Genomic DNA, 72,089 nt, shown 5'->3' with positions numbered 1-72,089 from the left:
TGAAATAGTAAGAAAGGTATTCAAATTACCAATCAAATGTCTCTGAGGTGAATTATTCTCTGAAGAACACCTAAGTTTCATCTCAGGAAGCACTAGTTGGTTCACTCCATAAGAGACTCTGAGACAATTCAGTGAATGGTCTTCTGAGACAGATGCAGGGGACTAAGTTCTTTGACAGTGTAAATGTGTTTAGCTTAAAACCTGGCTTCCTTATCACCTAGTTCTTCTGCTAGGATTTCTAGCAGAGGAGAGCAGAGTGGAAAGCACAAGGATGCCTGGTGCAAGTCTCTGTGTTTCAACATAAAAATAACTCCTAGGACATGTATTTTCAGTAATGCTGCACTGTCCACTGGTACGAGTGTAGTGTTGTCAGAACCAAAGTTCTTTACAGTTAAACAAGAAAGATTTCAAACTTCTTTATAGCGTGGAAATCGCTGGAAATTACTGATCCAAAGAAAGACAAACTCAAAAACATTAGAATCTGACTTCAGGGTTATAACATTTACATCAAGTAACTTTTTAAAGAGTGATTCTTAATGGTTTGATCAAAAAATAATTCTGAAAAATTATAAATATGAACAAGATGCACGAAAACTCCAGAGCAGAGCAGGTGGAAAATCAAGTGTGAAATTGGCAAGTTTTTGAGTTATATGGGAAGTCCAGGGCTTTATTATTAGACACTGCGTGACTAAAACTGAAATTGCTGAGGTTATGCTATGCTATCTAAACAATGGCAATTTATTATGTTGTAGTAACACAATCTTTAACTCAGATTATACAAATGTGCAAATTATTATTTGATTGAACTGAGCTAGATGAGGCATGACCAGCAAATGACTTAGACCTGTGTAATGGGAATTTTACTAGAAGTGAAGATGAAATGGAATGTCTCATTTCCTACGTAACCTGTGGATTTCTTTCCTGCCATGCCCACACACATCAAAGGGGGAAGGGCTAGAGAATATTGCAAGGACAGTTAGGAAGATGCATTTATCCCTTTTACATATGTTTACTGTTATGTTGTGACAGTATTAACTTATATGCAGAAAGACTAGATGGCATCGTATGGGAATGGGAAATTTTGAATTAAAAAGTGATTGTTGCTAACGTATATCATCACTGAACAAGGAGATCTCTATAATTTGTGGTAAATTTATTATAGTTATATTTTGTGCAGACACATTTCCAGCTGAGGAAAGTCTCATACCTGAATTACTGGAAAACCACAAAAAATAATGGAATGAAAATTCTCTTTAATTAATCAGAGAGTTATAAAATGGTTTGGGTTGAAAGGGACTTTAATGATCATCTCATTCCAATCTCTCTGCCATGGGCCAGGATACTCAGGGCTTTATCTAGCCTGGCCTTGAACACTTCTAGGGATGGGGCATCCAGAACTTCTCTGGGCAACCTGTTCCAGTGCCTCACCACTCTCATTAATTACTGTTAAATAACATTGTCTGCCTTTTTTCGATTTTTTTTGTCTGTTGTTGCTGTTGCCACGGGAAGACCCATTCAGAATGATTATGACTTTGATTTGCACATTTCAGAGGCATACACTGAGTAATCTTAACTCTTCTATAGTTTTGCTTATAAATCCAGAAACTAGCATATCAGAACAACTTAAATGACACTTTTGTAATGTCATGAACCTGATTATGTTTAAAAGCACAGAATTAGTGATAAGGATCAACTAGAGATTCTCAAGTCTACATTTCTGACTCCAGTTGTGTCACAGTTATAACCAGAATTGGTAAATTAATCATCAAATAAAGAAAATAATAGCCAAAACATAAAAATTAGTGCTTTGTGTGACACTGCAATTTATTCCTAATTATTCTTTGCTTGAATGTCAAAAATTCTTATTCACCTGGGACAGGAGTTGCAGATTTGCCCCTTTTTGCAGAACAAAAAAATAAATAACAACTAAACAATGACACCACATAAGAATAGCACCCAAAAATATAGTTGTACACTTCTTCAGCAGAAGGATCAATACAGGCTTCTGAGAACATACCATGCCAGTGTGCCACACCCATCATTCTCTCCCTTTAGATTACAAGGTTATCAAAGAAGCTGTCAGTCACAGCAGCGCTGGTAATCTTCAGGAGCTAAAGCTGCATTCCAAAACAGTCCACACACTCAAGAAACTACCAGCAAAGAAAAGAAAATGACTGAGTCTAAATGCCACCAGGCTAAAGTGGCAGACCTTAATCCATGCTCCTAGGTATCTCTGGCAGTCTTCCTACCTTCCCCAGAGAAAGCAGATTTTGCTCAAATTCCTGTCAATAAAAATTATGGATAACAATGTTGAAGTCAGGAGTTTTTAGAAAATTAAATGCATGTATAATTTTGTTACATCTTCAATTACCACTGTGATGAAAACCATTGCAAATTGCACATGAAAAGGGGAATGTAAGATTATACATTTTATGCAATAGGGTCTTTAAATGTGATTTTCACCTATACTGCACTTTTTAAGTTGTTTCCTGAAACAGGCTTCATTTGAGAGGCTGGTTATTAATTAAAAGGCTTCATAATTTATTGCTGATATATGATTAGTTTCTGCAGTTTAGTTTGGTATCTATATCTAAAGAACTAAGACCTGATGAGTACTTAGATGTTACTTGAAGGCTGGGAATTTAGTTACAGCACTAACTAAATTGTAAATGATAGTAAACTGTGAGTAAAAGGTGTTATAGCCATGCTTGCAAAAGCTAGTTTTTCTTTTCTCTTTAGCTGTGACTCTTTTGGTGCTCACAATCTGTGACTGTTGACAACACAGGAACACATTCTGCATCCACTCCTTTGACTGTGAAGCTTTATTTTTTAGTGGAAATCAATGCTTTTTGCCTTATAATACAGAAAGAAATCTCAACAGCATTTATGGTAGCTTAAGCACATAATTTCTGTTAATCTTAAGGGGAACTTCTCCTGCTCAGCTCTAAAAGTTACTTCAGTACATCCTCTCTTTTTTCTGGAGGTGCCATTTGTGATATAGCTTGTCACAGGGACTTGATACGCAATTTTACTTTTTTTGTTACAGGCTGCAGCCATTGACATTTCTCTACCTAATTCATGTCACCATTATAAATAGCTACATGTGGAACTATTACGTGAACATACTATTTATACAAGAGAAGATGGGGAATCAAAGCCAATATTTTCCTGTGAAGGATGCAAAACCAGAAGAACATTTTTTTCCTAAACAGATGGGATCAATCAGTATAGGTTAATGTGTATTTCCAGCAATGCCTGTCCTTATTTTACCCTGTGGAACCCTCTTTTAGCTGATTCCATGAGCTGCATTTTGAGGACACCTGAAAAGTAGACAGACAGCCTTATAGAAGCCAGACATTCCTTGTTTCAGGTTATTAGGAACCCACAGATTTACAACTTTTCCTCACATAGTTCCTAATTTTCAAAGCCTGTAGTTAAAAATTTCTGCTCTTCCCTTTGCATAATGACTTTTCACTGCAATTTTGCTGATAGATCACCAGTTTAAAGATACCTTTGGCCATTCCTAACAGATTGTTCTTTCAATCTGATGGAGCAATAAAATGATTTTCCAGCTTGACTTCAGTATTGAGGAAATGAGCTACAGTTCCCAAAGAATATGCTCAGTAAAAATCACCTTAATTGACACCATGGTATATTGGCAGCCTTCCTTAGAGAGGCCAAGCACTATCTGACCTGAGTTAGATTGTCACCCTGAAGAGAATTACTCTAGAAAATAGTACTATGTGCTATGGCATACTTCTAAAGTTCTCCTTTTTTCCTATAAATTCATTCACCCCCATTAAAAATTCATTACAATACATACAAAGTGATTATTCCTTAAGAAAAAGAAAAAAAAAAAAAGCACTGGCTTTTCAGATGCAAGGATAGCTATTATAAGGGCAAGAAACTGTTTTATATTCAAAAGATATTTGCAGTTGCATACTGAATTTAATCTAATTTAGGTAGCTAAGCATTAGCTGTTACAGTTCAAACTAATTACCTTAGGCTCCTAAATATGTGTGTTGAATCATCCTTGGGAATTACTACTGACCAAAAGAAATGTTTAGGTGCCCAGATTAGATAAAAAAAGTCCTATGCAGTTTGTTTAGCCTGTTAAGTGCTAATAGCCATAGGTCAGTTCCCCAGTGTCCCAAAGCACTGGGGCATAGGACAAACCTGGCACTGATACCATTTAGAGAAATTTGCATGCACTGACATAACATGACATGACTGGGAAGAGTGTTAATGCATTCTGTCTCTCAGGTGGCTCACTAGCCTGCAGGCATATTCCTGCACTTCTAACACATTTACTTTGGGACCAGAACTGGGTTGCACTATCCTGGTTTGGGTCGTAGGTAGAGTTAGTTCTGTTGAAAAAGCTGAATAATTTGATCCCATCTGGGCAGTGAACTAGGTGTAAAGGAAGCTTCGTCTGAGCATACAGACAGTTATAAAAATATCTAGCTTTTATGTGAATACACATGAGGACTTGTGGGAGCCCATCTAAGACTCCATTGAATGTACACATTACAATTTTCCTTTACTGCTTGGATCCAGATCTTTCTTTCAACTATTTCAGTAAAAGCTTTCTATATTGATGAAAGCATATTCTTGCCCATGTCAGGAGAGAGTTTGTCAGGAGATTAGGGATTGGGTTCTTGTATATCCAGCTTGAAAATAACTTTTGCAGCCAAGCATTTCAAATTGATTTGGCTGTTTCACTATTCCCATGTTTTTATATATTAACATTCACAAGCAATGAAAATAATCTTTTTTTTTTTTTTTACTATGCTTCTTTTTCTTCAGGACATGAAATATAGTGTGTTTGTTTTGTTTTGTTTTGTTTTAAAAATTTCCTCCCTGTCCTCCCAAACCAGCAGAGAAGAGCCAGAGTACCAGAGTAATGAAAACACAGTTTTGCCCTTGTTCTCAAAATATCACCTAGGCCCCTGATTTTGGGGATACCCTATTTTCTCCACACACCTGACAGGAAGAAATTCCAAACTGCGGGAGAGTTCTTTTATATAATGGATTATTTTATGAACCCTTAGCCACAACCAGCATCTTTTCTCACTGCCCTGAACTCCTTGTTTTCCTCTTTTTTCCTGAACAAGACTTCTGACTCAATGCCCCTTTAGCCCTCCAGTTCTCAAATAACTACTGCTCGAATCTGAAGTTTAGCTCCTCCATCCCATCTTCATTGCTCCCTTACATTTTCAGGATCTCTCTCATCTTATCAACTCTTGTTTTTCTTCTGTTCCCAAAGGTACTCCTCAGTTCCAGGTCCCCCAAAGAGCTGCTGGCTTCTTACTACAACCTTTTAACCTTGACTTCAGCTATTAGTGAAAATTGCTCACGTGCAGACTGAGCTTTCCCTGACAGCCAGATGGGAGAACAGAAGCAGATAATGACAGCAGTGGCTCAGCAGAATCAACATTTCCCCTTTCCATAAGAGGCAGTCCCATCCTTTCTCCCTCCTTCACCATCTCCACATCATAGCTTGGTTTCCTCTCTTTGCTTTGCTGCACAGATGATTGGAGCATCATTAGCTGTATGAGCAACAACAACATCATCTGCAGATCTTAGCCAGGGTAGAACTGCAGTAATATTCCTCGTATGTAGGCACTAGAACTCAGTTGCTTATGCTCCTTACTTGATTGTTGCAATAATTCCTACCCTGCTTTTCACTTTGGCAGACTAACACTCTCAAAATTATTTCCCAGGTACAGTACAGGGGCTCATTGCAGGCTAAGTGCACAGCTGAAATGCATCCAGGTTGATGGGGAGGGGGCTAAGAGGCTTTCACAGAAGGGACATAACCAAGTTGTGACAGCTGGGGACAAAAGAGGAGGGCCTGGTGTTATTTTCTTTAGTATTGCAGAAATAGCAATTTTTTATTTTACTTTCCCCATTCCAGCTCTCTTATAAAATCATTCCAGTGATATCTTTCCAGTTACATGTGCAGAGTCAAACTGTTCTGTGGATGTACACCAATATGGTTCTGCTGATGACCACGGGAGCTCTGCCAGTGGCAAAGCTGTAAGTTACAGGACTCTGCTGGAGCTGCTCACCATTCAGTGTTTTTCTGAAGCCTGGATTCATGTGACTGTGTCAGAATCTCAGGTTTTCATTAATAAATTAATAGGTTGCCATAAAAACTTGCAATTGTGGCTCTTGAGCTCTTAGAACACAGTGTCTAGACTATATAAATAAGAAAAAACCATTTCCAATAAGAACAAAAAGTAGTTAATAGGTAATTTTGATTTTTTTCATGACTTAAAATATTAGTAAAGATTTGTACCAACAAAATTGACCAGATTTCTGCCATGTGTTTTAACTTGCCATTCAAGTACAAGTCCAAAGCACTGCTGACTCAACCAACATATTGGCATGTTTGTTCTTCTGGAGTTAAGATTAGATTGTTTTCTGTACTTCAGCTGCCCAATATAGCAATTTGACCGACCTGCTCCATTGTGTATACTACAACAATTTGTTCTGCTAAGAAATCCCACATTACCCACTGTTTCAGCCTACTGAGCTTTGGAAAAGAACAATTTTTTCTATGGGGTGTATTTGATATTTACTCTGTTGCACTTTTTCACTTCTGTCACTTTCAGAAGATAAGCTGACATTTTATTTTTAATTTTTTTTTTTTTGCTCTCAAGTGTATTTTTTTTTATGATAATGACTGGCATTTCTGAGCTGAGGTTTTTGACTATTTAGAATGATTTCATGCATAGGAAGTCTGTACATTGTCACCTTAGTCCTTCCTCTTTCCCCCTTCTTTTCATCAATAATCAGCAGGTTCTCAGGGATGTGTCTGTGTACAACAACCAGGTTTGCCCAAAAACAATCCCGTGGGAAGTCAAAGGAAGCTTGACTCAGGCAGGATCCAGTCTACACCTGCCAGCATAAATGGCTTACAACCTCATTCATTCTGTTAGGATAGAACCTCAGTGTTATTCTAGCAGATCTTATGTATTTATATTTATAGAAAAAAAAAAAGTTTTCATTGCTTTAATGAATTTTAATATCACATGTTAATAAGGACCATTTAATAAGTAGCTATAGAAATAAAACAAAATGCTGTAAGAGACTTTACATTTGAATGAAAATTGTTTCTCTTTAAGGAAGATACATAAGACTCTCAGGTTTTGCTCACCTCACATGTAAATATAAACATAAATTACATCAGATAAATCAGATAATTTTCCAATAAATATGTAGGGCAATACAGAATCTTTGCATGCCTTTGAGGGATGTGTGTGAGGGATAGAGAACCCTATGCACTTCAATTTTCTAACAGGTAGGAATCTTTATGCCTTGGCAGTTTTCCCCCCTTTAAGAAACTGAATCTCCAGCCTAGTTATCTCTGAAAATAATTTTTAAGACAATTTTTAAAACAGAAAGGAGGAGAGCTAAAATGTTGTCTAAGATGAGTACAGGAAAGTGAACTCTGGACCTGCCTCAATCTAACAAGGGCTCAGTAATCTTCTAAATTCTTGCTATGCAAAGACTAGAAACAGAGTTTACATGACTGTTTACTTCATTTTTAGATGTCTTGTTTTGTGTCTCAACACATTCATCCTACCTGTCTTAGTTTCTTTTGCAGAATATCCTGAGGTTATGTACATGTAAGCTGTATCTTTCAGGGACTGACTCAAGCATCCACACAACCATTTTCAGACCAATCTTATGCAACTTTTCCACAGATAGCAATGTAAAGAAATTGTGACCATATTAAGAGAATAGTGCTGAATCTTCTTAGTTTGCACTTATTTCCCTTATGCAATATGCTCCAGTTTTCTGGGATATTGCATCTTCTAAATGGGTCTCATGCTGCTGACTGAGATCTCTCAGCCAAGCAAGACAGAAGGATGCATTCCCATGCTTTCCTGAGTGGTTCTAGAAAATGTACATTCTGCTCTCTTTTTAGCAGAACCGAATGGTATTCATGATGATAACAGCCACAGTGAAATATGGGTCAGATACATCCCAAATGCAGCACTGTTGATTCACTGTCTCTCATTTGTTTACCAAGGAATAATGCCCTTCAGATATGATCAGCTTGGAAAGAGGTCAGAACAATGTAGATGGTAACACAGCCAATAAATACTTTATGATAATTGTACAATAAGTTGTGGGTGCCTAAGAGAAGAATTTAAACCACCATTATCAGATTCTCTCACCAGATGGTTTAGAGCACCTACTTTCCCTGAAATGGAAAGAGTTAGGCCCAGGGAAATACATCAGAACCAACTTAGAATAGCTACTGCTGGCATCTAGCACAGCTGGAAATAACTTATGCTTCCCAGGCAGCAGCACAGAGCTAAGCTGAAATGAACTTGCTCTTTGCAGCAGAAGCTATTTTTCCACCTTAAGAGGTGCTCCATGTTACCAAGGCCAGGCAGCTTCTAGGATGTGACCTGGTTCTTTTGAAGCAAGCTCTCTATTCTCATGAGGGGCATTCCTGGGAGAACTGATCTGTGTCAAAGCAAGAGAATCCAGTGACATATTTGTTAGCTGCAAACATATGGATCAGAACTATTTCCTTCTGTTGCCAAACAGTGCCTCAGTCAGAAGTGCTCAGATCTGTTGGGAAAATATAAAACCCTTTGGCTGTGCAGCAGCTTAGCTTGTGCTCTCAGACTCCAAAAAATGTGATTCATGCTTCCCTGTGTCCATCCATGAAAGAGTATTCAGGCCTGGGTCTGGTACTTGATATCTGGTCTTCAGGGAAACCCCGGGTAGTACTCAAATTAGGCTTCTGGCATTCCACCTAGCATGGAATTTAGTATGGAATCTAAACTTGAATAGGAGCATTTCCAAATCTTACTCTGTTTACATGAAAGGCAGTCATAGAGTCAATATCTTTGTTTTCTTCACGACAGCATGTCAAACTGCTTGAAAATAACCTCATCACCCATTCTTTCCTCCTGAATCCTGAAATATCTCAACAGTGAGTGAAAATTCGTGAAAGCAGTGTAATTTCACACCAACTGAATCCCTCTTTTCTGAAAATATTGTATGATAATTTTTGAATAACTTGGTACTTTAAAATACTTTGTATATATTTGTATGAGTTTGATGCCTTCTAAAAGGCTGTCAAGGAGTGCTGACAGTGATCTGATGTAGGGTTAGCAAGGGGAGCAGGAATTGTTAGCAGTACAATATCCTTTGCTGTCTGTCTGGTCTGAACACTCCATAAGAGATAAGACTGAAGATGAGCCCTACAAAGAACTCACTGTGTGATTTTACTCTTTGAAGGTAGGACAATCAGCAATTGCCACTTCCTTGTAATCCTGAAACACTAAAACTGTACATTTCTTGTAAAAGGACTAAACGTCAGCTTTTAAAATTACTGGGGGAATTAGTTGAATATAGCTGTTTATGATTATCTGCAATACATTTAACTTCAAGCTGTAACCATGAAGCAATTAACAGAGTTTTCCTTGCCTATGATTTTCTAGGAAAACAAAAGCAATTATAAAACTGGGGAAGAGAAAGGGGGGAAAGGGAAGTTTCTGTTTCTTCTGGGAAACAGCACAAAAGATAGAATTGTTTCCTGTCCTCCTTTACAGTCCCTACTAGCTTGCTTTTACCTCTGGCAGGTATACCAGAAGTCAATTAAATGATCTTGCTGAGATGATATTGCAACTTGTTAGAAGACAAAAGAGATTTTTGCCATCATATCAGATAGGCAAAATAGCTCTGAATAATTGCCACACTGTCTTTTAATATTATATTTTTGTTTATTTATGTGTTCATACATTTATTACAATTCTTGCTAAGTTTTTTGTGTGTTTGCTTATAAGGAAATTATTTTACTTAGACTCAGGCTTTTGTTAGCAACACAGGATTCTTGTCTTCATGCAATTTTTTTGTCAATAAGTTCAGAAGAGAGCAATGAAAGGAATGATTGCTCGACTGATTGTTGCGCTGCAGCTCACGTACACTGAAGCGTGAATAATTTAAACAGTGCTGGCTTGTCAGTATTGGATTTGTATGTGGTGTGAGAAGAGCACAGAGGGAGGTGTCAGATAAATCACACAGCAGAAAAGAAGCCAAAAAAAAAAAAAAAAAAAAAGGCTCCCAAAAGGTTGGATCAAAGGTGAAGAGAAAAGGGTTCTATTGTGCGTGCAGCGCAAAGAGAGACAGGAGGGTAAATCCCTTCCTTCTTGTCAAGGAATTGTTTTGGATACTCAGTAACTTTAAAACAAATTGCATCAGCCTACAGCACTGTTCAGATCTTCTGGGACAAAAACGCTTTCTGAATTCAGTGGGAGGCAAAAATTTTGAAGGGTGCCTTTCAAAGTCATTACTTTCTTTTCTTCTGAAATCATTGCTTTATATAGTAACTGTTTAATAGAACATGGGAACAGGAAAAAAAATCAGCTGAGCATTAGGAAAATAACACACTCAAGGTCAAAGGTAATCTATCCATTGTTACACTTAAAGATTGGGAAGAAAAATAACTTTGTTATGTGCCCACTTCTAACCTTCTCCATTTCAAAATAAGCTGCAGAATCTTCCACATACAGAATAATCAGGTGCAGCAAAATGATTTCTGTGTAAGCATTTTACTGAGATGTTTATTTGTTGTCCAGGGAACCCATAAATAACATTATTCTGTGGAGCCAGCCAGCCACCCTCTGCTGCCTGTGACGGGCAGCTTGCCTGTGTGAAAGCACAAGGACTGAAACCAATGTGCACCTTTTACTACCAGCCTAAAGGATCAGCAGTGTCCCACAGAGCCAGTCTGAGGGCTTCTCTGCATACTGCAGGTAGCACAACTGAAAATCATCCCCAGCCCCAAACAGCAGTTTTAAGTAACCCAAGATGTTGATTTGCTCATTAATAGTTTTGACTGTTACGCTTTACCTTTCTTACCCATCTATTTATCTCTGTTTTGACAGAGCCTGACATGGCCTTTGCTCCATGCTTCAGACTCCAAACAGACTGCAACCCTGCCTTTGCCGTGTTCTATCACAGGGTTTCAATGATTTCCAATCCTCTTTATCTCAGAGCATCTGATTAGCCTCAATGAGGGGTCAGACCAGATTTGTGGGTTTGGTTATGCACTGGACATGACATCTTTACCAAAATAAAATATTGTGAGCAACAAAACAAAGTTCTATCTAGCAATCACTGTAAATGCTGTTGTTTCCCAGTGGAAGAAACATTGTTATGCTGCTTTACAACTGATAAAAAAAAATATTTGGGGAATTAGCAAAAAATCCCCACAAACAAAAACCCAAACGTGTTCCCTCATGGCCGATACTGAGTTCTGCTTACTTAAAATAAAAATGTGTTGCTTAAATAAACATAAATGAGGAGGATGGGTTCAGAATTTTAGAAATCTCAAGTTGTTATGAAAGCTGGAAAACACACCATTACATATTTTCAATGCAACATCCACAAAATAACGGTCCCAAGAGCCCCTATTAAAAAGGTACAAAAGGCATGCGATGGAGTAATATTTAAATGAAAGTCTTTTCAGAGAAATTTTCCCTCTTATCATCTGTGAGAGGCTGGAAGAAGTGATTACTCGCTCAAAACCACCAAAGTGTGTGTGTGGGAGCAGGCAGGGCAAGTTCCATGCCAGGGATGTACCCTGCTCCACATCCCACAGGAGGCCAGAGCAGATAAAAACCACTGCACAGACTCTTGTGGGCACACCCCTCTTGTCCTTGGCAGTGGACACCACACTGGATTCAAGCTATGGATTCAAGGCCATAGCTGTATTTTGCCTTTCTCTGTCTTTTCCTCTCTTTCTCTCTTTTTCTACTTATAATTTCCTCTTGAAATCTGGGTTCTTTATCTCAACTGAATGTTTGCTTTAGATTTTGCTAAGTTGTGGATGTTCTAAAAGCTTGTCAGTAAAGTCTGGGCTCTTTTAAACTCATGAGAACTTTTGTTCAGTTTTCCTTTGCACTGCCTCAAGGAAAGGTAGTACCTTAAGCCCATTTTAAATAAATTTGCCAAGCAAGGACCAGGGCTTTACATCATCTCATATCATACCAGGTGCATTTGTGATAAGGGTAATTTCTGATTGCCTGCAATCCATACCAATACAGTTCTCAGCATTTTCAGACATTGATAAGATTTACCCTTAGAATTAAGGCTTCACTGTACCAAGAATACAATTTAACTATATTTGTTCCTTTTTCAGTTTTGAAAAGTATAGGGAAAAGGGGCTACTAATATTTATTCATAGATATATTTATATGAATTAGAGAAGAGCCAGAGTTTTTCTCCAGTTCTGAGTCCAGCTGGCAGAATTTCACTACATCCACACTATGAAATTTTCCTAGTCTGCAACCAGCATATTTCTGCTAACCTCTGAACCATGCTGTGGTGAGCTAGAAAGTTCGTTCAGAAGACGTCGTTATGCACGAGGAGTTAGACCCCGCCCTCTCCATGGCATTAGCCAATCACAGCTGTATCGAAGTTACTTAAGCCCGTGTTTGCCGAGCAATAAATGCATTTCACCGTCGACTGCATCAGTGTAGCGAGTGATTTGTCCGGCGACTGGGATTGTGAAAGTGTGTGTGTGTGTGTTCGCCGTGGCCCGCTCTAGCCAGGTCGCCACTTGCCTTCGTTTCCCCCCAACGAAGGCAGCATAGTGGTGCCGAAACCCGGGATCGCCCCCAGGTGTTCGGGTGAGGGAATAGCCCCCGATACACGCGGCTGAGGGCGGTCCGGGTGACGGGACTCGCGCTGGAGGAGGTGGGCGGTCGAGGCAGCTGGATCTGACCCCGACGGTGAGGACGCTCACGTACCGCCAAGAAATGGATGCGCTTGGCAAGGTAGTTCCCCGATTGCATAGGCAATGTGGCATCCGATGCAAATCAAGGAATTTTGATTACGTAATCATGCAGTTGTTAAAATCGAGGGCGATAGACCGTACCACAGACACCCTGCATTCAGGGTGCTGGAGGGAGTGTACTAAACGCCTGCACTAACAACGTGATTGTCTCCAGCTCTGGTAAACGTTTGGAGAGCTGGGGAGGAGCTGTGAGGACTCTGGAGGGAGCGTGGTTAAAACAGGAAACTTGGACAGTGGCCCGGGACCGTTTGGAAATCACACCGAAAGTGGAGGTGGTCGCCACTCAGTCTGCGTCTGGTGATCGTGAGGGGTTGAAAACTGACAACCGCTCACGGCCCCAGTCCCTTATCTCAACCCCCAATCCAGCTACTAATCGGTCGCCAGACTGCGGGAAAATATGTCAGCCTCGGGGCGTCTTTAAAGAGGCGAGCCCTGAAGAAGTTTTTAAAAAAAAAAAAAAAAAACAAAAAAAAAAACACACCGCTGCTCTACGCGTCACAAGATGGCGCCGAGCCTGAGGGCGAGGGGCGGGGCCAAGAGCTTTCTCGCGCCTCACACACGGGCAGCGACGAACATGAGGGGCCATGGCGGGGCCGCGGGTGGAGGCTGCGGAAGCGCTGCTGCGGGAGCTGCTGAGGGAAGAGGCGCCGTCCCGCATTGCCACCCTCGCCGAGGAGCTGTTCCAGGCGGCGGAGGGCATCTCTGAAGAGGATAGGAAGGTGGCGAAGGGAGAGTCCCCGCTCCCAGCCCGTCGGGAGGAATGGGGGATGCCTCACACCCCGCAGCCCTGGCCCAGGTTGGTGCCGCAGCTCCGTAAACACGAACTGCTGCTGCTTCCCACCCTTCGCGGTGAAACCAAACCTGCAGCACTACTGAAACGTAAAGAAAAGAATTAATTTCTTCATCGTTCGCCCCAATAGTGTGGAAGTTCAAAATAAAGTGGGCAATGTTATTTTTAAATGTAAAAAAAAAAAAAAAAGAAAAAACACCACAGGGAAAAGAAGCGGGGAGAAACACAGGAGATTTGCCCTAAGGCACCTGGGCATCGAACCAGCCAGTCACAGAAGAAGAACATCTAGCTCCCATCCACGCAGCAGTCCCTCCATCAGCTTCTTCTCGCACCAGGACTGCAGGCGCTCCTCCTGGAGGGGCACCGGGTCCCCGTCCAGCAGTCCAGGCGGGAGCGTGCCCACACATGTGAGAATTCCTCTACCAGTGCCCTGGTGCGCGGGCTCAGCTGCAGGTAACAAGCAGGAGAGGACATGGCAGAAACACCTGAAGAACATTCTGATATTCCAGCTGTAGTTCCTTTATCGGAGTATGAAGCAGCAGAACAGGAAAAGATGGAAGCCCAACGAGTGAAAGATGCTGAAGCAATGAGAGAACAAACCTCAGAGGAAGAGAGAGCAGAAAAGTTAGAGGAGACCCTGAGGATGGAGTAAGGATCTGAAGGGCTGGTACATGCAGTTGCTGTTACTGTTGTGGAAGGAGAAAGGGTGGTGAGCAGCATTGAGGAGAGATCACCATCATGGATATCTGCTGCTCTGACAGAGTGCATTGAGCAGGCAAGAGAAGAGGAAGAGAAAGAAATTCAGAAAGCAGCCGAACTGGGTGTTACTGTGGAGGATGCACTGCTAAGACAGTGCCAGAGACTAGAAAGAATGTAAGTGATGACACCACAGCAAGTGAACTGGAGCTAACCTCTGAAGCAGTGACTGCTCTGAAGACAGCAGAAGCTTCCTGCACTAAAGAAACGATGGAAGCTAGTTGTAATGGGCAGTAAAAAAATGATGATGTCATCAAGTGGTGCCCATTAAAATCCATAAAGCCCGTGCTGTCTAACAAAACCAATGAAACTAACGAAATCTCTTGAGTTTCTTTTGACAGGTTCGCTGCCGTGATCCATCTCATCAGCCTCGCATTCCATCTTCGTGCTTCGGTGTCCTGTTGTTGCCAAACCCGCTTCATCGGCCAAGCAAAGAACTCGAAGACAAGTTCCAACGTCACGGCCAAAACGTTCCAGCAATGAAACCAGTTCAATTTCCCTGTTTACCCAACAGCCTTGTTTACCACCCATGTGTTCACCCTAGTGGGACTAGTTGCAGTTGTTGTACCCATGTTAATGTTCGGTTCCCTTTTCATTGTTAGCCTGGATAAGTTATAACCAAGTTGCGATTGCATTTAGACGTTTAAAATAGTTCGCGTGTTGTTACTAATACGTTTCACGAGTTTTTACTAACATCAGTTTAGCGCAGCTGCGAAGGCTTAATCGGTCATGGAGAGGGGGGAAATGTGGTGAGCTAGAAAGTTCGTTCAGAAGACGTCGTTATGCACGAGGAGTTAGACCCCGCCCTCTCCATGGCATTAGCCAATCACAGCTGTATCGAAGTTACTTAAGCCCGTGTTTGCCGAGCAATAAATGCATTTCACCGTCGACTGCATCAGTGTAGCGAGTGATTTGTCCGGCGACTGGGATTGTGAAAGTGTGTGTGTGTGTGTTCGCCGTGGCCCGCTCTAGCCAGGTCGCCACTTGCCTTCGTTTCCCCCCAACGAAGGCAGCACCATGCCTAGAGTATTTTTTTAGGAAGCAACTGGCCCAGGCCAAAAATTAAACTAATGAATTATCTGAAAATTTATCATTACAGGCATTTAAGTTTCATTCTACTAACCTTTTACCTTTTCCCAGTCTGACGCTGATGAACATACTGATAACTGTATACTGAAAACTATAAGTCCAGTGCATAAAATTGTGCATAAGATTTATACTTCAGATACTGGAGAGAGAGAGATCCCCCTTCTTCAGGTTATAGCAGTCAAAACTAGTAGTCTAAAACTAGACCACAGGACCTATGCTACCTGTATATATCTAATTTATGTTAGGTTCTTTGATTTGAAAACAAAAGGAAACTTGTTAAAATTGTACAGTTTTTATTATGTTAGTGTTAGGATAACAGAGCTGTAGAACTAAGTACTGGTTAAATAGTTCTGGGACACTTTTTTTCTTTAATATATATATCAAAGAACAACATTATGATATGAAATTGAATTAAAAATTAAAAAAAAAAACAAACAAAAAACTGTTCCATGTCTCTAAACCTTTAGGAAAGAAAAACCCAAAGTGACAATTTTGGTGACCATTTTGGGGAAAGATAATATCCTCTCAATTTTAGCAGGTCTAAGTAGTCTTCATTTATTTGCAATATTTGTGGTCACTATATTTTTCTGAAAGCTGCTTAAGTGGACTAATTTTGGTAAATGGGATAAGAGAGATGTTTGAAAGAAGCAATGGTTTCTGAATTTCTGCAAAAACAGGGGAAAATATTATGCAGAATGCTAAATATTTACTTCCTAAACTTTCCATTTACAAGAAATTTAACAAACTGAATCCAGGCAGAAGAGGCAAGTAAATATATAGAAATGTGTCTATACGGTTCCATTGAAGTAAGGCTGCTGGCAACAGATGTATTCTTTCAAGATAATGTTAAGGGGAACCCAGGATATTTACAGTAATTTCACAATTATAAGCCACACCATTTTGACTAAAATTTTGTTCCCAAACCGGAAGTGCCGCTTACATTCAGGCGCAGCTTATATATGAACAAATTTTGGAAATTTCCCAACCCGGAAGTCCGAGCCAGCAGCGGCCCTGGGCAGCGGGGCAGTGGCGGCGCAGCGACAGCGCTACCCGGTCCCGGGGGGCGCGGCAGCGGTACCGGCTGGGCAGGCCCCTCTCCCTCTTCCCAGTGGCACCGACCGGGCACACCACTCCCCTGCCTCCCGGCGGCAGCAGCGAGCGGGGCTGGGGCCGCTCCCTGGCAGCTGCCCCGAGCAGGGCCGAGCCAGTAAACCCCATGATCCTGCAATTCTGTTACTATTTGGCAACTTTGTGAAAGTTGCTCACGGATCCTCGCTGTGAACGAAAGTGCGGCTTACAATCCAGTACGGCTTATTTATGGACAAAGACCTCAACGTTGCCGACACCCTGGAAGTGCGGCTTATACTCAGTGCAGCTTGTAATAGTGAAATTACTGTACCTGCTTACATATTCCCCTCCAAAGGAAAAAAAAAAAAAAATAAAACCATCTGGTTTAGCAGGAAAGCTCTGTCTTTTCATGGCATCCCAAGAAATATCAAGTAGGCAGAACAGAAAAAATATTTTGCAGCATTTTAATTCCTTTTACAAGTTTAAATCTTATGGCTAATATGTTAATATGCAAAACTGTATAAATCCAGTTAAACCCATTGTTTTGTGATAAAACTATGAGGGTTGAAATAAGCATTTCATGCATTTAAAATTTATGGTTTAAAAAGGATTCTATAGTGTTTATGGTTTATGTTCAAGATTTAAAATACTTTCTCTGTAACACCACATTACTTTGATGTTATGGTAGAATTTCTTTTCAGCGTTAACTTTTGCTTGCAAGTACACCTATATGATAGTATTTACATGGGATAATTTTCTTCACAGCAGATGAGGGCAAAGCTTGCACAAAGTAAATACAGAAGTAATTGGTTTCCTTGTTGTCCTTAGATTCAGTGCTTAGTTACAGGGTTTAGTTATATCATCAGTCTGTATCTGAATTTAGCATCCCCTTAATGGTCTGGCTTTTTTCTCCTTCTATTTGTATGCTATTAAAATCTAGCTGCATTTATCATTAAGAAGAATGTGCAATACATTAGCATAAAGTAAAGAAAGAAAAAATAATTCTTTTGTGCCCAGGCAAATCAGGCTACCAGACAGATTGGAGAAGGGGATACCAGAGAAAAACATATGCCTTAGGACTGAAAAATGGTCATTAACAACTATTTTTCTCTACTGTCTCTGATGTAGTGTTTCATAAATTTGGTACATGCTTTTAGCAAAATCATGTATTCAATACATGTGCTCAGAGAGTCTTTTCACTGATCCCACTGAGAATTTTGGTTTCTACAAAAGTGCAGCAAGGGATTGAACTAATTCTATGTTAGATACCCCCCATTATTCCTCTAAATGGAATATCATGTACTTACATCAGTTTATAAAATATTTGGTTTATTTTTATGTATGGTCTTTGCATTTGCAGTGGCAACGTAATCATTATTTCCATGAAGCTGATAATGGCAGAAAAGAGGAGAATAAATAAGAGAAAACTGTCCAACTAAATTTATTGTCTAAAAAAGTGAAAAATGGGTACTTTTGCCCTAAGAAAAACTAAGAAGTCAAAGCCACTTTTACTGCACCCATTTTACTGTACCAACCCTCCCCAAGGAGATTTGGATGCCTCTGTTATGAAGCTTCTTTTCTCTATTTTTTAGCCCTTCTAGTACTCCAAGAGCAACAATTGCTCTGACTAGCAAAACTTTTAAAAGGAAAAAGAGGAATGTTCTGCTTTAGCAGGCATATTCGCTGCAGTTTCACCCCACATCAGCTCTATGCAAGTTAAAACACTGAGGCATTGGGACCAAAGCAATCCCCAGTGTCCCACAAAAACAGTCAAAGGCACAAAGAGATTATAGTTGGTAGAGAAGAAGAGGAGTTTAAAAATATCTGATGTGAGATTTATTTTTAGCAATATAAGTTTATATAAGATAGGAAGTTCTGTCCTTCAAGCTAGGAAGTTAAAACTTTTCCAGTACATTAAAAAAAAAAAATAAATAAAAATTTAAAAAATCACTGCACTGTCATTTTATTATTCCATTAGACATGTGAGCTGGCATTGACTGGGGATTTGTGAGTGCAGCTGTAGTTCACAAGGCTGGATCATAAGTGCATATGCTTAAAGTTAAACCTTCACACAAGCTGAAAATTCATACAGGATTTTCTTGTCAGTGTTTTTTTTATTTTAAATCTTTTTCTTGTAGATTAAAATAAAACTCTGTTTTTTCTTTTCTGAACCTTCTGGCTCAAGGGATTTCAAAAACACTCTGTACCTGAAATCCATTTTAAGACCAAATAAGTGTGGAGGCAGGAGAAAAAAGTGCCAGTTTTCATCCTCAGTTTGAACCATTTGGGATGTCAGTAACAGTTTGATATCAGAGTTAGGATGGAAGCCGTGTGGCCTTTCTATTAGCACTACTTAGGACTCATCAGTGAACTGATCTCGGTCTCTATAATTCCAGAAGCAGGTTAAGAAGCTTACTTTGAACTTCTTTGTCATACAGAAAAGTGGGTTTCACCATACCCCTGGTTTACTTGTGTTGATTTGTCTGCCACAATGTATATCTTCTTAAATGGCCAGTTATGCACCCTGAAATTAAGATATTAAAATATGTACTTTTAATAAATTGTCTAAAGGTTAATGTGATTTTGCAATGCATAATTTTGGTTGCCTATAAAAAATGTATTTTTATTTTGTTACCACTATGCTTATTTAAGAATTTTCATTCAGCTTTCAATATACTTATTTTTTTGACATGCATGACCATAGCTTATGGGCAACTGAGCATTTTCATTTGTAACTGAACCATATGTTTTGCTTGCAAGCTTTGTATAATTTTAACCAAATTAGCACAGTTAAAGTTTTTACTCTAACAATAGCAATGCAATTTTCTGAATCACAGACTTTAGGACTGTATCTGTAAAACATTTTTAGGGGATTGCATAAATCTCCCAGTCTGAGGGGCCAAAATAAAGGGTTGGTTAGTCTTTTTATTTTATTTTATTTTATTTTAGTTTAGTTTAGTTTAGTTTAGTTTAGTTTATAATATCTGAATAGTTCCGTATAAAGTCCAATATAAATACTCAGTGTAAAGTGCACCTGATTGATGATCTTTGCCACCCTTCTCTCCTTTGGATGGCTAAAGAATTAACTTGCTGTGTTGGTTTTGCATGGTTTTGTTTTTGATGAAGAGGGAAGAAGCCAGCCACGGAAGCAGGACTGCTGCTCATGAAAATTAGAACCTCCCTGGAGAAGTTCACAGAGAACTGTCTCCCATGGACATAGCTGAAGAAACTCCTCTCCCAAAGCAAACTGAAGAAAGTTTTGAGTGAAAAACTGACCAAAACTCCCACCCTGTCTCCCTGTGCTGTTGGTGGGAAGGAGGGATGGGTTGAAGGGCAGAAAAAGGTGTTCTGAAAGTTTATTTTAGTTCTCATTATCCTCCTTTAATTATGTTAATTTTTTTCTTTATACCTTTTAAATTTGAGCCTGTTTTCTCTCAGAGTGTTTCCTCCTTATCCTTATCTCAACTTGAGTGTTTTTTCCTTCTCTTCTCTGCCCAGCTGTAGCAGAAGAGAGGAAGCCAATGATTTTTGTGAGTACCTGGCACTTAGCTAGCATCAAACCATGACACTTGCCCAGAAGGCTCTTGCTGACTTTTACCTGAGCTGGATGAAGGTGGGAATTTGTCTCTTCCTTTTCTAATAATAACTGATTGCTTTTATCACTTAAATAACATTATGAAAAGGTGTAGACTGAGCATTAGTTACTAATTTAGTGTTAAATTTCTCATTGAAGATGCAGAACTGTGAAATACTAATAATGAGAACTGTTTTATTGTCGACTGCTACTTTTTATGTATTGATATTTTACGATGATTAATAATGATACTAATTGTGAGACTATTGACTAAAGCTTTCTTTTTCTTTGTAAACAAACTGTTATGGGCCAATTATTTTTTTTTTTTTAAGCCAGAGGCCTCAAAGCAGGTGAACACGAAGGGGCTTATGTAATCATGGTGCCAAAAATGTGAGTGTAAGACAACAGAGTCCGGGTGCGAATTTAAAGCAAAGGATGTGTAGAGTTGCTTTTATAAACCAGGAATGCCACTTTCTATTCTCTTCAAGTAAGAGTAACACTGGTTACAACAACACAAGGTAAGCACTTAAGAAGTTTTCCTAATCTCTACCTTCATTCAATTTAATACTTTTGCTTTATGCATCTCCCTGATACCCATATGTTATGTTTACCCCTTGCAATCTGACTGAGCAACACTTTCTGGTTAATCTTCACCTTCAAAGCTATGACTTGACAGGAACCTGCCAAGACAGTCCAATTTTATGGTAGTAAAGTAACAACAGTTTATATTTGCCCCTATTTAATTTTGTACTAGATTTACTGAGGTATTTAGGATCAAGCTTTTTTTCATTCCATGCTGAGTGAACACACATCAGGTTTTTAATTACGCAGTTGTAAAAAATGTTATAGATAATCCTTATTGATGCAATAGAAAATTACTTTCCCTTTCTGTAGGCACCTCGCTGGGTTTCTGGAATATCAAAGTACACTATCAAAACTCCTTTACTGCTGATTTTTAAAGAGCATGAAAAAGAACAATTTGAGCTTACTAAAAGTATTATGGAACCAGTCTATGGGATTGAAGGGGGGTGACTGAGATGATCTCTGGCGTAGGTCTGCCGTGAAAAGGCCTCAGCTTTTTCCCTGCCATTTTCCTGTGGACCTCAGTGAAAAGATTCTGCATCCTCCCTCTTTTCTAATTTCTGTAGCTCTTTATGTGGTATTCAGTTTTCCTCATAACTAAGCTATTCATTATTTTCCTGCTGTAAAGTTAATGACTGCTTCATGCCTTGCTTCCAGGGGGTGTTGTAAACAATCATTATTATCTCACTTTATGAATGCAAAGAAGAGGCAGGATGACATCAGTGCATTCCTTTATGAAGATATTAAGACTTACAGCTCCAGTTGACTTTTAGTCCATGACAGAGTAACTGCACTTAGCTATCAAATAAAATATGCTGAATGCCAGTATCTCCAGTTCCTTTACTGTGTCCACAATCAGTGACCCACATAAAGATTAGCTAGTTAGGTAGGAATAACAAGTAAACACAAAATAAAATATTTTTTACATGATTAATCTTTTTATAGTCAAATTCACCATTGAAATGCTAAACACCAAAAGTGTAATTGGATTTTAAAAAGTGATTAAGCCAATTTAGAGTGCCAAAGTTCTCAAGGGTTATTTAATTTAAAGAAGGAAAAATGTTATTCTCTACTTAAATTGCAATTTGTCAGAAACTGGGTACTTTGGGTATATCACCCAATACTTGCACTATTCTTCTGCCACTTCACTGGCCATTGTCAAAAATATAGTCCAGACTCTATAAATTTTTCTGATCAAGGATTTATGTTCTTATGTCCTTACGTAGATTCATATCTGTTAAAGTAACACATTTAAATGTTTTCTGTACCATGCTGCATGATATTTCTTTCCAAGATGTACAATTTTTGTTCTAAATATAACGGAGCTGAGATACATGTTTCAAGAGTTTGAGTACTTTATATAAATGTAAATTTTATATACAGTAGTTTCACGAATACAAGCCGCACGGATTATAAGCCGCACCCCCGGTGCCTCGACAATGTTGCTGTCTTTGTCAATAGATAAGCCGCACCCCGAATATTAGCCGCACTTTCGTTCGTCGCGAGAATCCGTGCGCAGCTTTCACAAATTGGCCAATTAGTAAGAGGATCGCGGCATAGCGGGCTTTACTGGCTCGGGGCGGGGCCAGGCAGGCTCGGCCCGCTCATGGTTGCCGACGGGGCCGGGTGGCCCAGCTCAGCGCCACGGCTCGGCGGGGCTGGCCGGGTGGTGCTGCCGCCGCCGCCGGGCTCGCTGGCCCCCCTCTCCCGTCAGCACCGCCCCGCTGCCGCGTTCGCTCGCCCGGCTGGCAGGGCTGCCGCCGCCGGGCTCGCCGTCCGCCCCGCTGCCGCTTTCGCTCGCCCCGCGCCGCGCCTCGCGAGCGCCGCGCCCGCCCCGCGCCGCGCCCGCCCCGCGGCGCTTTCGCGGCTCGCGGCGGCGCTTTCGCGGTTCGCGGCTCGCGGCTCGCGGTTCGCGGTTCGCGGCTCGCGGCTCGCGGTTCGCGGCTCGCGGCTCGCGGCTCGCGGCTCGCGGCTCGCGGTTCGCGGCTCGCGGCTCGCGGTTCGCGGCTCGCGGTTCGCGGCTCGCGGTTCGCGGCTCGCGGTTCGCGGCTCGCGGCGGCGCTTTCGCGGCTCGCGGCTCGTGGCGGCGCTTTCGCGACTCGCGGTTCGCGGCTCGCAGCGGCGCTTTCGCGGCTCGCGGCTCGCGGCTCGCGGTTCGCGGCTCGCGGTTCGCGGCTCGCGGTTCGCGGCTCGCGGCGGCGCTTTCGCTCGCCCTGCCGGCAGGGCTGCCGCCGCCGCCACCACGCTCGCCGGCCGCCCCCTCCCGTCTGCACCGCCGCCGCGTTTCCTCGCCCTGGCCGGCACTGCAGGCCCCCGCACCGCTGGGCTCCCCCACGCTGCTGGCCCCGATTATGCTGGGCTTCCCCCGCTGCCAGGCAGCCCCACCCGCCGGCCTTCCTGCTTCTGCCATGCTCCCCTGCACTGCTAGCCCCAGTTCTCCCGGGCTCCCCCGCCCTGCTGGCCCAGGCTCTGCCGCCCGCCCCCGACACTGCTGGCCCCGCCTCTGCCAGGCTTTCCCACCTCTGCCGGGGCCGGCCGGGCTCCAGCTTGGCTTGGGGCTGCCGCGGGCTCTCACTTCCGTGTTGGCAGCTTTTAGAATTTTGTTAATAGATTAGCCGCCCCGGAATATTAGCCGCACTTCCGGGTTTCCACCAAAATTTTGGTCAAATTGGTGCGGCTTGTATTCGTGAAATTACTGTATATATATAGACCCATACATATAAATGTGAAGGATGTATATTGATATCAGTGTTGATAGATATACAAAACACTCTTTACAATCAATTTTTATAACCAAATGAATTATAGTAGTTATAAAATATTCTCACTGAGTCATAAAAAATATATGGGCTAGGCATCTCAAACTGTTTATTGACACCATATTCAATGATTCTGTTTTGATTTTCTAGAGTGAAAAGCTTTGGATCAAATAATGTCATTCAGCCTGTATTTTTGCTATCAGACAAAAAAAGAAGACAAAATTATTTTTAAACACTGTAGGTACAAATTCCATATGCCTTTTGTATATGTGTGAATTAGAAAGGGTTTAAATAAATATATCTGGGTAGACATTCCAGTCCTTTCCTAAATGCTAAGGAAAAGTCAGGATATTGCTATGCACATTAAATCTCAGATGAATACTTCTCCTCATGACATTTCAGCTTTAAAGGTATGAATATTCTCACTAAGAAACAAGATAAAAATTAATGTAACAGTTTGACCCAAAGGCAATTTAATGAAAACTTCTGTAGCAACTGTACCAGCTATAAATTATTTCAAAAGCAATTTATAAAAGTGACAGGAGAGTACACATATGTAGATTCTCCAGCTGTTTGCTACTCTTTGCTGAGAAATAAGTCAAGATATGTTTCTTTAAGCCAGAATTCTTAATTAAAGTATTTTAAAAATAGTTTCTATACCATATTATATAATTAAAAAAGCCAAAGAAAGATATATCTTTTTTTCTTTTTCTGGTGCCTAAGAATACAAAATTTTATTTCAAGAATGTTTTGGAGTTTTCATTTTTTTTCTGTATCTTTCTGATATCCTCCCAGGGCCATGGTTTTTTTCAAATGTTGAAGATCTGCAATCTGGATTAATTTTGGATCATGCCCCATATCAGAATGTGGTCATCCAGGGCTCTTACCTACCTCAATCACAATTTTCAAAGTTTATCTGGAGTCCTGGATTAACTGGATGTTATCTGAACAGGAATACTTTTAATGTCTCAGTAAGTGCCTTCTTATCTATTTTAGCGCATCTTAGAAATGGTGTTGACTTTGAGTTTATTGAGAACCAAACCAAATACACAAGCCTTTAGGGATCTAAACTTGCCAGATAACTAGGATTAAGTGATATTACTTACACAGACTGGAAGAGCCAATAAGACATAAACACAATCCTTTAAAGATCAATAGTACCTTAAAATAGATCCTGCTCAGTCACAATCTTTAATATGATATTTAAATCAAAACTATTTTTTCTCCTTCCATGTTGACCAGTTTCGTTTTTTTTTAAATCATACCTTGGAAATAATCCTTCTCTAGTAAGAAATGTTTCCTTTGACAATGACAATGTCCTAAATGACAATGCTAGAAGTAAGTGATCTCAGAGGCTTTCTTTGAAGGACTTCAATTGAGTTGGGCATCCGGCTTTTATCTAAGAACCAAGTAAGAATTCAAAGAGCATCACTGTGCAATTCCTTCTGTATTGGCAATGATTTTGGCTGTGCATGTGTCTGAAGTGAACAATGTGGAAAACATATCATGCTTTGCCTTCCAGCCTGGGGAGTGGAGATGCTTCCTCCTGGCTGGACAGACCACAGGCATATTGCTCAGGCTTCTCATTAAGATGAATTAAAATGTTGCCTTCAACAAAAACATTCCTGTTTGCATACAGACAATTTGTGGCAATGACCTTCTTTCGCCACTTCTCTAGAAGAATAAAGGTTTTTGAAACACTTGTAATTATTTGTTTTCAATAATTTGCACTAAATTATTCATTTATTTTAAATCTCCTGTCTCTCCATCCATTTGTTAGCTATTTTAAACTCACACATAAATAGACTTCAGATCTACAAAAACTGTATGTGTAGCTACTGCTATATGCAAACCAAGTTCTGACTAGATAAAAAAATCTAAATTCAGATATAATTCACAGTCGCAGCTGACTATGACTGTTTCTTCTGTTGGTAAAGGATTTAGTCATAAGCTAAATGTTCAAGCCTGTTAATATTAAAGACCTATCATTTTCCCATTGGCAATAATGTAGCCAGAAATTATTCTGTAGTCAGATTTTGTCCAGAATGAATGTTAGCCCTAAGCAGAAGCAGCAGAGAACTGAAAGTAGATCTGCTTGGACAGCATTTAATAAAATATGGTTCTCATTCCTTTCCATAAATTAAAAAAATAATAAAAATAATAATGAAAGTTAAAAAACCTATTCAGTTCAATTTTAATCTCCCTGTTCAATCTCATTCCTTAAATAAAACAATATATATGTTTATTAATAAATAGTCATGAAATGAAAACATGAAGTTTAAATCATGAAAGAGGAGAATTCTGTAATGACAGCCATGTGTGAACAGAATGTCAGGAGTTTCAAGGGGTCAAGAAGTTTTCCTTGATTTGGTCATTTAAAATACATTCAATAGGATAGCGACATTTAGTTCTTCGTGTGTTGTGAATTCTCAGCTTTATTGCTGCAGCATATTAGCTTGCCTAGTTTTAGCCATTATCTCCTTACAAAAAGCCTTTGATGATGGGCACAAAGCAGGCTCACCTGTAGAAGAGAGGGGCATTTCTGAGATAAAAACATGATGAAACTAAATCCATAAAATACCAGTGAACTGTAGCTGTTTCTGTAATTGGAGCAAAGCGTGAGGTGAACATCTCTCTTATGCAATTTTCCTATTGATCAAACCTAGGCTTCTAGGAACTTATAAGAAAGATTGCTTTTGAAATACAGATCATTAAAAATAATTGATTCTCACAGAAGAAATGGACTCTGTGGTTCCAGTTTATGCAATTTCTGATTCTTGGTATAATGTTAATTTTTGCTTCTTGATCAGTAAATAAAAGTTGTAACACAGTTGGAGGAAGAAGTTTTAGGCAGTGAGCAGTTCCCTTTTGAAAATGACTCGTCTTCGTCCCCTGTACAAGGGAGGATAGGAGAAGGATAGAATTAATCTGATTATTCTTCTCTCTTCAAAGCCTTTGAAAGATAAAGAATTAGAAATCCAAAACTTCTTCATCAGTACAAGGAATGTGCAGGATGGGAGGCAGTGAGCCCAAATCCATAAAGCATTATGAGGTAAATATTGGATTGTGACTGGAGTTGATGTGGTGTTTGCAATACTTTCATTTAATTGTGAATACATTTCATTATGTTAGACATTAAAAATGGCCTGAATCGCATGAGCAGAGATGTTAAGCAATAAATAGATAAATTCAGAATGGACTAACTCACAAGGAAGACAGAAAAGTAAAGCAATCCACTAATAAGCAATGGAGGATGAACATGGGAGAGCTAGAGAGTTAATCAAAGAATTGAAACATGACAGGGAACCATATACAGTATGTACAGAAAAGAATGGAAAACGTAAGAGAGAGCCCAACAGACCCGTGGGGCATCAATCAAAGCATGTGGTACCACAGGAAGCAAACAAGAGTATTTGGAAAACCACACTTTCATACTGACATAATGCCCTGTTCACATTAAGCTGCTAAAAATGGTGAATAATGGAATTGAAAATATATTGCAGTCAGGTCTGACAGAAATAACCACAGACATGGTCAAACTAACATGTTTAAAACAAGCAATACAAAGGAGAGACTACTTCTGAACCACTGACACGACTGAAGTGGGAGGTAAAATGGTAAAAAGAATAGTGCATTAAAAGTAGCAGCACTTTTTAGTGACTTGTAGGAGTAAAATAACATGCAGTGTTTTCTATTTATGAACTAGCCATGAAAAGTAGAAACTTATTTGTAGAAAAGAAAGCATTCATTTCGCTAGTTGTTTTCTTGTTGCATCTGTAAAAGTTTATTTGGAGGTTCCCCACAAACAATCAAACACAAATAGGGTCATAAAGAATGGCACTACTCAAATTAAAGCTAGTTTTTAAGGGAAATAAGTTACATTCCTTATTCCTACTATAAAGTAATTATATTTTCATCCTGCTCAGGAAACTCAGGTGACTAAAACCAGGAAATGAACTAAAGGGCTGAAATATGGGCGAAATAAGAAATTATACGTGTGCTGGGCATCGCTAGCAAACTCACTTTGTCTTAACAGATGCTTTACAGGGACATGGTCTCTCCTGAAAGGGAAGAGACAAGAAAGAGAGATATGGCAGGAAAGGATATGGCCTAGAACCATGTGGTTGTGGTTTAATTGCTGTTCTATACCACCCACAGCATTGCTGGGGGCGTGGGTTCAGGGGAATAAAAATGTGGTTCTACACACAAGTGCATCATTTTGTCCCCTTTCTTCCTCAGGAAGGTTGCCATGACTGCATCTGTGTCCCTGTCCCACTGCTGCCCATTCCTCCAGCTGGGACTGAGCCAAGCTGAGTGGAGCTGGAGAGAGCCGAGCCCAGAGGAGTGGAGCAGTCTCAATGCAGATAGTCTGACTTTTCTGGGATGGGGGGGTTTACTTCAATATTTTTGTTGCCTTGGGCTCAGGGAAGGGGAACATCAACTGCAGAGAGCACCCATCATCTTGTTTTTGTCTCGAGAATAAACGTGCAGAGCTGCAGGATTAGCTGCCACCTTGGTTTTTGTCTTGTTGGCCACGTGGAACTGAGTCAAGGTGCTGAAAAACTTTTTGTCTGTAAATCATCTTCGCTTTTGTTATTAATATTGTTGCTACTACTAGGCATTTCTTATTCTGTTCCTGTTTGTTTTCAGTAAATTATCATTTCAAGCCATGATCTCTGCCTTTGTCCATCACCTGATGGAGTGCATGGGGAAAGGGAGCATCTTTTGTGTTTAATTCCCAGCTGGTTTTAAGCCAGTTCTGGAATTTACAGAAATGCCTATTAAAATGTTCAGTGTTCTAGCTGTATTGCTAAAGTAGGATTAAGTTTCTTAGTTGACATATGACTTTTAGCAAGTGCCATCAACACAGCCCAGTGAGCCTCTCCATTTCTTTGTGTGGGAGAATCTGTAGACAGCTGAAATTGTCGAGGCATCTGAAGTTTGTTTGTAGAGAAGACCACAATTATAGAGAAAGTGTTAGGACTCAGTACTGTCCTACATCCTTCTGATGGATGCATCAGAAATTACCAAGCACTGCTGCAAGCAAGGTCTAGCAAATTTCATATCAGGTTGGGTGACCCTTAACTTGCAGCTGCAGTATTTTGAGCAGTGATGTCACAGATCACACAGGTTAAACAACCTTGCAATTTCCTGGGTGTTGCCTCATGGAGGACAGCTGCTGGGGAATTTTTTTGCTAAAATATTTTTCAACTATTTTCTCAGTATCTCTGGGGATTATTTGCCTCAATTCTTTTAATGTGCAATACTGCTTTTGGTATCAGCCATATTCTAAACCACCTCATCCAACCTTACAATAACACTATAAGCAAAAGGGAGGAGTTTCTAGGGATAATAATGTCTTTTTTTTGTAACTAACTTTATTTTAGGTCAGGTATTTAATGGTTCTAGAAATCGAGTTTTGAACTCTTAAATATCTTCAAGGAACTGGAAAAAAGGGAGGAAAGTATGGAGGTATGTAGATCACATTTTCAAGTGTTCTTTCTGCTTTTCAGGGGCAAGGATACCTGTGTTCAGGAAAAACAGAAGCCTCTGTGCACAAGAATGGATTTAAATGGATCTCATGTAAAAATGCAGTGGGTGGATGCCAGGCAGAATGATTACCTGATTTTGTACCTCTGCCCTATCAGAGAACTCTGTGCAGGAAGAGCAGAAGAGAATCACGGACACTGTGACTGGCAGATAAGACTTTATTTTCCAGTGTGTTGCCTCAACAAAATGTAAGTGTCATTCTTCAGCGAATTTAAATGAGAATGAACAGGTGAACCTTTATAGGTCCCAGTAAACTGTAGCCTGTTGCTGCTACTGCACTTTTAATCTTCTGTGAATATGCACAATATGGAAAGAACATTTTATAAACTTAGAAAAAAATCCAGAGAGAAGGATTAGAGGCTGTGACATATGAGAAGAGATTAAGACAATTTAATATACTAGGCTGCTGCTTGAAGGAAAGACTATAAAAGAGTGATATGATTGCATACAAATACCTCAGAGGTAAAGAATGAGAGTTACAGAGGTTATTATAACATTATTTACTGTAGTGTCTCTTATACCATCAACATAGGCTATTAAATCTGAGAAATATAAATTGACTAGAAAAAAAATCAGAAAAAAAATCTGGAAATTGAATACACTGTAGAGGAATATTTAGGTAATATTTTAGGAAATAACTTTAAAGGGTAAGACTTTTAATGCTTCATGTTGCACCATTAATATCTTTAGGGATCTAAAATGTGACTTGAATAAAATTTTAAGATGGGGCCCTTCAGGCAACAGTCTGAGCAAGCCAAAGAAGCAGTTAATATGTGAAATTCACTTGCATTAAAGATATTTTAAGAGCTGTGTGTGAGGGAATATCAGAGAAAGGATTAGAAAGGGAGATCCTGGTTTTTCTGCAGAGGTAGATGACCTCAAAGGTTTCCAAGCTGACTTTCATCAAGTATTTTAAAAGTGTCAGGCAAGGGTTTCTCCCTTGTGGAGACTGAGCAGATCAGTTACTCCATATGTATTATATATTCTATATATCATTATATTCTATATGTTATGGGTGCTATAAGATGCTGATTCTGTCTCCTGCCAGATGCACCACAGGTGAAGGAGGCTTCTTGTTACAACTTAACTGTAGTTAGTGCACAAGAATAAAGCTACTGATATATTAAATTCCAGATGACTGCAAAATGGCTTATTTCTGTAAATATTACTGTGTGACAGACCATTTTCCTGTAGGATTTTTCACAGCCCTAGGTGTTTCTACAGCCTAAATGCTCACTACAGAACAATAAAGCTGCTTTACAAAGGTACACTATAAAGAAAATATACACAATTTAAATGGGCTGTTTTCCTTGTGACAGCAATTTCGTTTGAAACATTTGCTTATTTTGCATTCTATACTGTTCTCATAAACTGTCATAATTTCAGAGCACAGCCTATAATCTCATTTAAATAAATCTAGGTCTAAGATTTATGGTGCAAAACTAGTTTGAATAATAGCCAAACTACAGTAAGACTGAGTTTTCCAAACATAATAAATGCTGACCCTTCTTGTGATTTTGGGTGGCATTAGCTGTATTGGTAGTTTCTAATACAATTCATAGCTGTAGAAATCATTATCTCTGGGTGCTCTGGTTGCTAAGAGCTTATACTTTTCATAGGAAGATTGGAAAAATTAATGGCATAGAAATCTACTGTAGGTTTTCAAATACTGACAAACCATTCTGGAAGAGGAAATTCCTAAGCTGCACATTATTCAAAGCTAGTATAGTCCTCAGTAGAAGTGTCCTTGCCTTCATTTTACACTTGACTCTAGGCATTCATTTTGGTCATTGTCTGAGAACAGATTTCCTGCTAGTTGAAGTGAGTATGGCTGCTGTCGTGGGTGAAGAAACTTCCTCTATAAAAGCTACTTACTTTGATATTTTTGTATGCCTGCAGCTCTCCGGTAGTTATCTGTCTAAGTATGTAGAATTCTATTTCAGTCCTCACATTGTAAGGTGTCTTGAGAGCTCTTATGTTAACAAGTGGGAGACAGATTTTATAGTGTATGCACAAACAGAACCTGATAGATGACCTGTTGGTAGGGCAGGCTGTTGAAATGCACTCAGTATTTTCCTCCTGTGATGAAAATAATTGTGATTGTGAACAGCTATTATCTGCATACAATTTTGGTGAATGCTCAAATACTTCTGTCTCAGGATCTGTACTGTAATGTTTTCTGTGTCTTGGCTATAATATGAACAGTGTTTCATATATTTGTCTTTGGAATCTTTGGAGAACAGTACTTAGCATTCAGGGGAAGATTAGTGCCATGAAATCTAGCCAGGTACCACTCAGATAAAATAATGTATTTGCTTCCTGAAATTTACAGAAGCAAAAAGAAGAGATAGTGCTGCAAAATAGTACTGACAATAGTCCATGTATAAACATAAACATACATGTATAAATATATAAATAAACTACTATGCAAATAGTAGAAAGAAAAGGCAACTGCTTCATCAGATTTCTCCATTGGGAACAATTTGATGCCAGCTGAACAGTGTTATCCCTTAGTCATATCACATTATTTACACTTCTCTGGGAAGAATATACCCTCTCATTGACCTTCATGCACTTCTGTGTCTATTAATGATTTCCTTTGGGCTTTGTCAGGGGACATATATTGCTTTTGCATTTGAAATTAAATAAAAAAGGGACCGTTTCCTGTTAATATTATTTTTTTAAATTCTTGGATATGCTGATGCATTTTTCCTAAACACTTTCAGAAAAAGTCCCTTTCAAAGCAGATGTATTTACTGCTGATTCTTCCTCAAAATTTCATTCTTAAAAATATTTACAATCATAGAAGATCAAACGTGAAAAGAGATTCCTAAGAATAATTCCTTTAACTATAAATTTAAGCTTTCTAAAGCTGGTAACACAGTGAAATGTTCTCTTGAGCCTAGTTCTGGTATTCTTACTGAGAAGCACCTTGCTCTATGAGAAAATCCATATGATTTCTTTTCACTTTTGTGTTCTCAGTTTCATACTTATTACATTGATCAAATTCAGTCTGTAATGATGAAAGTCTTTTATCAGAGCATGATTTGCTGTAGGTTCTTTGCTAGAGATAATTTCATTTGACCTGCAAAACCTGGAAAGAAATTAAAATATGTTTAGTAAGTTATGTTAAATATTTAACTATAACTTGTATATATAAAGTTACAACCTTTAATTGCATAGAATCACAGAATCATATGGTGAGGAAAGACCTGTCATATATAACTTAGTCTATTTTTAGGCCTAAGTATCACATATATTTCATTATTAATAGACATCTGATTAGACTTTTTTTTAAGATGCACATTTTCTGAGGATCCATGGTGCCCTAAAGCAATCTACCACTAGTCTTATCAGTTTTTATCTCTATATGGATTCTTATTCTATATATCAGTTTAAGTCCATTTATTCTTGTACAAACTGTCAAGAACACAGAAGTCTGAGGATACACTTTGAAACACTTCTAATGTGTATTTGAGGAATATTACTTCTCCACTACCATACCCATTTTACACGTCATACTCCCCTTTGAATTTTCTTTAAACTGAAAATTAAAATGCAAAACTTTCAGTCTTTCTCACTGCTCATGTTGTCCAGAACTCTGATCTTTCTTCTGAAGTCTGTTCTACTAATCTCAACTTTTACTGGCACAGGAAGCCAAAACTAAACAGAAGTTAATGCAGTGCTGAATAATGGAGAAGGACACACTTGGCTCAGACAGCCTCATATGGAATTTCTGTGTTTCAGAAGAGCGGGCTATTTTAGCCTATTGTATGTTATATATGTATTTTATAGGTTTTGAGGAACATCATAACATAATAAAGCCATTAGGTGAAAAACACATGTCATTTTATATGAAACTGCCTTCATTGTTAGGTCAGATGCTGTGCCCAGTCCTGAGGATATAATGGCCAATTTATGCTCTCAACTGCTTCCACTGTGCTCACACTCAATACTTAAGAGAGTAACACAAGATTCAGAGTGATCATTTTGTCAATTATGGCACTTGAGCACCACAGAGGTAATAAAATGCTGTACAGAGATCAATTTATGGACAAAAAATACGTTGAAATTCAGTCCAAAAAAAGGCAGGTTAAAAATGGAAAGTGAAGCATATTGAAGAGTTTGCATGGCACTCACTTCCTATTCAAAAGATATATAGCTGTCACAGCATTATTTAAGAATGTTCTCATCATTTTTTTCTGTTTTTTAAAAGTGATTTTTATCTCATCTAATTTCAGACTTGTGTAAATTGGACATCTAATTTCAAATGATATACTTTTGGCTTCTTAATTAACAATGGGAAGACCAAAGACTTGTGAGGATCAATTCAATTATTTTACACCAGCATCTTAAGGGAATTTGAATTGGTAGCTGAAAGTACCTGTTTCTCCACACAGACTAGACCCATGGCAATCTCACACTACCTGTTTTACCTTAGACAATATTCCTTGAGACACCTATGTGAGATGAAGCCAATTAAAAATTTCAGTCCGATCAGATTAAGTGGTTTTAAACAACCCATAGCCTCAACTACTGACAAGACAGAGTTTTAACTTAGAATCTTGAAGCAATTAAATTGCATTTGGCCTTCTGTTGCACACAGTTTTTTGATACAGATACAGTCATATCAGATGATTAACAATATTAACATGCTAGTCTTGTAAATTTACATCAGCAAACTGAGACAAAGAGTAAACAACAATTTAACTCTCTTGTCTTAAGAGATCAATTTACCAAAATACCACATATATTTGTCATGGCACTTTAATGGCCTTTGGTGTATTTGAAGTACCAGAAGAATAAGATATTATTTGAGATGGGGCCATGCTTTAACTTCAGTAAATGAAACAGCAGTTCTTTGAGTACCAATCTGCTGTTTGTAGATCACTGTGACAGCATGATTGGAAATGTATTATCTTTGCTGCTTTGAAGTTTTAATTCCATCCTCTTTCATTTATGGCATTAAATGTAGATGTTGCAGAAGGTTAAAGTCCTTTGTGATATCTTATTTGAAAAAGTGTTTTGCAGGTGGGGAGCTGTTTATATGAATATATTTGGACAGTGCATTTACATTTTATTTCATGGTAAGTTTAGCAATTATACATAATTATACTAAACAGGCTAAATCCTGATAGTGAAGAAAAATAGGATTGAAGGGTTGAAATAAACTATGATTCAAACTCTATCATGAGATATAACAATTCTTTCCCTATTTTGGGGTAGTAAAGGGTGGAACTTTTGTCATATTTTTAAACTAAATCTGGAAAGTATAAGGCAATCAGACCTCAAAGGAAATGTCTGATTTCAGTTTGTAAGGAGGTTCTGGAAAATAACCCACAAATTAATCAACACACAAAAGTACACGAAATTTATGGAAAGAAAATCTGAAAATATTATTTAAAAATATTTCATTACATATTTTGTTTGTATTTAATATAAAGTTTTCTCAGAATAGAACTATAATTAAAACTTAATGCTGAAAACCAGACATAAATCCAAGATAAAAGGTAATAGGAAACAAGAATAGTAATATGACTAAAGACTGTAACTATGATGTGAAGAAAATAGGCTGTTCAATTTTGCCAGGCAGTTTTATTAGTATAAGTTTTGCCTTTGGCTATGAAGTTAGTAATGCATGATAATTTCAGCTATTGACTTTGACTGCTAAATATGCTTCACTTATTCTTTGAGGGGAAGAAGAAGCAGCTGTCTTCTAATATTAATTGTTTTCAGTTATTCCATATCTGTGAAATACAGCCTAAGGTTTCCTGCTCATAAATTAATCTCTGTATTGCTTTCATAGACTCCCAATCACCCTTACAGTTTTATTTTATTTTCTTTCAGAGGACAGAAATAAACCCATGGCATCTGCCTTAGAATCCCTAAACTCTGTGATTTGTGTCCCCTGGCATTAAAACACTAATGGAAAATCCTCGTAATTTTGTATTTAAAAATAATAAACTTTATTCCAGTTAAAATTACTGCTCCAGATAAACTTACTGCTATCCAAAACTGATAATTAAGCTCTCAAATAGAATAAAACATCTCATCGAAAATAATATTTCATGTACTTAAGAATGCTGCTACTCATTGCATTTAATCAACAATTTACAAAGTATTTTAGTTCCATGGAAATTAGTGTCAGCACAGAACTTTGTTGATGTTCCTTTTTATCTCTTCTAATATGATTCTGACAAGTATCCATGGAACATACACTAGCATTTTGATTTCATAGATTTTGAATTTGCAAAAGTTCCTGGCCATCCTCCTGAGAAATTCCTCTGAGTTGAAAATGTGAAGCTAGAAAATCTTCAAGAGTTTCCTATCCAGGAAACTGTCATGGCAGCCACGGGAAATGCACTCTTTAGGAGGGCAAATCCCATCATGAGACATTTTGATTTTAACCTACATGTCTCAGTTCAGTAGTTTTGGAGGCTTTTTTTTTTTTTTTTCCCTTTTTCCCAATTCTCTTCTGTGCAGCTTTAAAATATTTCCATTTTCCTCTCTTCTTTTTGCCTTCACTTCCTCTCAAGCCAAAGTCACTTGACAGAAAGATATTAAATGACTAATGCCATTGAGGGGACAGCCAGATTTTAGCAGCATCAGTGAGCACCATGGCTCTATCTATACCCCTCTGAGATTGAGAACTCGGGATGGGCTATCAGTTCTTGGCTCTGCTTGTTTGCTGTCTAAAGATATTTGTGCTAGATATTTGTGATGATATGATATGATATGATATGATATGATATGATATGATATGATAGTGTATATCTACCAGCAAGCCAGGCCCAAGCCCAGGGCTGACATCCTGCTGGCCTCAGCCTGTCCCCAGCCTCAGGGAAGTTCCTGATGCCCAAGGTTGGGAATGTCCCTGGCTGCCCCCTTGTCTGGATGGGTCCTGGCTGCCAGAACCTGCCCTGACATCCCTGGGGAGATCCTGCTTCTCCTGGCCACAAGGAGAATCTACCCTGTGCTGCATGCTAAGATATTTACTCTTCTTTCATGAAAAAAAAATTCAGTCAAGGTCCTGTCTTGACCAGCTGTCTGTCTCTGAGGTCAAAGATTAAAGATGCCTTGAAGACATTCAGAGTGGAGTGGGCAGCCCACATAAGTCAGCCTGCACATATACAATATACACAGGTGCATCAGAGATGTAGATGTGCACAGCAATCCCAATGAGGGCCATGCAGGCTGCTCTGACTGCAATTACACTCTTCAAATACACAGCACTCTCTGCTTGCTGTTTCCATATTGCAAATGTATGGAGGTCTTCAGAGTAAATCTGTTTTAATTTTAAATACTTATTCTGTTACCTACACAAAAATAATGTCCATTAAAAAAAATAAATAGATTAGCTCCAAACGTATGAAGTCTTAATCAATTAGAAATACATTTTATGTTGCTTAAATTACTTGTCTTAATGTTTACATGTTAAAAAAAAAAAGATTAAAAACTACTAAGTTATTCCAGTAATATCCAGCTTTGATTTGTATGGGTTTGTGCAGATTTGATCAGCGTTGTTAAAAGGATCATAGATTTCACTCTTTTATTTCTGAAATTTTACTCCTTTGTCAAAATACCTTTTAAATGTCATGCTAAGTTTCAACTTTTTAGCATAAATACCAGCTTTCTGAAGAGAATTTCCAATAAGTTCATATTTAGCTCCAAGTTATAAAACTCTTATGCAAGATTTTCAAAAAACAGTGAGTAAACTCTGAAAATATTTGCTCTGCAGAATAAGATGCAATATTGTCTTCCAGCTTGTCAGAAAAACTATCACAAATTCAAGTCAGGCTTTGAAAAGTTTCAGATATATAAAGCGGCATGCCTTTTTTCATTAACAAAATTTGTCATTTGGTTTTACAACAAGGTATCAAATTGAAGTCATGCTACAGAAAAATGCTGAATGTTAACATAAGAGCTATCATGGAATAACACAGATTTTATTTTTTTTTTTTGTCTGGTTAATGTCAGTTGCTTCAGCATGAAGTCACAAAATGTAATGCAGTGTACAGCTGTTTTGTTTTATTTGTTTCCCACTTCCTAAATATCTTTTGTTCTGCACTGGAAACAAGAAGCAAAATCATGAACATATTTTCAGATATTTTCACAGCTACCTATGAAAATAATTACATTTTTTTCTAGCCCATTCAAATAGGTTCATTCTACCCTGAGATAAAAATGCAATAGTATTTTTCTGATATTGGAAAAAATAGCAGACTCTGATATTTACTGTAAAAGTATAAAAGTGGTATCACTGGTAAAATTGGAACTGCATCTTAGAGTTGATCTTCCTTCATCATTTCAATGAACTTGTATTATGTTGTAGGAAATTTCACATGTGGCATCAAATAAGCTTATTCTGAGTGTCAGGTCTCCACTTCAACTGATAATAGGTGCAAACTTGTCTTTTCAGTCACCTAAACTGGATATCAAGTTTTCCTATGCTTACTATACATACATTCCTTTCTCTACTTCATTCTAATGCTCAACACATTCCTATATGTAGGAAAGAGCAGCTTATGATTAAACTCACTGTCTCAAAGAGACTGACCTGGCAATTCTTGCCTGTGCAAACCTCTCACTGAAGAAAGACTTGCCTTGTAATCATTTGGAAATTCTTTTGCTGCTGCTATGCACTCTCACTGACTCTTGCCCAAGCAGCAACACTAATCATGTTTGCTCCTAGGCACAATAGAAACTTTATACCCAAGTCTTGTACATTTTCTTTATGCATTTCAAACTCTACAAGTATTGTATGATATAATCCTGTTGATTGCATCCTACATGAGTTCACAATTAACAAAAGGGATCATATCTTGCAAGCAGCAAAAAATGTCCTATGCTTCATCTTAATATGTTTTCTTTCACAGTCATCATAAGCCAAGAAATGACCTTTTGGTTAGTGCTTGCTGTTTGATTTCCAAATTGGAAAAAAGGGATTCTAACAGAATCAGAAGTATTTTGTATTTGATATTAAATGTCTTTTTAATCTGAATTCCCCAGATTATTTGTATAAATTTGATAGTAAAATGTTTTTGACCTCTGCTACACTGTGACTGTAGCACCAATTGTATGAAAACTTTGCTTGTGGGCAACTAGCAAACAAATGAAATCTTTGCAGGAAATCTGCACGCATCTTTTTAAAACAGTGACCGTGTTCAGAAGTTCTAGGTCAGTACTGTGCCTCCCGTGCCTACATAATTTATGCAATTTTAGCTGATCAAAGTGAATTTAAAGTTCTACCTTTGAACAAACAAGGATTCAGCACCCTACCTAAGCCTTCCTAATATGAAAAAAAATTTGCTGTTCATTCCCTTGTCCTTCCTTCCAACAATCCAGAGTATTTTGGTGCTAGAACCATAACCATTGTGTCTTATTTTTTATCTGGTCCTTAGAAAAAATCAGCAGACTTCCCTCTGTGATGACCTACACTTGGGTACTGGTTTCTTTACATATGCACTACTTATACAGAAACTTGGTGGTAAGATATCAAAGTCCTGACTGTATCTGAAGAAAAAAACCCCTTGGTTTTTAATTCTAAAACTTAAAGCATACGGAAAAAAAATCCCTCTTTTGCAGTTCCTGGCAATCAGCATTTCTTTGAAGTTTCTGCTTTAGTGTGTGACATTGCAAAGATTTTTCTATAAGTTTGGCAGCAGATTAAATCACAGATTGGACAGCATCTTCCTTTGAAGTTTGCATGACTAGGTGATTTATTCATGAATGTCTAACAGGTAAGATTTCTATATCGTGTCACCTGAACAGCTTCTGTAGTGACCATCTACTTATTGAGAAAAGGATTGGCAGAACATACCAGAGTGGAATGAATCACAGAAATCTGCTTACAAAATGACAATGTGTGTTCTGCTATCACCTTCCTACAGACTCGCCTGAAGTTCAAGATTATAGTGGGGTATTCATGCAAGAGATACATCACAGAGATCGCAGGCTCTCTGGTATCATCCTCCTTTACCTTCCTGTTCTTAGTATTCAGTCTGAAACCTTGAATATACACTTAGTAAAACATACTGGTAAAAAGACAAGCAATATGGAACAAAGATATCTTTTATTTGCAGGGGATTTTTGGTTTCTGTTAAACACACTGTACTGGAAAAAAATGTGGGTTTCACTGTGGGAGAGCTTTACTCTTGCAAAGGAGGAGTCTATTCAGTTTGTTTCAGCAAGCTGCTGTGAGAGATGTAACAGAAAATATAACAATATAATGGCCCCTCTTGTAACTTCATGTTTTCAATTTGATTATAGCACTTCTAAGGCTTAAAATACGACATGAAATTGACTTTATTATAGTGCTATTGGTTCCTGATAAACTTTGTTCCCTAGGTGTAAGGGTGGGTCCGAAGATTGCCTGATTCTGCCTCACAATCATCGTCAGAGACTGAGACCCTGAGACCCTTGAGACCCCTGAACCCTACCTCTCACTTTGAGCAGGAGGTGCTGGCCCTTCCTAAGGTGGATGTTTGCCAAGGGACTGTGTACAGTTGTGCTTGCCAGTGCTGCTTCCATGGTACACTGCTCTCCGACTGAGTACTGGCTGTAGTGTTCTGTCCTGCACCTGATTTTTGAAGCCACGGGCTCTTGAACACAATAGTCCATAAATCTCCCCACCTTTTGGCCAGCGGCCACTCACCTTGGAAAATGACTATAAAATTATTACTCTCCAAAGAGACTTTGAGACTTCTTTCTCCCCACAGATGGAAGACATTGCTGGATGATCTGAGGATCCCATCTGTTGATAGCTATTCCCCCAATTCTCTCTCTTTCTCTCTCTGTCTCTCTCTCTCTCCCTCTCTGCTTTGTCATCTTTATCTCTCTCCCTCTCACCATTACCCCAAAACTGAATTGTTTGCCCCCAATAAATTGCTTTGCTGCTTGCTGCTGAACAAAACTTTAGTCTCTTGCACCTTGCGGTCGAATGAACCATCACGACCCCCGCTCAGGTTGTGCAGACCGTGACACCAGGGTAGAGCAATAAAAAACAAATATTGAATTTTAAATACAAGACAAATACCATATCAATTAATTTTAAACGAATTATAACTGACAGTTGTGTGGAACTTTTTCATCTTAGAGGTTCTCAGAGCAGACCAGAACTCTAACAACTACTTGCTTAACTTAGAAAAAAACCAAGAAAGCCAACTTCATTCTGCTCTGAAACTGAGCAGCTTCTGAAAAGAATGAAGAAGTTTTCATTACACCATTTCCAGTTTCAAAAGAACTGCAAGGAAATCTTAAGGCTTGTCAGCCTGCAGCTCAATGTAAATGTACATAAATAAGCAAATAAAAGTATAAATAAATAAGATTATACCTGTCCATCCAAAGTTTCAAAAATGAAAACTATTGTTCTATCTCTACATAAAATATAGGAACATCACTGGAACATCAGGTTTATGCAGCATTTCATTCTTTGTAAGAAATACATGTATAAATGTTAGGCACAACTGCTTGGAAAATACATCTGGAGTTGTTATTTCAGGCTGGAGGGATGGATGAGGGTAATTCAGATGAAGGTGTGCCATTGAAGAATTACCACAGCCACGCTGTGTATTTTGATCTTCAGAGGCAATTCAAGTATGGATCAGCTTGAATTGAAGTATTTCACTGGATCACAGAGCATAGTGGCAAAAGTTACACAAAAGGCTCTTTAATCATTAGACTGCCAATAACAGTAGTAAAAACTAGATAATTTTAATTATCTTAGGAATTTCTAATAGGCATGCACTGTAGGAGTGAAAGAGATTCTAAGAAGCGGGCAGATAATGATAAGAGAATTCAAAAGGATGTTGTATCTAAGCAATCTTCCAGTGTGCTGAGACAAATCCTTATCCCATGCTAGACATTGGATTCATAACTAATATGGTTCCTGTAGGCCATGCCATTGCTATTATTTCTATACAGCTGAGAGTACTTAGGTGTTTGATCAATAAAATAATGCTACAATCCTTACATTGATGTGTTAACAAGTTAATTGTTTTCAGACCTGTCAATGTTTTCTCCAAGTTGCCATAGAGAAAAAAGTTTTTCAGCATCTTCATTCTGTTTACTTTCTACCTGAAAAGGTAAAATATAAAATCCATTTTCTAAAAAAAAAAAATTATCTGCCAGTTTTTTTTTTTCTCACATAACCAATCAACTAAAGCCAAGAAAACAGAATTAAAAAAAACTAACATTCATTAGGGGTTGAATTCATACTAAGACACATAAATAACCACTATATATTAAAAGATATGAATAATTAGCTGGTATTTAAAGGGCATTTAAAAATAGTGGACATGAATATTTAAAATTATTTCTGATGAGATTTGGAGGTGGAAAACTGTCTTGAAAACTAGAATAGTACTTTGAAGCCATGAGTATGCATCATGTCTTCAAAAGAGGGCTTGATTGGGAAGCAATAATAAAATATGGAACCACATAGCTAACAATGAAAAGGAACAAAATCTTGAACAGCTGTTCCCAAATGATCATCAACAAACCTACGCAGTGAATGAGTCAGGGGTTTTGAGAAATAGAATCACAATTTGATTATATCATTAAACCTCAGTACACATAAGAGAAACTGAAAACTTTCATTTTTTTTCCTAATTTCTGACTTAGACTTTTAATCTCCAGTAAGACACAACCTAGTTAAGTTTTAGGGGGTGTTACTGTGATTTACACCTCTTCTATCAAATACCTTGACATTATTGCTAGCATATAGAACCACCTGCAACATTCTGTGCCTGCAGATCCTTGTGGGACTGTCAATGTTTATTTTCTCATTCTATGCTGAACAGATAAATATTAAGTTTGAGGAATATTTTCTGGATCATCATCATATCTTTTAAAATTCATTTCTTTTGGTATATTTACCAACATTTTGTGTTTGCTTTGCTCAGTCATTTGGTTGAGCTTAGTTACAAAATTTTCGTCAGGATTTTCAGCCTTAGATCAGATACCACAATCAACCAGTCATGGATATGAAATAACATGATTTCAGCTAACTAAACCAAAGAATACAATTGATACTTGAAAGAATAAGCCACTGAGTTAAATATATTTGAAGAGATAGTAAAATGACTGAATAAACCCTTATATTCAATATACTCCATGCATCTACAGAGAAGTGAAAAAAAGATGCACGAGCAATTTTTAATGTCTCCACAGAGGTCTGATTATGCAAGTTTATAGAACCATAGAATCACAGAATGGTTTGAGTTGGGAAGGACCTTAAATCTAGTTCCAAACCCCCTTCCATGGGCAGGGACACCTTCCACTGGACCAGGCTGCTCAGAGTCCCATCCAACCTGGTCTTGAAGCCTAATAGTAAGTCCACTATTTATGGAACAAAGATAAAAAAAACCCTTGTATATCTCAAATAAAATTAATCTGCATTTGTTTATACATCTGAATTGGAAATATTTTTTTTAAATACTGGTAAAATAATAATAAATTATAATAATTATAAATTAAAAACAATAAATGCTGGCACTTTTCTTTAGGCTTTTTTTTTTTTTTTTTTGTCACAGGCTAGAGTCATTATTATGGCAAAGTTAGAACTTATGAAAGAAACTACCTGCAAAATTCTCAGAATTTTTTATAAACCATCTGTTTCCATTTCCCTCTATGTGGTATCTTCATTGTCTTGGAAACAACATGTGAGCTATGTACAATTGTCTATACAGATTCAAAATCTGAACTGCTCTGTTCAAGCTGTGTTACAGTAATCATTCAACTGAAATATGCTTGAAATTATATATTTTTTAAAAATTGATTTTTGCCCCCAAAGCCTTATCCCTTTTTTCATAGTTCTCTATTTACATACTTGTGCCAATGCACACATATTGTCAGCCAAAGAACTTTTACAACAAATGCCTGTACATGTTTGCAAATTTAACTGTCATTCTCATAGGGAAGGCAATGACAGCAAAAGAATTAACAAATAATGAACAATATTTTGATAATCTATCCTTTGTTTATCTGTTTTCTGAAAAATCTGTGCCTGTTTGCACGCAGGCAATCATATTTAAAAATGCTTCATGTGTACAAATAGTTATATAACAATTACGCTTCCAGGTCTTATACCTCAGGCTAAAGATATCCATCTGAAGTTTAAAGCTGTATGTCAACATAAATCTACTCTGTATTAATGATAAAACTCCCTCCTATCACTCAAAGGTTTAGGTCTCTTTAGGAACTTGAAAATATGATGTCTAATTTCAGAATGAAATGATGATAACTTAATAAAAAAAATCTCCAAACAGCTGGATTTTAACTAGCAAAACCAAAAAAACATCAGTTTCGGCAATATCCACTGCTTCAACGGTGAGACGAGGCAAGGACATTAGTAATACTCCAAGAATTTTCTTGGATTTTTTTTTTATTCATCATATTCTGTATAATCCTTCTTCATCTACTACAGTACTGAATAACTGATAAATAAGAGAAAAACACAGCTTATTCTTTAGCATATAACTTTCCTTGAAAATCTTTACTTTTTACATATTAATACATTCCCATAACTTCACTGGCATGTCCTGTCTGCCTTTCGTGCACCAGGGTTTCTGTAAAGGAAGAGATGTATGCTAAGCTGCAAGTAGAAATCTTATATATTTATATAAGCATATAATTTTATATTGCATAAATAAATAAATATCCACTTGTGTTTGTGTCTATTTTACATATAAATATTTATCTGCTGTACTTTGAACAACATAGAATTGAAAGAAGTTCCTTGGGTTCTTTGAGATCTGGACTATATGTCTTGTTCTTTCACCTGAGTTGACAGAGGTAGATGTATTTTCTTATTAACTGGATGCAGTTTTGCATGGCTTATCTGCAGTTTTAGACTCTCACAAATAGGTGGCACTAATGAATTCTTTATTTGCAGTAATTTCTATGTTCCCAGCTAGGAAGGTAAAAGTGCTTTGTGTTCTCTGACACATTCCATATTGACCTTTGCAACCAAGAGCAGATTTGGACTTAGTTATGAGGGCTAAAACAGATAAAGAGAATCCTGTTTTTCACTTCCATGAGATAAATAACTTCTACTGAATGTAACAGGAGTTACTCACTCACAAGTTTAGGAGAAGGCTGCCTACGTGCTGCATTAAAATAAGAAAAGCACATTGCTCTTTAATATAAAAACACATCTAGAGTGACATAATGTATTGACAGTTCCTGTGAAAGCCCTGATTAAACTAGCTGGACCTGAAATATTACCTGGCATGCTAGAAATGTCAAATAAACATTGCCTTGAAATGTGAATTTGATTCACATTCCCTGCAGGTTTACACTGGAGTAGCTTTCCTAGTGTCAATGTAATTAGAGGCGTTTTTCAAATTCAGCTTTCACAAACTACGGTTCATTAGCATTTTCTGAATAAGATGCTTCCACAGATATTGTTAGATCCCCAAGCAGAGCTGATCAGTTTATCAAAAACTCTTTGGTGCTTCCAGAGAGGGTCTGACCTCTCTCCATGCATTTCATGTGCACACCTGTAGGCAGGTGGGTGTGTGTGCACAGGCACAATACATGTACATGTATTTGTGGGAACTGAATGAAGCTATATCTGCAGAAAACTTGTTTTGTTTTATTTAATTTTATCTTGTGATTATAACGAAATTGCCCTGTTTGCATAGTAGCATGAATAGACCCTCACAGAGACAGAAACTATGAGGATTTAAAGATTTTTGTGGATCCAACCCTGTATTTTACAAGTTTTGATTCTTTGGAGGGAATGACAGAAAATATTTTTAATTAAATCAGTAAATTTTTGCACTCCAAAAGACCTCCAAACTCTTTTAGAAATAAGTGTAAGCCCTAGTAAAAATAATAAAGGGTTGTAATCAAATGGAATGGAATGAAAGGAATGAAATACCATTCAAAATTTTAAAAATTAATTTAGCAACTAACCTTATGCTTGATAGACAAGGGATTTTAAACTAAGACAAGTTTCCAGAGATATAATTTTATGAAAAATGAAAAGTAAGAGGAGTTGAGCAAGACATTAGAATTAGAATCAGAAACCAAGCCACACTCAGTGTGTCCACACAGTCCACATTAATGTGAGCACCTTATGCACTGCTGCTGAAGGAACAAAAAATTACACCATCCCTCAGAAAAATATTTCTCTGTGGGCCTTCCATGCTATAATGAAGGTGGGAGAAACGCACATTACTCTCCCTTGTGACAACTCAAGATTCTAAAAGGTGTCAATATTAACATATCAAGCACTTTTTGTGTCACTTTGGGTTTGTAGATAACAGGCAAGTTCTGGTCATGTCTGTAAGATAGATGTCCATAGATTACCTTATAAAATAAGATGACAGATTTCAAAATATCCATGGAAAATTAATCATTGTGTAGTAGTTGACTTTGTCTGGATTCAAGGTGGCCACCAAACCATGCTGTCACTCCCCTCTCAACTGGGCAGGAAAGAGAAAATGATGGAATGTTCATAGGTTGGGATAAGAGAAGAGGGAGATCACTCAACCATTACTAGAAGAGAAAAAAACAGAGTTTACTTGATTAGATTTAAATTCAATTTACTGCAAATCAGTCTGAATAGGATAAAGAGAAACAAGAACAACTCTTAAAATATTTCCCTTCTTCACTGGTCATTTTCTCTACTCTCCTCCACTCCCAGTGACAAAGAGGGATGTGGGATGGGAAATGCAGGCTCCAGCATGGGGTTCCATGTGCTACAGATGCATCTCTGCTTCACTGTGGACCCCCATGCAGCTGCCTCACCATGGCTGCATCATGGGCTGCAGAGGAATAAATCTCTGCTCCAGCACCTAGAGCACATTTTCTTCCTCCCTCTTCACTGACCCTGAGGTCTGCAGAGCTGTTGCTCTCACATATTCTCACTCCTCTCTCCCTCCACTGTTCTGCAGTGGATTTTCCCCCTTAACCATGTTATCCTAGATGTGTTGCCACCCTTACTGCAGGATTTGGCCAGCAGCATATTCCCCCTGGGACTGGCTTGGGGGAAGCTTCTGGGGGCTTCTCACAGAAACCACCCTTTATTCTCTCACTACCTAAACCTTGCTATGCAAACCCAATCCACCATTGCTCGTATTATCTCCAGAAACATGCAAATGTAGTGCATGGAAGCATGGTCGCTGGCCCAGGCCAAAAATGTGCCAAAACCACTTGCAAGTGATGAAAAAATTATGGTGCTTGGCCTCTGATTGTGTTAAACTGAATTTAATTCTCACATTACTCTTTAACAGAGTGCAGCCCATGCATGGTTAGGGAAAGGTTCCACCATTATTTCAGTTGCTACTTATGACAAGGTAAGAATTAGAAAAATTAAATTTCAAAAATCTATGCAGAAAAGGAAGAAAAGAAAAATAATTTCAATGTTGAGAAGTGTTCACAATGCTGTGTTTTCAAATTTCCATAAAAGGGACATATTTTTAAATGAATGCAATAATTTGAAAGTCAATATACATAATATGTCTGATAGATACAAGAAGCATGGCTGTGTTGTTATTGTTATATAAACATTGATGAGGATGCAGCAGTGACAGGTTATTGGGAAAAAGTAATTAGAAAAACTTGTGAAAAGAAACAGAGGAATGGTAAGTGCCATAAAAACAGAGAAGGAAGGAAGGAAGGAAGGAAGGAAGGAAGGAAGGAAGGAAGGAAGGAAGGAAGGAAGGAAGGAAGGAAGGAAGGAAGGAAGGAAGGAAGGAAGGAAGGAAGGAAGGAAGGAAGGAAGGAAGGAAGGAAGGAAGGAAGGAAGGATTCCAGGAAGGAAGGAAAGGAAGGAAGGAAGGAAGGAAGGAAGGAAGGAAGGAAGGAAGGAAGGAAGGAAGGAAGGATTCCAGGAAGGAAGGAAGGAAGGAAGGAAGGAAGGAAGGAAGGAAGGAAGGAAGGAAATAAAGAAATAAATAAGAGTGTTTATAGAAGTGACTTATAGGACAGTCATGCAGTGGAATGGGTTACCCTGAGAGTTAAGGGCTGTCTCCATCTTTGGAAATTTTTGAAATCCAGCTAGACTGAGCCTCAAGCAACCTTAGAGCTGTCTCTTTGAGTATGAGGCTGAGCCAGAATCCTCCTGAGGTCCCTTCCAACCTCATTGTGTTATGATGCCAGATCCCAGCATTAGCAAGAATAGCTTGGACACAAATGTAGGATGGGTGCAGTTCCACTAATACAGAAGTTCCTTATAAATAGTGTATCCTTTATGGAAATAGCTATGCCTGCCCTAATCATCATCTGATAAATATAATTTCATCCATACCCACACTGTGACAGCTACTCATTCTTTCCAGGACAGTTACTATAGCTCATGTTTCCAATGAAAAGAAGCCCTATACAGCTGAGGAACAAAACCCCAACACCATCACTCTCCTGTAAAGAGCAATTTACTAAAATACCATCATCATCCATCAGCTACTAATCTTTAAATAGCAATAATTACTAAATGTTCTTGCACCTACTAAACTAGGCAAAGACAGGATATAAACACATTGGTAAATCACTTAAGCAATAAATTACAATGTGTGCTTTGCAGCTTGAGCAAATACTGTTGACTTGGAGTTCACAGTAAGAACACAGAGTTGTACAAAGTTACATTACCTGAAGTGGGAAAGCAGATCTCTCATATTAAAGCATAATTTTTCAGGGAGAGAAATATTTGTTTATAGATTTCTTTGAACAGTCTTCAGGAGCATAAACAGGGACACAATTTAAATACAGATTGTATCTGAAAAATTTGAAAAAAAGAGCATTTAGACCTGGAGATTAATGAATGTAAGTGTTCTATCCAATATAAAAATCTAGTGTTATACCACTAATTTCTATGTTTGGATTTAATCCATTAACCACTACTCTTGAAGCCCAAACATCTGACCATTTTTTCATGCATCTGGTAATTCACTCATCTGGGCTAGAGTGCTATGACAATATTTTGGAAGACAGTGTTGAAGGCATACCTTTAGATTGCCCTAAAACTTGAAACTCAAACAATGTTTAAAGATATGAAAGTTTGTTTATCAAGACATGAAGTCAATAAAAATGGTTAGGTATTTTTTTTAAAAAGACATTTCCAATGCTATTGTATGCAGCTGTTTCAGAATGAGCTACAAGACATTTTTGTTTATTCAGTCCTTCATGCCTTTTATTTTAGTTTCATTTGTATTTGCCTCATGCCACAAATTATAAAAGAAAATGTGCTGTCTCTGTGCTGCATGTAGCATACACACCAAAGGTTTTTGTTACCTGTTACCAACAGATTCTTTTTTAGGCTTTTGGGGTACATTGCTGCTCATTCCTCATTCGAATATTTTTGAAAAATGATCATGCTGTCATATTTTACCATGTCATTTTCCTCTATGAATATCACAGTTTGCCTCTCATTGAGAATTAACTGCATTTAGTCTTTAGAATAGTTTTTTGGGTTTTTTTTGTTTCTTTGTTTGCTTTTTATTTACAATAGCTACACTGTGTTATTTGATGAACTATTATGTCAAAGCCGTCAAACCACTATGCTGCAACAATGGAAACACTGCACAGACAAACAGGCAGCAAAAGTTAATTTTAAATTTAAAAACTTGGAAAAAATAGGCATCTACCAGCAGAAAAGATTACAAAAAAAATTTAGTACATACCTGTATGAGTCATATGTACTCAAATACTCAACATCCCTCAAAGTGTTATTTATTTCAACCATGGCTTTTTATTTAGCATTTCAGCAGATTCTGCCTGGCAACTAAAAAATATCAGATTTTTACAGGTTTTTAATCCAAGACACTTCCAAGCATTGTTTTGGTTACACATGCCATGAACTTGGACTTCTCAGAGCCAGGTATTAGCTGGGGGTATCCTGGATTAAATGCTTGAAGATGCATGACAACATGAGCAAGTGAAGCCAAATCTGAGTTCCTTTGACTCTAAGGTAGTCAGGATGTGAGCTAGCTTCAGTTTAGGAGAAATGGTATCTTCAGGTCCGACTGGGCAACTCAGTTTGCCCAGAGAAGTTTTAGAGAAGCTGTGAGTGCCTCATCCCTGGAAGAGTTCAAGGCCACTGGATGGGGCTTTGAGCAACCTGGTGTACTGGAAAATGCCCCTGCCCACAGCAGGAGGTTTGAACTAGATGGTTTTAAAGTTACTTCCAACTCAAACATTTCTATGATTCTATGATTTGTACAATCTTCAAAAATCAGGGTATGTGATCTCAAAATCTATGTCTGCTAGGTTGTCTGGAGACTAAATTGGATTGTGGTTGGCCAGCCCTGGACACAGCATATGTGCTTGATCCTGTTTTGCAGTCTGTAGGCAGTGTAAAATCTCATAAACGTTCAACAATGTTGCCCAGGTTTTGCACAATCCATTACAGAAAATCTGTGAGTGAATCCTGGTCCTGGACATAAGAAACACCCCAGTTTAAGGATTTTATAAGCTCTGTTTTGATCTGTGCTTTCCTTCTTCTTTAGCTATAATCCCTGAATGAGCAGAGGTGGCAGCACGACCTGTTTCCCAGGAAGGGCAGAAAGTGGTGGCTGGGTCATGAGGAGTATTTCACTTTTCCTGAACTCATTAATAAATGGATAATAGAAAGGAAAAAAATCCCACCACCCAAATCCCACTACCATTCTCATGTGACCAGTAGGCGAAGAGGTGGCTCTAATCTTAACCTGGCCTGGGCCCCTGAACCTGATCCTTCAGGGAGGTGGAGGTCCTCACCTCATTTTGGCCTGGTTTCAGCTAGGACTGTCCCAGGCTCCTAGCCAGCAATCACTTTTAATAAAGAGCCTGGGTATGGCCACATTGTTCTGGGTATGAAGGATTTTAATGACACCGAACAGTCACCTCTCTTCCAGGGAGCACTCCCTGCCCGCCTTTATTTACAGGTACAGCTGTGAATTCAATGAGCTAATAATGAGTAATGGTGCAATTTTGTCCTGGGAAGAGAAACAAAAGGAAATATTGGATGATGAAAAAAAAGAAAGCTCAATGTTGAAAGCCATGGGAACTGGCTGGAGAGTAGCAAATGAAGCTCATAAAATAATTTCTCTATTTAGACCACAAAGTTTTTGAAGCATGATCTGAGAAATAAATAACAACGAATGTTTTAAAGGAAAATTTTTTAAAAGGGAAATAAAGAAAAACTGTTTTAAAGGTACAGGGTTTCCCGTGTAAACAGAAGTCCCCAGGACTGGAGCAGCAGAACCAGAAGCAATATAAGCTCATTTCTGAAAGCCAGACATAAAAGTAGGACTTGCAGTCCCTCAGTCTGTTGCCTGGATTTGAGACAAAAAGGCTTCTCACAGTAGGGAATATGCTCTGTTGTATATTGTGTCCAGGGTCCTGTCTTCATATCTCAATACTACTGAAATTTCTTCTGAGACAAATTCTGTACAAAGTTTGCTATCCCAAAATCAAGAAAATTCATTGTTCGAAACAGTAGGAACTAAACTATGTTCTTTAAGGTACTAAATAGGAAAATAAACAAAGCAGTAGATTGGAAATGAAAGCTTAATGAGTGACAGATATGATCAGGTATATTGCCTCTGTGTTTCACACCGTTCTATAGCATTATTCAGCCATCTTCTGAGAAAAACCGTGCCTCCAGTTACCAGCATTCCCCCTCTCTCTGCTCTCTTCTTTGAAACAAATGCCATTGATCAGTAGAAGTCTTTCTTGAAATTGGCAGAAAGGAATGAGCCTATTAAAACTATCATATAAAGGTTGAATATGACTGGAAAGGAGAATTGATTCATACTAGATTAGTATCTGTGATCTTTTTGAAGCAATTCCTTATTTGTAATTTTTCATTACACACTTTCAGAAGCTATTTTTTCTTCTTTTTATTTCTGTCTGAGGATTTTGCTTTTAATATCCTGAAAGAATGATCATTATTTTTCCTATTTCTAGTCTAAACATTATCTTGTACATATGAATTTGCAACCATCTAAATCTCGTAAATTATTTTTTTTCCCAGAGAAACGGAGTCATCTGTGTCCAGATTGGTTTGTTACCTAGGTTTAAAATTACTGCAGAACATACAAGTTTGTGGATGTTTGTGTCTTCACATCAACATATAAATCTTCAGTCAGGTCAGATTTCTTTGGATATGAACAATGTCTGTCGTTGCTTAAAAGACTAAAAAGAAAAGAAAGTTGTAAGGAGACTGTTTTGAAAATTATTTCCAGACCAGTGCCACAGTTAAAGGGAACAGGGAATCAGAACTTCTGACTGTCCAGTCTGATGGTGTTCTTTAGCGGTTACCATTTAAGAGACTAAACAAATAATGGTTCAGTGCAGGAGAAAAAAGAATGTTTTGAGTCTGAAGCCAGCTGTTCAAGAAACTCAGCCCTCTTCAGTACCACACCTTTTTGTCAGCTAAGAGAAGTCAGCTGGCATATATATTTAGATTTCTGTTTTAAAAGGGGGATATCTAAAACACCGCTTTGAAAAGAATTGATTCTAAAGTTTCTGTTGCCTTTAACGAGGATAAAAGAAGGCTTATACCGTATCAGACCAGTCAGGTCTTCTAGAATAGATCTCTATAGTAACCATTCATATATATTTGGGTGCTTCTCTAACACAGCAGAGTTACTAATGTTGTCTATATTTCTTGCTTTGTCTTCAGCTCTGTTTGAACCCTGAGGGCTCAGCTTTGTGTCTGAACAAATATTTTACAATGACTGTTTTCTGAAACAAATGTATCTTTGAGTTGCCTGAAGTTAATATTGAATTTAAACTGAGTTAGAAGGAAGGACGGTGTTTGGGAATGTGAAACAAGCCAATTCAGGCTACAGTCATGATCAGATCAGGCACGATTTGTAAAAGATAAAAAAAGTATTGCCTGCTTCTGAACATCTCTGAAAAAGTTCTTAACCAATAGGCTGAAAATTACCTTTGTGGTGAAAGAAACAAAGATAATTTGGCAATACAAAATGTGGTCCTAGAATTTTTCTCCTTTCTCCTGTTTGGGAAAAAAAAAAAAAAGTTCTAGAAAAAAATCTAAAAATGAAAGTACAATGTTTTCTTTCACTTCTTAATTCATCTGTGAAATTAAACCATCTCTAAAATTCAACAAACAAGCAAATAAAACACATGTACACTGTTGTTTATCTTTGAATGCAATGAAATGTAAGCATTCTCACAATGTGATTTCCTGAAGGTTTGATTTGGGCTATGGATATAGCCATTGCTGAACTGAAGTCTATTTGAAGCAGTTTTGATTTTAAAAAATGTATTTCAAGCACTTTATTTCAAAAGTGAAATTAAGTTATACTTAATAACTCTAGGGATTGGAACTGTTATTTGTTTAATTTAGCTTAATTTTTTTTTAATTGTCTGATTCCTGATCTCAACCCAATTATAAAACAGTTTCTCGAGAAGGTATTTGGTATATCATGCGCAATGAAGTATAGTTCCTTTCCAGTGCAATTTTTGAGTTTCTGAATCTGTACTAATTTTTCTTCTACCACTTTTTTTTCTCCTTTAAATTACTATTTTACATTAGAATACAATCAAGTTCTTAGATCTTTCCTCTTAATTTCATCAAAATGCTAATTTGGTTTGTTCACCTTTTAAAGAAAATTGAACTGCATCTTGAGGAACAGTTTAATGATGAATATAAATTTCACAACCTTTTTACGCTCAATGTAATTCCTCTAAAAATATGTTAAAGCAAACAACGTGGAGTTTTCTTTGCCTGATATTTAATAATAATAATAATAATAATAATAATAATAATAATAATAATAATAATAATAATAATAAACCCCACAGTGCAATAACATTTAATATATTTTAATGACTATGGTTAAATATGAATGTCTAACTGGAGAATGTTCAGAGAGATGCCAGAAGAGCAACCTTGATCCTTTGCAGGTTTATGTTCCTATGGAGAGTTTGATAAATATCCTTCTCATTAATCACACAATTTTTGAGATAATCAAAGAGAAAAGAAAGAAAAAAGCAATTAAAATATTAATTATAAAAAACATATGCATGGTTGTAGAAATTACTTAACCTTAAATTATTTAACATTTTTACTTAACCTTAAATTATTTAACATTTAGATTGCTTTTAGTCCATAATCTTTAGCTGGAATACCATGCTATCCCTTACTGAGCTCTGGGTTCTTGAAGACAATTCTTATGTTCAAATGTCTAAACCCTGGTCCTGAGCTTGTACTCCAGTCTTCCAAGGCAAGTACAGAAAACTGAGGAATCAGGAGACAACCTCATGCAGATGGACGCTGGTTAAAGTGACCAGTCAGACTATAATCAGGCAGAGTATCATCTCTAAAAATTGTATCAACTGCTCTGACTGAAGAACACTTCATTATTGTTCCATGACCCATAAACAGAAGATCCCATAATTGTGTTTAAAAAATGTTACACATTGCAGCCTTCTCAACCAGACAAAACTGTGGTGAGTGGATGATGGTGGTTGAAGACACCTTATTAAAACAAAACCAGACTAGTGCTGAGGGAAGTAATAGCTACTTAGCAGTGAGTACAGTAAGCATCTGACATTAAAGTGAATGTGTAGGCTCACTGCCATGCAATAACACTGTGGATATCTGTAAATCTCTTTCTATGCTTTTCTGAAGTAATGCTAAGTTCTATAAATGATACAGATCAATAAGGATGTTTAGAATATGTCCCACTGATCTGCTTAAAGTGCCATAAAGCATCACATGCTGTGTAAGACTAGTTTCTGCAGCTAGGCAGGTCTGATGCCACCACTCATCTTTCAGCTGCCTCCTGGGTTATTTTGTAGGTGCCTCAGCCCTGGAGATCCTGTGTGCCATTGGAGGGACACGTGTGACAACAGCCAGCCTGGGTCTCAGGGAGGAACCCAGCAAGCTGCCCTTGAGGCATCCTCAGCAGTCAGCCTCAGAGATGGGTCTCTAGAAGCTGATGGTTATGTATACACATATTTTTATTTTAAATATTCTTAAGCTATCAATTTAATTTTAAACGTTGCTGCAAATAAAACTGGTGGTTATGTTCAATACACACACATTTTCTTTTCATTTCACCAAACATTCAGTTGTTTTTCAAGTTTAACTTATCGCAGGTATACTTTAGGGTTCTGTTGTTTTTTTAAGGAATTTTATTCACCAACAAACCAAAATCCTAGTTATATGGACATTTATTTTAAAATAACTGGGCTGTATGTAAATTGTTTCTTACTGCTTGACAGCTAATGATACGTTTCAGTATAAAAACATGAAGATTTATTACCATTCTGAACAAAATCTTTATTTCTGTCTAATGTAACAGTGGGTGTTCCCATTATCCATGTAAATGGCTAGTTGTTTTAAAGCTTACCAAGCTCTTGAACTCAGTAACATATTAAAGCAATCACTTCTACCAGTTAAACAGAATTCCACTGTGAAAAACAGATGTCTTGTCATGAGTTGCAAACCTACTTCCACAAATTTACTTTAATTTCACATTTTAAGGGATAAACAAAAGTCTTTGCGTTCACTGTTTCATTTAATATTCCTACAGCTTTATATAGATGTCTCTGAGAATGCATTAATATCTTTTCAACCTTTCTTTCTTTGTAGTAACAAATAATATTTTTTTTATAAAAAGAGGTTATTAAATCAGGTTAGTCACAAGTAAACTTTGGGACAAAACCAGAGGGAAAAGTTCCATAGGAGCTTTCATATTTTTAAGAATTATCAAGGACAAGGCCTCAGGTAGAAATAAAGGGTTGGAATTCATAACTACTTTAGCCAGGATTCAAGTAAGTTGGAAGAGAAGGAGAAATATCAAGACCTCCAATAACTCGTGTGCCATTTGCTAGACCTTGATCCTTGATGGTGAGGCCCTCTGCGGTTCACTTCATAAGAAAGGTAAGAGTTTCCTCATTCTCCAGTGAGTCTGACTGCATGTATGGGGCATTAAAATGCACAGGCTGAAAGCTTTCATGAGCAGATCAATCTCTAGACCCACCACTGTATCAAAGTGGTTGAATTGTATTTGCTTATAGCCCAGTGAATTGAGTTTTGACTTCCTGACCTCTTTTGGTTTCACATGCAATGTCAAGCCCAGACAACACTGCTGCTGGTAAGGTTATTTCTTGATATATCTCAATAATATGAGTCCCTTCAGAAGACTTCTAAAAGTACAGTTTTCAAAATCTAACAGGAAAGAACTTGCAACTACAGCAATATCTGATTATTGATATTGAAACAGAATTCTCCTTTTTTGAGAGATGGCATTAATAGATAACAGCCACAGGGAAGAAAATGGGTTTGTTCAGTTTTATGGCTAAAGAAGTATTTCAAGAATTAGTCAATGAGGGAATCCTTCCCATTTGATTCTTAAAAGTATTCAGTATATTATTAAACAGGCTTATGCAAATATGCCTATAATAGTAAAATAAACAGTTTGAGGGGCCAATTTTCTGTCTCTGAAGCTGACTTTCAGTCTGCCCCTGTGCCTATGAACTGTTTGGGAGACTTGACCTGAGGCAGGAGCAGTAAAGGATTGCTCTGACAGTGGGTTGTCCCTTAAGCTGCTTGATCTGCTGGTACGTGCGTAGAGCACAGGGACACTGGAGCAAGCAACTCATTGACATTTGTGTGGCACTCCTTTAGGCTAATATATCTGTGTAGACATCATGCTGATACAGCTGGATTGCTGATCTTGGTCTAGGCTTATTTCTGCTATTTCAATCCCTTCCTAATAAAAGGGGTTGGAAGGAAAGGGCATAGTATTTCCCTTGTTAATGCTAGTTTAAACCATAAACCATAGCAGAAATTATTCTGTCTTTCTTTCCTTCCACTTGAAAGATGCTAGTGTTTAGATCACAGCTGGGTATTTTAGGATGCTCTGGTGCTGCAGCATTCTGGCTGGTTTTAAATAAGAAAGGCCACCGAATACTTTTCAGTTTGACCTTAAAAAACACCTTTTTCATGAATCATAGAATCATGTAGGTTGGAAAAGAACTTGAATGTCATTGAGTCCGACTATTAACCAAGCAAATCTGTGTAACTTGATTGTGGTATAGAAGCAGTTCATTTCTGAGTCTGGAATGTACCTAACTTAATTTCTGAATACTTTGAAGTAATTCATCATAGTCAGCAGGAAGTAATCATCCTGGAGGAAGTCCATAATGTTGTGAGCATGGATGGGATTTAAACTCAACCTACTTTTCCTATCGCGGAGCAGTGTGACATAAGATAAGAAAAAATTGCTCACATTTTGCTCAAAAAAATAATTGGTTCAGTCATATAATTACTGTTAGTGCTATGTTCTGATCCTGCCATCACGAGCTTTGCCCTGCTCTCAAGCCACTAAAACCTAACATAGAGCAAATTATCTCAGTACATCATCTGCTTGAGGGCCCCACTATGATTTTTGAAGACAGACTGAGGCACATACATGTGCCTTCCTTCATTATAAATATCTCTAACCCCTCAACAGAAGACAACCAACCATACCTTGGCCAGAAAAAAATGACACTGCTGTGCTAAGCTGGAAACAGCAGATGCAGCTCATAAGTATATTTATTTCCACAACTGTAGTTAAATCACTAGAGTAATAGCAACAACATGAACCTCAAAATCATACCTTAAGAAAGCCGAAAAAACAAAAAGATTTATGATCAATATTAACAGTCTTTGTCTAACGTTGTGTCTTATATGCTGAAATTCTATACTATTTATAGCTCCTACTGTGAGAGGTGAAGCAATATATTCCTCTGACAAACCTGTACTTCAAGTATATTTATGAAGTGGGTTTATATTAATTCAAGAAGTCAGATAGAAGTGTCTACATTTCATATGAGATGAAACCAAGATGAAAAAGAGGCTAACAAACCCCCATTTTTTAGGAGTACATCTTGAATCACCCTCCCCCATTCTTGATAGAGCACCATGAGGTTCCCAGGGCACGTTGAATTGCAGCATGCTCATGTCTGCAGAACAGCTCAAAAGCCTTCAAGAGCCAAGGAGACTGTGGAAATGACCACGTGTCCTGAATGAGCTAACTTTCCTAAGGACAGGCTAACAAAATAGGTTTCAGCTTTATACTTAATATCTCAAATGATGTGGTGAATGATATCCTCAATTTAGTTGCCTCTGTGTCAGAAAACAACATTATGGAATTTCTGCTAAATGACAGTCATGTTTTACTCAATTTCTATAATAAATTGAGCAATCCTTGTAGAGTCATGCTTTCCCCTTTCCCTAATTCTTTCTGAGACAACCATCCATTCTGTAAACTGAATGATGAAGAGATCCTTCACTACTTGAATAATTAAATGCTGTAAAATGGCATTCATGAAAGAAATTAGACTAATGAAGATATTTCTTTTTTATCTGTTGCCCTAAACATCCATCCAGACGCTGATAAGCAGAAAATATTTCCCTTTTAAAATTACGCCTATACCAGGATTTTATTTTAAGTTTAATATTTTTCATCCTGGATATGTTACACAAGTTGCATCACCTTAAAATCTAGTTTTATAGTACAAGTAGTCAGGCTTGAAAAATTTTTCTTATTTATTTGTTCACTGAAAAGCAATCAAATATATGAAATTATTACTTTCATTGATTTCATATGTTCATATATATTTCATGTGTATCTTGCAGCAGGAAATATATTGATAAGGAAAAATGCACTGAGGAAAGAAGAAAGCTGTTTTAGGAGAATGTTATGTGGGCAAATTGACCTCAAAAGTACAACAATTTTTGTCTGTAATGGTATAACTAAATAATCCCTAATGCGCTATTTATTTATTTAAAATTGTGCTGACAGCCACTGCTGGAGTACCTGAAAGTCCCAGCCAGGCATGGCTCCCAGTACTGTGAACAGCACACAAATTGTCAGGGTAACCCTGTGTCCCAGGGGGTTTGCACTCTGGATTTCAAGGGACTTGACTGCGAGAGGGATGGGTAAGTGGCATTGAAAGAACCACCAGCAGGATAATACACTTAAGATGGAAGCTGGTATAAACTTCACAATGGAGTTTTGCAGAGCAGTCTTAAAAACTCTCTCTTATATCTGAACTTCTTATCTGTCTCTGATGGCTACTTCTTTTTGTTTGCTGGCAACTTTGCCCAATAATAAATATAGAAAGATACTGTCCAAGTCACCGTCTGAGCTTTTGTGAAACTGGTTTGAAACTACGTAAGTAGCAGCAGTAAGAAATAAAAAGCTGTGTATTCTTAGAGAAAGAACATAACATTTGAAAGAGAGCCTGGCTGCTATTTTGATACAAGAAAAATGAGGTCTGCTTTGACACAAAAATTTACTCAAACTTAAAAAATTCATAAACATTTAAAATATTTTGAAAATATATGACTGAGAACTTCTGCTAGAAACTTCTGAAATGTAATTTCATTTGTTACTAATTGTAATTGTACAATAAAAAAATCTAAATTTAGCTTTTCCTCTCTAAGTCAGTTATGAAAAGCAAATAATAATCTTCAACCACTTAATGAAATTTTTTGTTGCTTTAATATTATTCTCACATAGATTTTTTGTTCTGTTAATGGCAATGTTTTTAAGATATTAAGACATATTTTTGTGAACATCATAATCAATGCATATATCTTTTAAGTATACCTCTAAACCTTATTTTTACTACAAAACTAGCTGTTGAAATCTAGAATTCAGAATGAGCAAATGTTCACAGATGATAAGCATTTAAAGTGCACTGTGAATAATTATTAGATTATTTTTCCATTTGCCCTTGTGCTTCCTTCCTTCTCTGTTGCCCACCAGTGAGTTACACATTTAAGAGGAGGAAAGACATCTCTTGACTGCACAGTTGAATTCAGTTAATGTGCCTCACTCTAGCAGGACAATGCATGTAACACAGCAGGCCTAATTTGCTGTCCATCTCTAGCTATGAATATTGCCACCAAATGTCTGCAGCCAAGTGGTTTTCATTACACTCAGATTCTGTGGTGTGGAATTCTCTGCAAAATTTAATGACCCAAGTTCTTATTTGAGAAAGTACTCTTTTACAATGGCATTCTACTTGAGCACCATGTGCAAGTGAAGCATATAAAAAAGCAGATCCACTGAAAAAAAAAAGAAAATGCTGCCTGTCATAGTATCTGAAACAGAGTGTAACCAATGAAACACTTTTCTAAAGGAGCAGTAAAGGAGTAACTTAGCATATATATATATAAATTTATATATTCCATGAGAATGGGTTCTTCTAATTGATTGCCAAGTCCATGAGAACACTTCAGTGCATTATTTTCTGGAAGCAGAAAGCATAGCTGTGGCTTTGAGAGGTGAATTCTGCTGAATGTGTGAGGTTATAGTTATGTTTCAAGTCAAAAGACAAATTTGGCAGGGGAACATTTTTCTTAAAATAGTTGCCACAGTAATAAGAGCTCTGTTTTATGGTTGGTTTATCAAAGGTGCTGCACACAAAAAACCTCTGCTCTATTCAATATCTTGTTCTCATTATACTTGTTGCTAGTAGCACTAATCATTCCTCTATTTTCAAACTGAGCACTGACATTGTGAATTCACTGTTGAGAAAAGTAAGGAGGAAAAAGAAAGCATTTAGCAATTTTTCATTTGTATAAAGCTTTTGGGATCATGTATTAAGAGATCGAGGTTGCAGCACATCCATGAACACATGTAATTTTCCTAATTATCTATAAATTCTTCAAGTTGAAGCTCTTTCCTGTGACCAGTTCCTTTGCAGCTTTAGTAAGAGCTGGGAAGAGGAGGATGTGTTCTGGTCCATGCTGCAATTTACAGAGCACAGCAAAGCAGGTGCTCTTTTGGCTTGAACAGAGCTACTCACAGAGTAAGGAGTTCAGGCTTATACAGGGTCTTACAGAATAACTCAACCTTCCTTAAAACATATGGGTGTAGGAGCAGAAAATAGACAATTATGTTTTCAGAGGATAGTTAGACTCTGAACATTTTAGAGCATATAATTATATGATGTGCTGTTGATGTCACTAAGTGAATCAGAAACCAGTGCCCATGTCTGAAAGCGTAGAAAACAACTTTACCAGACTTTTGTGTTTCTGCTAGATAAGGGCCACGGCTTTAATGGTAAACTGAAGCCCTGGACATGTGGCATACTTAAAGAGGTATTTTAACCTCTGAAAGTGCCATCATTTAAATCACAAGCTGGGAAAATTACCTGACCTCTCAACACCTGACCCTTGCATGGAGCTATTATATAAAGTGCCAAAATCATAGTAAACACCTACAAGACAATCCAGTTCCCAAACTTGCAGCAGTGCCCTGGTTTTTTATGGCTACCAGTGAAGTTGTAACCTGATTCTTCTCGGGACTATCTCTGAGAAGAAAACTTAAAGGTCTCCAGGGAAGGAAAAAGTCTATTTGGAAGAAAGTAGTTTATTCCGAAAACCTCTCAAAATATGCGCAACAATTTCAAATGTGTTCTGATGCAAGTATGTGTAATCCTGCACTTTAAATTCAGAAAGTAACTGGACCAGAAACAGAAAGTAAAATGTCAATAAAAGATTTCCACAAATTTTGAGATGTTGCTATTATAGACAAACTGCAAGCATATCTAATCCTTTCTAAATTAATTCAAATGGAAAGCTATACGTGTAATGATAGGAAAGAAAGATCGCTTTAAGGACACTGGCTTTTACAAAAGTGTTAACTAACATCTGCAAACCATAATTGATGGTTATGAAAATGACGAAGGTGGTGATGGTGATGAAGAGGAAATTAATAATAAAAAAATACTTCATTATGTAGAAAGCTGTACCCCAGGAATAATGCCAACATCAAGGTGAAATAACTACAATGCATTAAAAACCCTCTCAGATCTGACTTCTAACTTTTTGTCAGTAAAATGTTGACCAAGAAAATTCCTTTTACTCCTTATTTGGATGACATGATCTATGAAAAATGTAGCATTTTAACAAAACCTTTTGAAGTACTGCAATCTGGGGGTGGTGCCCCTAATGGTACCAGCACCGTGAACAACATCATTAAAAACTGTTTGCCTCCTGTGGTCATTGTTCTCACAGTTATGTGAGCCCCATTAAGTCTGAGGTTAAATTTAAAATGAGGGTTTGGAGACAAGCCTCCTGAGTTAAAACATAATCAAATTTCCTTGGGATTATTCCAAAGAGAAGAATGGAGACACATTTTACCTTTTACTTTTGTCATTACAGAAAGAGTAAATATCCTGGAAGGAAAAGAAAGAAGATGGGGGATGGGGAAAAGGCTGATAATAGGGAATGATTTAGCAGTGTCTTATATTAAATGCTGACATTGTAGTCATAGAAGTATCAAACCAAGGCAAATATTATTGGTACCTGCATTTTTAAATCTAGTGGCTGAATTAGACTGTATGATTACTAACTAGTAGAAGATATGAATCTGACACCTGCTACTCAATTTTACTTGACAGCATTCAGTATCAAATAGCATGTTTTTTCTATTATTTTTTTAATATCACCAGAACAAAAAAGAACTTGCTGTTGGCAAATAATAGAAAAGGACTCAAAAAGCGCTTCTTTCCCGCAGTTTCTCAGTTCAGTCTGCAGCACAAATGAGACATTGGAAAAAAATGAAAAGGAAAACCAGTCATGGTTATTTTAACACCTATAAGAAACAATTCAAATGAACAACAAAAATCAGCGATTTATGGATAGCTGTTATTACATATCAAAGTTGTTATCACTCAAAAGGAAAAACATCCCCTACAGGGATTAAAGTGACAAAACCTTCCCTTCTTCAATTAAGTATTGTTTATATTACACATAATTGAGAAAGTAAAACTCAGCCTCACAGTAAAGCACATTCGTTGTTTCAAACTCACATTCATCAATTCAATGCTACTTAGAGGGTGAGTTTAAAATATGTGGTGAAGTAATCTAATCACAGACTAGTAATTCATAAATTTATGATTATCTTTTTTCCAGAGATGTGAAAACTTTTACAAAATTGAATGGGTTTGTTTTTTCTTTCCTTTTTTCAGGGGTAGAAATGAATATTTAAATAATTGTTTCCATATACAGTTTTGGGCCCCTCTAGTACTAAAAATTTCTAGTTAAATCTATGTAGCCCTTAGACAAATTATTATAGTATCAAATTATTACTATTTTCTATGCAGAAATGTAGGCCAGTCAGCATTACCCAAGCTTCTGTCTCAAATAAAGCACACTTCTGACAACAATGTGTGTGCTCCATTAATGGGGTGCTTGCTTGCTCAAGCAGTTCTGTATTAAGTAGGAGTACAGTTACATCTATCAGCAATCTATATTGTTGAAAGGAGGTGGTTAATTCTAGAAATGCACTGAGGGATATTTAAAATAAAAAATCACACCAGATGTAGCTGTTGGCATGATTCTAAGACAGGATCTTAGCATCTTATTAGACCGGTTCTGACTTTTCTCAGAATAGTTTGGAAAGGGCAAATACTTCTTATGGACTGCATTGAAATAATTCTAATGTTTTCAGAGAAATAATTGAAAAGAAAAAACACGGTATGGGGTGTAATTCATGTGCAGGGGAATAGTTAAGTCACAACTTCAGTTGCTACCAGTAGCAAAATATCCTTATCCAGATTTGTGCTAAGCATTGTAAAAATGAATGGGAGAAAAAGCTTTCATTGGGGCACATCCCAAGAGCAGAGAAGGGAATCCCAGCTCCATAAACACACTCAGCTGTTCATAGGTGATGTTGCTCCTGCTCCCTTCTGGACACTGGACACACAGTACCCAGTCATTCAAACCATACATGTAAGCCACCTCTTGGCAGTGGACAATGTTTTGTTCTTCCTCTTGTTGATTTTTTCAGCAGAGTGGCTAGTACTACTCTTTCCTGCTTTTTTATAAGGAGCATGCTATTTGCTGTACCACCTCTCTCCTGAGCTTCAGCTTCTGCATCTTTCCATCTTAACCACCCCCAGTGCCCATTCAATGATAACCCCATTGTCATCCACAGAACCTCCTGTTAGCTCCCACGTGGAACTCCAATCCCATGCACAAAACATCCCCCTCTAGTCTGCACAGATCTGTGCTCACTGCCAGAGCAGCTGTGTGTTCACTAGCACAGCTCTGGCAGCATTTTGGGATCAGCAGGCACCACTATTCTCACAGTGTCTCACTACTGTGGTGTCTTATTAATAGTGGAATCACAGCAGATGCAGCACAGAAAGTTCAAGAGGTTGCATCAGGACTGAGTGGAACAATATTTAGTGGGGAAAACCTTAATTCATAATAAAGGAGTGAAAATGAGAATTTCCCCAGAACCTTTATTTTACAAAGACATATTAAAAGCACAGTGGGTATTTAAGTAAGCTGTGCAAAAGTCAGGGACTGCATGGATCCTGCATAGATAGTGCTTAGCCTCAGGAACATGTTCTGGGAGGGTAAATTCCAGAAAGCTGTGTATGTTTTGTGCAAAAATAGAAATGTGCCCATTTATGAGGTTTGAAATGACTCATTATGAGAATTCTGAAGCATTATTTTGCTCTTTCCGGGTGAAGTAAAGAGATTAGAAATTCTTGATTTGCATAAAGCATTCACCATAACGAGTACAGAGAACACAGAGAGAAACAGGTAGAATATATGTAGATAGGGCTGATAAATACAGAAACATAAACTTATTCTTATAAGCAATTTTATTTATTTATTTATCTATTTATTTATTTATTTATTTATTACAGAGTAGTAGTGGGACCATAGGAAAAAGCAAAACAAACAACCACTGAACACCTGACCTGCAGCGCATGACCCAAAGCCTGATGATGCAAGTAAACCTTTAGGTCACAGGGATGTTTCTGCCAGTCCTTACCAGTGAGTATTAGGATACAAGACAGAAAGGTGTTGGTAACAGCCCGGTGATTTGGGCACTGCTGAGCAGCACTGGCACAGCACCAGTGATATCTCCAACATTCCTCCCCCATCAAGGGGCTAGCGGGGGCAGGATCCTGGGAGGGAACCAAACCAACCAGATTATCCTAATTAACCAAAGGGGTATTCCATACCCAAACATCAGCCTAGATAGAAAAGCTAGAGAAAGGAGGAGAAATTTGGGGTGTTTTTTATTTACAATGTCTGCCTTCATAGCAACCAGTCTGTGTGCTGAAGCTCTGCTTTCTGGGAACTGGCTGAACATCCCTCACTGCGGGGAGGTACAGCTTAAACTTTCCTTCCCCCTTGCTTATGTACATGATAACTCACTTTTTTTGCTTTAGTAAAGTGTCTTATCTCAACCTATGAGATGAGTTATTTTCTCTACCCTCTCCCTCTGGGAAGGGGAGGGAGAGATTGGCTTGGTGGGCACCTGGCATCCAGCCAAAGTCACTCCACTCCACTGCCTTTACATGTATTTTTGTTACTTTTGTTTGAATGACATAGATATCTATATCTGTATATATATATATGTGTGTGTATATATATATATATATATAATATGTATGGCTACACTACATCGACAATCAATAACAGCTATTTCTAAAACAATTGACATATTAAAGCCACACAAGTGTGTTTAAGAGCATGCTAGTCCAAACCTTCCATCCTAGTAAATGAGAGCAAGAATGACAATAAGCACTTAGAATTGAAATCTCAGACTATGCAAGGCTATAAAAATCATCATTATTATTCTGAATTATATCTGAAAGGAAATTCAAAGCCAAAAAGGAATTTAGTACAGGTATCAGCAGGATTGACAAAAATTTTTGTTCTGCATCCAATTAGAATTAAAAAAATAAGAGATGATGATCTTAACTTATTCCAGAATATTGAAAAGAAGATATCTTTTAAAATTAGACTCTAATTGTGAACACTTTGTCAAGTAAAGACATATATTTCAAGAAAGAGCTTTACAACATTTTTATTACAGCTTGTCTGCAATATTTTTATTTCTTCTGTTTTTCAGATCTGAAGACCTCTTTTGATTCGTCCCAGAAGCCACAAAAGGAATAATCCACCAGAGTTAACTCCAGTAGGTAGTGCTGTTATTATCAAAAGTTTATCCACATGACCCCACAATATTTAAATCAAACTAAAGATCCTGAATTTTAAACCATTACTTACAAAAGCAATTTCTAGACCAGAAAGTTATTTTGATATTGACTGTTGGCTATGCTCTACTCCAAATAATAGGTCCCTGGTCTGACAATAAAATGGCAACAGATAGAAACTAAGAGTAACACCCTATTTCTTTTCTATCCTAGAGTAAAAAAGTCTTATTAGACTCTAGTTTGCCATTGCATTCTTACAAAAAGCATCTGAAATGAAGAATACTTGTGTTCTCAGTGCATAAAATTCAATAAAACAGAAGACATAAGATAAAATTGTAATCTTATTTATTTTTCATGATGTTGCTTCATATAAACAAAAGCTAGGAGCCACCTGATATTTTAAGTTTGCAGCAAATTATGTCTCCAGATGTTTTCAGTGGTTGAATTGGCATCATTTTCCAGCTGTATATTGAAAATCTATCATATTAACTGTTAATTCAATAATTAATTAAAATATGGAGAAGAGCTCTAACAGAAGTACTTCTTTCCCCTAAACTTGACCAATGCAGGCCGAGTTTCCATACTGAGATTTCATTCCTTTGATGGAATATGTAGACTGGTGAGAAGATTTGAACTTAACTCAAAACAGTATGCATATAACTTCATGCTACTGTCCTAGGTTTTCATTTGCACTTTCTTGTAGGTTGTATTAAAGAGCTACATTGTCTTCAAAATTTCTTTTTCCACTCCAAACATGCTACCCAAGAAAATACTAGAAATGACAGAAACAGAAGCTTTATAAGGTGCCACTTGGAGCTGTAATCAAGCTGTTCCTAATAACTTCAAGAAAGAACTGCTTGCCATGGTGCCTGGAGGCTGTGCACTGCCAATCATCTCTCCTAATTTAATGCTGGAGTCATCCAACTTTCCAGCATGGAAGGCACACATCAGCAATATGTTGTCACTAGGGTACAACAAAAATTTAGATTTCTAGGTCAAGATTTATACTTGGTTACAGTTTAACAAACAAACAAACAAAAACCTCGTTGACATTTACAATACATGTCATCTCAGTCTATTAAAAAGAGCAAAAACTCTCTGCTCCCAAACAAGGAACCTAAACAATACAGTTTTTACAAAGATAAGGCCACGAAACAATTATATCATTCTACTGCATGATATAATTATATCAGGTTCCTTTTCTTTTTAAAAAGAGCCTGATTTAACAGAAATTTAATTGATTCTGAATGAAAATCTGCTAAAATTTTGAAAATATTCAGTTTGCACAGAATTGTCCTTAGATTTCTGCATAATTCCTAAGAAGTTTTGGCCATCTTTAGCACAGAGATTGACTTCTCCTTAAGCAAATACCTGTGAAACTCATTAAGTGAGTGTGCATCTGTCACATTTGTCTAGCATGCTAATTTTCATAATGGATGACAACTCACAGGCGCCTCTAGTTGTTTTGTATTAGTTTATGTGATCCACAGAGTGGACCTAAATTTTCCACCTTTGAAACTCTGCATAAAAAACAAGAGTCTTACAGTTAAAGCAGTTACTTGGTGATCTAGGCTGCAGAGAACTTGCATGGGAATAAATTCACTGATTGTGCTTAAGTCAGTGAAACTCAGAGAACAGTGCCAACTACACATTTCTCATTTTCTAGCTGTCTAACTTGAGTCTGTAGGGTCTGATTTATTAAAGTGCAAATGCAGTCAACAGAAATTGTGCTTTGAATGTACAAAATGCAATATAAACACTCTTCAAAATGCAATCATGGCTTTTTTATACTGGACACAAAGAATTTCTAGAAACTCTTGAATTTGATCAATCAAAGGGTAACAAACCTTATTTAATATAGTAGGCATATCAATCTGTTCTACAAGACCTTATGCAAATAAAAATTCACAGTTTTATGTGAAAAAGAAAAAATTCTGGGTGCAAAAGGGGGAAATGGCACAAGATGTGTAGCATTGTTTTATAAAAAACAGTTGAATGTAAGTCCACATATCACAAAATGAGATGTTTTAATATTAACTATATTCAATCTCATTGAAAGAAAGTAGTTCATGAGCATACAATAAATATTATAATACAGCAAGATGAATAATTTAATTTTCAGTTTTCCATAAAATTTTAAATGCTTAGGGCTCTATCATGATTCTTTTGTCCTTTTGCACTCTTTAATAAATATCTATTTTTTTAATTTAAGAAAAGTGTTCAAGTTATGTTGTGAATCACATTTTTTTTTAAATGACTGGTGTTACAGATCAAGTTTTTACTGTCTTCTTCAAATACCTAACTCAATATACAAGGTGTGCATCTCTCTCCATATCTGGAGAGAATTAGGTAGCCCTGTGAGGGTGGGATATGCTTCTACACAGCTGTGAAGAAATGCAACAAGGCATTTCTGTGAGTCTATTTTAAGACTGTGAATTACAGTAATTTTGTGTATTTAGTTCCCATACATCACAGCAGAAATTTGTGCGCTCCACAAAATAAAAAAAAATCTTTTCATTTCGACTGGATTTTCCTTGATTCAAATATTTTCTGTTGCCTTTTGGCTCCTGATGTTTGTTGCATAGTTCCTAGAAACCATAGTTTTGAGATTATTTATAGCCTTTATGCAGCACAGAATGGCAAATAATATAAAATAATGTAAAGTCAAATAAAATCCTTCCCTAGCATTGTGTCAGCTAGATATATTTTACTCTGAAAAATAAATTAATCTTGCCCTGAATGAATTGGTGTTTGCTACCTACATTAAAAAATGCACTAAGAAACTTGCATGATTCACGTTACAAGATTTTGGGTGTTTCTTTCCTTTAACAAATGAACCAAATTAAACAGTTCCATTTATAAATATACATAATGTAGATATCTATATAAGAAGCTTATCTGAAAAAAATCCTAGTACAAGCAGATTCCAACTTTACACAGATAACAATATCTCATATTTTTATTTTTTAATACAATGCTATCGAACATCAGTCTTAGCTGCCTCCTCTGGAAGTTAAAGTCCTCTATTTCTTCAAAGAAAAAAATATATGGCCTCTGTACCCATGGTATAAACATGCTGAGCAGCCCCTTGAGGACCCAGTCCAACCCAGCTGGAGACAATGTCTTTTTTTGATGGAATTCAGTTTATAGTTTAATTGGACCTTAAGAGCAGGGCTGACTAAAGAATGAGTTATATCAAACTCTAAAAGAAAAAGCTCATCTCAGCCACAGTCCAAATCTTGTCAGCTTTAATAGCAGCTGAATCCTCCCTCAGCCCTGGGCCATTCTGGGAACCTTACCAGCAAAGTAGTGTTTAGTGCAATACCAGTAGGGAGTATGCAAAGAAAACAAAAATCACTATAAGATTCAATGTAAAGGATAAATAGATCCTTTTACCTCAAAGAACATTGCTCTTCTAACCAAAGTCTACAAATCCTTGTGATTTTCAACACTTGGTGCATGCTCCTGTAAACAGTACAAAGTGTGATACAGTCAGACACATAAGTGGAGAAGTCAACATGGATATTTCAGAATATGCAGACAAATAAATTTCTCAGTGTAATGTAATTTTTGATAGAAAACCTTTAATATAGCTGCTGAAGTAAAGGAATATCTGCATAGGCTTCTCAAGGCAGAATTCATTACTTCAGTTAAAGCAACTAGCTCTACACAGCTCCACTCGGAGATGTGGAAGGCAGCAGCTCTGCTTGAACATTTCAGTTGTGATCATATTGGCATTCTTCCTGTGAAAGGCTTTAAAGGGAGAATGAAAAATAATAACATATATTTTTCTTTTAATCGTATGCAAAGAAGAGAGGAGAATAGTCTCAAATATGAGAGTAGAAAATAATTAACAATCACATAAAATGATAGCTTTGTTATGCTGATTAAGACACCATGAATGAAGCTTGATAGTGGAATTCATCAGAAATTCATGCTATTCTCTTTTTATAAGTGTCTGGGGAATGAGGTAAATTCAGGTTATAGAAACACAAGGAGATCTTGTGGATTTGGTTTCTATTCTAATTTATGAAGGGCTAAGCAAATAACATATTTCTTCTCTAATCAATGAAGGAAAAAATCATTGTTTTTCCCTAAAGCAAATTGGAAGGACTCATTGAATTAATCAACAATAATTCATGGAATAGTATCAATTTAGTCAGATTTGCAGATGTTTTATGTCAGGAAAGCAATACAGACCAGATTAGCAGGCCTGACTCATGACTTCTAATGAATTTGACAGCAATTGGAACTAGCAATTTAGGGGTAGTTGAAGAGATAATCCTTTCTTAATGCTTCAGTTTTTGCCTTTTCTTGAAGATACACAAAATGTTTTCCAGCTATCAGTAGAAGTTCAGAAAACTTTGCTTTTCTGTTACACATATGAGGGAAATATGTCATTCCAAGATTCACTCCCTGTAATGAAAAGGTTATATATGGTCTCTAAGACGAAAGTTTTATCCTCCACAACAGAATTTTGCTGGAATTAATTCCTTGGGGATTAATTTCCACTATTTAATATCATCTAAGTGGAGGTTCTCTTTGCTGGTACATATTAAGTAAATACAATTTTATAACAATAAAGCAGGTTCAGCCAAAGTAATAAATGAACTTCCCCAAGGAAGAGACACTATTCCAATAAATGACACAGAGCAAAGAATCTGATAGTTCTCTGTGCAACCTGCAAGTTGTTTGAAAGACTGAAATTCAGTCTGGTGTGAACTGGTGTTCCACTTAAAGGTCTCCCAATTGCTAGCAACTTTGCAATGGTAATTTTCTTCCTAAAAAACATATTTCAGTATGGATACTGCAGAGGGCTATTTTGTGCTGCAGGGTGCTGGGTAAGCTGAAGTTGGAAAAGGCTCCCTCTGGTCTCACAGATGTCAGCAAACTCTCCTGGAATCACAGTAGCTTCAGGGATAAACAACAGAGACTTCAGTTCATCCTGCTGTGAATTTGTCAACCTGAATTGGCCTGCTGTGAGTTTGTCAACCTCAGATATGAGCAAGGGGCAAAGACTACAATGACTGTATTAGAAGTACCAGAGCATTGTTCTAGAAGGAGAGACAAGATTTGTATCTCACCAGTGAGGTTCAGATAAGTGGGAGGATACTGAGTAGTTATAGTGGTAAATTTGGCTGGAATGCCTTTAAATGATAGCCCCTGCCCAATGCCAACCAAAACAAGAAAGCATATAGCATCGAAAATTCTCTTCAGTTCACTGTGCAGAACCATGACAAAATGCTGTTTCTCTCACTGGGCACATCAAAATGTTCATTGAGACTGTGACCCTTCAACCCAAAACATTCTCTCCTGAGAGCTCTGGTATGGAAATCACTAAACCCATGTATAATATCTGAACACCTGAGAGGCATCATGTAGACATCTTTACAGCTATTTCTATGCCTGAAGAGTTCTTAATGTTTTACCAAAGCCATCTCAGGTGGCATTTCTGCTGCACTTGCACTTTCTTTCATGTAAGGCTTGTCCCCCGCTGGTTCAGGTGGCTCCTATTAAGTAATTCTCATAACATGCAGCTCAGATAATGGATTGCAACAGTTTAAAGGTATATCCATTAAAATCTCAACCGCTGGTCCTTTTGGACCAGACTGAGTTTAACATGCAGTGAACTGCTCCCATTGCTCTTGCTCTGGTCCTTAGGTCCCTTAGGGTTGTACCTGCTAAAGTGAAGCTTTATCTGTAAGGTGCAGTCTCTCCAGGGTTGTGCCTGACCTGCCTTGGGCTAGTCTCATGCACAGCCACTGATTCTTCAAGTTGCTGCAACATGAACTGTTGGTATTTTGAGATGTATCTTCTCCGAAATGCACTTATCCTCAGGTACCTTCCAAGGTGTAACTACTGCAGTGGTACAGTGCTGAAAACATTTTATGAAAGCTCCATTGTGGCCATCTCGTCAGAATTCAACGCATTGCACAAACTTGCACAAGACTTCCCATTTCTCTTCCTTCTTCACATAGAGCGTGAGGCAGGAAGGGCAGGAAAAAGGTAATTGGGACAGGAAATTTCTTTCATAGCTGTCATGAGGCAAATCAATGTCTGCAAGTAGTGTCCTGTGTGTACTTGAAATGTAACAGTCCCTCTCTCTGTTTATAATTTTTTGGTTCTTTCACTGATGAAGAGAGGAAGAAGGCACATAGAAGAAAAATCACACTAAGATGAAAAATGAACCCTACAAACAGTTTTTCACCTTCCTAAATTCAAAGAGGTATATGAGATTAAGACTGTGAATGCATCAGTGTAGACAAATAGAGCATCTGACAGTTTTGACTTGAGACTGACCTTTTAAACACACTTGAGGAAACAGCCTGCGTTGTGCTTATTCAAAGCCCAGTAATCTGAAAAAAATCCTTTTCCTGCATCCTCTGAGATTTCAGAGTCTTGTCAATGCACCTGCAAAAGGAAGCAGTTCTTGAAAAGCAGGTCTGTGTTTAGCAGCTTCAGAAATGTCCAGCTGGTTAGGATAAATGTGGCAATGTCTGGCAGGTGGCAGCACATGGTGGTAGAGTAAAAAATACCAGAGTCCAGTGCTTTATTGCAAGGTACTATCATATTAACTACAGAAATATTTATGACCCATACTCAAGGCTCATTGATTTCTGGCTTCCACATTCCCACAAACTTGTTTTGCTCAATTTGTTGCTGAAGTTCCTGATTCAGCAAATCATGTGAGTGTGTAATAGCATGAACGTTTTTGATTTGTTTGTCTGCCTACTGGCCAACTACTAGTGACCTTCACAACAGTAGGGATGGGAGTACAACACATGGTGACAACAGCAAAATAGTTTGGACCAGCTGCTGGTGGCAGGGGAGGTCAATATCCCTGTCCTGTCCATCTCTCCTCCTCTCCCTCCAATAAATCTGTATCTGCAGAATTATGTGCTTGAATACTTTTAGATTCAAATAATTCCAAGAAAACCCCCAGTTTTAAAGCAATTTGAAAACGATGAGTGAAGTCAACTATTATTACATATCATGTCTATTTCAAAGGGAAAACACCCTTGGGAGGGATCAGAACATTTAATATAACACAAGGATGTTAATTTGGGTTCTAGTATTCTGCTTTTCACCAGTGTTTCAGCCTTAAAAATTGCACAAAATAATACAGAATAATAGAACAGATCTGAAAAATGATCCCAGTGT

At 37.7% G+C, this 72,089-nt stretch overlaps 1 long non-coding RNA gene across 1 annotated transcript; it reads left to right on the top strand.

Annotated features, from left to right (window-relative positions):
- The first annotated feature begins 19,917 nt into the window (after positions 1-19,917).
- LOC116994728 lies at positions 19,918-66,125 on the top strand. Its single transcript, XR_004417560.1, has 8 exons — positions 19,918-20,145; positions 20,439-20,624; positions 24,243-24,418; positions 26,400-26,499; positions 27,687-27,999; positions 28,961-29,185; positions 64,844-64,909; positions 65,632-66,125. It is a non-coding gene; the product is annotated as an uncharacterized LOC116994728 (long non-coding RNA).
- The last annotated feature ends 5,964 nt before the right edge of the window (positions 66,126-72,089 follow it).

This window comes from Catharus ustulatus, chromosome 3 (genome assembly GCF_009819885.2).
Source record: "Catharus ustulatus isolate bCatUst1 chromosome 3, bCatUst1.pri.v2, whole genome shotgun sequence".
Lineage (NCBI taxonomy): Eukaryota > Metazoa > Chordata > Aves > Passeriformes > Turdidae > Catharus > Catharus ustulatus.
The sequence above is the reverse complement of the archived record's forward strand: the minus strand, read 5'-3'. Positions and strand labels throughout refer to the sequence as shown.